The following is a 71158-nucleotide window of genomic DNA, read 5'->3' on the forward strand; positions in this document are numbered from 1 at the left end:
CAAAAGGTCAAGAATTTCAAGGGAATTAATGAAAAAAAAAAAATCAAATGAAGGTGGCCTAGCTGTATCAGATCTAAAATTATATTATAAAGCAGCGGTTACCAAAACCATTTGGTATTGGCTAAGAAATAGACCAGTTGATCAGGTTAGGTTCCAAAGGAAAAAACAGCCAATAACTTCAATAATCTAGTGTTTGGCAAACCCAAAGAACCCAGCTTTTGGGATAAGAACTCACTGTTGGACAAAAATTGCTGGGAAAATTGGAAATTAGTATGGCAGAAACGAGGCATTGACCCACACTTAACACTATACACCAAGCTCAGGTCAAAATGGGTTCATGACCTAGGCATAAAGAAAGAGATTATAAATAAATTAGAAGAGCATAGGATAGTTTACCTCTCAGACCTGTGGAAAAGGAAGGAATTCATTACCAAAGAAGAACTAGAGGTCATTATTGATCACAAAATGTTAGGATTCTTGCAGATTACAATATAGAGACAACAGAACTTCACAACAAAATAGAAAAATTTGATTATATCAAATTAAAAAGGTTTTGTACAAACAAAATGAATGCAGACAAGATTAGAAGGGAAGTAATAAGCTAGGAAAACATTTTTCCAGTCAAAGATTCCGATAAAGGCCTCATTTCCAAAATATATAGAGAATTGACTCTAATTTATAGAAATCAAGACATTCTCCAATTGATAAATGATAAATTGGTCTTTGACCATTTATGAACAGACAATTCTCAGATGAAGAAATTGAAACTATTTCTAGTCATATGAAAAGATGCTCCAAGTCATTATTAATCAGAGAAATGCAAATTAAGACAGTTCTGAGATATCACTACACACCTGTCAGATTGGCTAGAATGACAGGAAAAGATAATGCAGAATGTTGGAGGAGATGTGGGAAAATTGGGACACTGATACATTGTTGGTGGAATTGTAAATACATCCAGCCATTCTGGAGAGCAATTTGGAACTATGCTCAAAGACATCAAACTATGCATACCCTTTGATCCAGCAGCATTACTACTGGGCTTATATCCCAAAGAGATTTTAAAGAAGGGAAAGGGAACTGTATGTGCAGGAATGTTTGTGGCCGCCCTCTTTGTAGCAGTCAGAACCTGGAAACTGAGTGGATGCCCATCAATTGGAGAATGGCTGAATAAATTATGGTATTATTATGGAATATTATGGAATATTACTGTTCTGTAAGAAAAGACCAACAGAATGATTTCAGAAAGGCCTGGAGAGAGTTACATGAACTGATGCTGAGTGAAATGAGCAGGACCAGGAGATTGTTGTAACTTCAATAACAATACTATATGATGATCAATTCTGATGGGCGTGGCCTTCTTCAACAATGAGATGAACCAAATCAGTTCCAATAGAGTAGTAATGAACTGAACCAGCTACACCCAGTGAAAGAACTCTGGGAGTTGACTATGAACCACTACATAGAATTCCCAATCCCTATATTTTTGTCTGCCTATGTTTTTGACAGGCTAATTGTACACTGTTTCAAAGTCCGATTCTTTTTGTACAGCAAAATAACTCTTTGGACATGTATACATATATTGTATTTAACTTATACTTTCACATATTTAACATGTATTGGTTAACCTGCCATCTGGGGGAAGGAGTGGAGGGAAGGAGGGGAAAAGTTGAAACAAAAGGTTTTTGTTGTTGTTGTTGTTGTTTTTTAATTAATTAATTAATTATTTTTAAAAATTTATAATTATAAATATTTTTGACAGTATATATGCATGAGTAATTTTTTTATAACATTATCCCTTGTATTCATTTTTCCAAATTTTCCCCTCCCTCCCTCTACTCCTTCTCCTAGATGACAGGCAATCCCATACATTTTACATGTGTTACAGTATAACCTAGATACAATATATGTGTGTAAATCCAATTTTCTTGTTGCACGTTAAGTATTAGATTCCAAAGGTATAAGTAACCTGGGTAGATAGACAGTAGTGCAAACAGTTTACATTCACTTCCCAGTGTTCCTTCTCTGGGTGTAGTTGTTTCTGTCCATCATTGATCAACTGGAAGTGAGTTGGATCTTCTTTATGTTGAAGATATCCACTTCCATCAGAATACATCTTCATACAGCATTATTGTTGAAGTGTACAGCGATCTTCTGGTTCTGTTCATTTCACTCAGCATCAGTTCATGTTAAGTCTCTCCAAATCTCTCTGTATTCGTCCTGCTGGTCATTTCTTACAGAGCAATAATATTCTATAACCTTCATATACCATAATTTACCCAACCATTCTCCAATTGATGGACATCCATTCATCTTCCAGTTTCTAGCCATTACGAAAAGAGCTGCCACAAACATTTTGGCACATACAGGTCCCTTTCCCTTCTTTAGTATTTCCTTGGGATATAAGCCCAATAGCAGCAATGCTGGATCAAAGGGTATGCACAGTTTGATTGCTCTCCAGAATGGCTGGATTCTTTCACAGTTCCACCAACAATGTATTAGTGTCCCAGTTTTCCCACATCCCCTCCAACATTCATCATTATTTGTTCCTGTCATCTTAGCCAATCTGACAGGTGTGTAGTGGTATCTCAGAGTTGTCTTAATTTGCATTTCTCTGATCAGTAGTGATCTTTCATATGAGTGGATATAATTTCAATTTCATCATCTGAGAATTTTCTGTTCATATCCTTTATCAATTGGAGAATGGTTTGATTTCTTACAAATTAGGGTCAGTTCTCTATATATTTTGGAAATGAGACCTTTATCAGAACCTTTAACTATAAAAATATTTTCCTAATTTGTTACTTCCCTTCTAATCTTGTTTGCATTAGTATTGAAACAAAAGGTTTTGCAATTGTCAATGCTGGAAAATTACCTATGCATAAAATTTTTGTAAAAATTAAAAATAAAATTAAATAAAATTTTTTAAAAGTACATTTTAAAGCCCTCCATACCCCTACCTACAAAAAGGATATTGGTTTATGCCCAATTTCTTCCAGACTCATTTCCCAACAATTTTTTCACAAATAATGAATTCTTATCCCCAAAACTTAAATTTTTACATTTATCAGAGACAAGATTGCTAAAATCCTTTACTACTGTGTATTGTACTCTGTACTGAATATTACTCTGTTCTACGATAGACCCCCTCTATTTCTTAGTACCAGAAAGTTTTTGTATTTACACATACACACACACAGACACACACACACACACTCACTCATTCACTCACTCTTTCTAAGAAAAAGAGAAAGAAAGAGAGAAAGAAAAAGACAGGTCTTTTATATATTTTTTTATTTTATACTAAAACACAAACTGAGAAAAAATGGCCAAGTACACAGCAGATTATAAGATAAATAAATTTCCATTTCAAGGAAACCTATGTAATAAATACTACACAGTTTTCAAAGTTAATCTAATTTTTCTTCTTTGTTAGTTTTTGTTGTTGTTGTTGTTATTGTTCTCTGCTGTGTACTTTTTATTATATATTTTTCCCCCTTCCCCCTCCCTATCCTAAAGAAGGCCATAGTTAAGCATGGAGATATATATACACTCACATAAACATAGTTCTATAAACAAAAACATATATATGCATGTATAAATATATATACATATATAAATATGCACTTGTACACATATATGCTTATTTCCTCCTATCATCTGTTTCTCTGAAGCATCTTTCTTCCTAAGTATTAGTCTTTCTATGCTTTTCTAAATCAACCATCTCATCATTTCCTACAGCAGTATTCCTTTCTGAATTAAAAGAAAAAACCCAAACATCTCCCTTCATAATATATTTGAGGTTAATTTCGGTATTTATAGTAATCACAATGACTCAGTTGTCAAAGTTGTATTTAAAATAATTTTACTGTTACTATATAAAATATGCTTTTGGTTTTATTTATTTCACTCTTCAGTATTTTATGGAGGTCTTTCCATAGTTTTCTAAAATCATTGAGTTGGTTTCTTTTTCCATTTAGAAAAAAGTTATTCTTTATTTACAAAGTATTCCATAATTTATATGAGAAGGCATTTATAGAAAATCAGAAATCAGTAGTTACTTTTTATTGTGATAATGAATTGTTTCAGTTAAGTTATAGGGTACAAAATAAGCTCTGTTATGGTCTAGAACTTGAAACAAGGTTCTAAGTCACTGGAATTGATAGAGACAATGCTTATGCACTTAGTTCACACCTTTAAGAGAGTTCGAACATTAGAGTCCACTCCTTTAAGAGAGTTCACACATTAGCTCACACATTAGAGTTCACACCTTTAGAGAGCATATATAAGCTAGAAGCCTTAACTACCATTAACTTTGGGAGATTCACAAATCAGAAGCTCACAAGACCACTCTCTTGGAGGTAGAGTCAGATTCATTCCAATTTCCTTGTGATGGCTGGAGACATTGGGAGGACAAGAGACTGAAGATAGAGAACCAATGAGAGAGATAGGCCTCTAAGAAAGCTAATCTGGGAAGAAAAACAAAAATGTAAATAGTTTACACTCATTTCCCAGTGTTCCTCCTCTGGGTGTAGCTGATTCTGCCATCATTGATCAATTGGTACTGAATTAGATAGATCTTCTCTTTGTCGAAGATATCCCCTTCCATCAGAATACATCCTCTATAGTATTGTTGTTGAAATATAAATTATCTCCTGGTCCTGCTCATTTCACTCAGCAGCAGTTCATGTAAGTCTCTCCAAGCCTCTCTGTATTCATCCTGTTGGTCATTTCTTACAGAACAATGATATTCCATAACATTCATCTACCACAATTTACCCAGCCATTCTCCAATGGGAATCCATTCATTTTCCAGTTTCTGGCCACTACAAAAAGGGCTACCACAAACATTTTGGCACATGCAGGTCCCTTTCCCTTCTTTAGTATTTCTTTGGGATATAAGCCCAGTAGTAACACTGCTGGATCAAAGATATGCACAGTTTGATAACTTTTTTAAGAAATTGTTTTCTTCAGTCAATTTCTGTCCTTCCTTTTTTAAGCTATTAATATTCTCTTGCATACCTTTCATTTTCTTTTTCCAAATTTTCTTTTAACTCTTTACTTTTAATGTTCCCCTTTGAGCTTTCATGTAGGCATTGTGTTTTGATGTTCCCTTTCATCATATTAGCTTCCTATGGTCAAGATTCTTTTTTATTTCTTGCTCAATTTTCCCCTTATTTTATGGTTTTTAAAGTTGAGTTCTGCTTCTGGGGCATGGGAAATACACAAGTTCTTGTTCTGGGAACCAGGAGCTTGAAAACTGACTTTGTGTGCTGCTACCTCAGGTGTTGGTGGCTTACCAACATTGTACTAGCATGGTTTGGCCTAGTCATGTGTGATGCTGCCTGATTTTCAGAGCTGGCAATTTGTGTTCTGTGCTGGACCTGAAGACTTCACAGCTGGCCTACTATGCCACTGGCCTGCTGAGTCAGAACATTGTTGATCTGTGCCATGGCTAAAAGCCTCCCACTGTCTATGTTGGGTTGCATTCCCCTTTTACCCAAGTGAGATAGAAATATCCTGAAGTCCTTCTAAATTATCTTAATCTGGAAAATTGTTTCACTCTGTCTTTTTGTAGATTCTGTCACTCCAGAATTTGTTTAGAGACTCAGTTTAATGTTTCTGAAGGAAGTTGGGGAGAGTTTAGGCAACTTCCTGGTTTCTCTCTGCCATGTTCCACAACCCCAGTTCTTTTGCTTTTTGATATATAATATTCCAAAATCTATGGTATTTTAATGAGCCACTGCTAGGTCTTGTGTGATTCTAATTGTGGCTCTCTAATATTTAAATTGCTTTTTTCTTGTTGCTCATATTTTCTTTTTGACCCAGGATTTCAGGATTTGGTTATAATATTCCTGTAGATTTTCCTCAACAATCTCAGGTGGTGATTTTTTCTATTTCTACTTTCTTTTATTCTAATACTTCAAGGAAATTTCTTTAATTATTTCTTGTATTATTGTATCAGGATTTTTTTTTTTTCTAGCTTTCTGGTAATCCAATTAATCTGCTTTGTCTTCTGGATCTGTTCTTCAGATCAGTTGTTTTTCTCATGTTTCACTTTATGTTCTATTTTTTTTAATTATTATTTTTTGATCTCATAACTTTACTAGCTTCCCTTTGCCTAGTTCTAATTTTCAATTAGTCTGTTTCTTCATTAAGATTCTGGGTCTCTTTAATTTTTCCTTGTTTTTCTTGAACTGTTTTTTGTTTTTAAATTCTTTTTCTCAATCTCTTTCATCTTATTCTTTAAGTTCTCCTATGGCCTCTGTAACAATTTGACATTACTCTTAGGGCTTCAAAATCCTCCTCTAAAGATAAACTCTGGGCTTCTCTCTTTCCATAATAATTTTCTATGATTGGATTCTTCTTTGTCTACTCTTACTTTTCAAAAAAATAACACTTTAATCACCTCTAGTCTTGGGGTATGGTGGTATCTGTGGTAGTGTCTGTAGTGTCTGTGGTGTCTGTGGTGTCAGATCCTCATTCAGTTCTCCCCTCTGGCCTGCACCTTTAATCCTTATTTTTACTACTCTATGTTCTCCCTGATAGGTATTTTGTCTTACTTATGGGGGAGATATGAGTCCTACTCATACCTATTCATACCTACTCCACCGTCTTCTCAGTATCATTTCTTAAATGATAAAAAGTAATATTCCATCCTGAACATATGCCACAATTTGTTTAGTCATTCCCCAATTGATGGATATTCCCATAATTTTCAGTTATTTGCCACCACAAAGAGAGTTGCTATAAATATTTTAAAACATGTAACTTCTTTTCCATTTTCCCTAATCCCCTTGCAAAAAACAGACCTAATAGTGGTATGATTCATTGTTGTGGTTGTCTTAAGAACTCAAAGCATATAACCCTTTGATCTCAGAGGTGTGATGAAGAAGGTGGGAGACTCATAATGTGTGAAAGAGTTCCAGTTTATTATACAGCCTTGTTGATATACATTTTTGCAGGTGTGATCAGCACGTTGAGTTATATTTCCAATCATCATTCAGAGAAACAGCTTGTGGACTTTGCCTATGCATGTCATCTGCCAATGGGAGGAAAGCTGATCAAGCAATTTAGCAACTCACTCACAGATGGGAGGCCTTGTTAAGACAACCCTGCTCCCCAGGAACTACACTGTGACCTTCAGGCCAACCCATTACCATGATCATAAATCATTGCTCCTTGCTCAACGAGGGCATTTCTTCGATGTGGCAGAAAATTTATTATGCACCAAAGGTCAAGCAAGGTGGCCTCAATATTCCTTCTCAGTAGAATCCTATAACCTAGCAGTTCTTTGAGCATAATTCCAAATCTCTAAAATGGTTGGATCAGCTCATAGATCCACCAATAATGAGTTAAGATACCAATTTTTTTTAACATTCTCTTTGATATTTTATTACATTAAATGAACATTTTGTATAAATGTAGCCAGGATCAGAAGGAAAGCAAAAAACTGGGGAAATTTTTTTTATAAATAGTTCCTCAGAGAAAAGGTCTCATATATCAAACATATAAAGAACTTTGTCAAATCTATAAGAATGCAAGTTATTTCCCAATTGATAAATGGTCAAAAAAAAAATGAATAGACAATTCTCTGATGAAGAAATCAGAACAATTTATAGTCATGTGAAAAATTGCTCTAAATTATTATTGATTAAAGAAATGAAAATTAAAGCAACCTTATATATATATATATATATATATATATATATATATATATATATATAATAGTATAAAGTACCTGAAAGTATATCTGCCAAAAGGGATTCAGGAATTATGTGAACTTAATTATAAAACACCCTTTATACAAATAAAATCAGATTTAAATAATTGGAGGAATATTAATAGTTCAGGGTAGGCAAAGTCAATATAATAAAAATGGCAGTTAAGAAAGAATCCCCATCACTAAATGGTCAAAGGATATGAACAGACAATTCTCAGATGAAGAAATTGAAACTATTTCTAGTCATATGAAAAGATGCTCCAAGTCATTATTAATCAGAGAAATGCAAATTAAGACAACTCTGAGATACCACTATACACCTGTCAGATTGGCTAGAATGACAAGGAAAGATAATGCACAATGTTGGAGGGTATGTGGGAAAACAGGGACACTGATACATTGTTGGTGGAATTGTGAATACATCCAGCCATTCTGGAGAGCAATTTGGAACTGTGCTCAAAAAGTTATCAGACTGTGCATACTCTTTGACCCAGCAGCATTACTACAGGGCTTATATCCCAAAGAGATCTTAAAGGAGGGAAAGGGACCTGTATGTGCAAGAATGTTTGTGGCAGCCCTCTTTATAGTGGCCAGAAACTGAAAAGTGAGTGGATGCCCATCAGGTGGAGAATGGCTAAATAAATTGTGATATATGAATGTTATGGAATATTATTGTTCTGTAAGAAATGACCAGCAGGATGATTTCAGAATGGCCTGGAGAGAGTTACATGAACTGATGCTGAGTGAAATGAGCAGGACCAGGAGATTGTTGTAACTTCAATAACAATACTATATGATGATCAATTCTGATGGGCGTGGCCCTTTTCAACAATGAGATGAACCAAATCAGTTCCAATAGAGCAGTAATGAACTGAACCAGCTACACCCAGTGAAAGAACTCTGGGAGTTGACTATGAACCACTACATAGAATTCCCAATCCCTCTATTTTTTTCCACATGCATTTTTGGTTTCCTACACAGGCTAAATGTACACTATTTCAAAGTCCTATTCTTTTTGTACAGCAAAATAACTGTTTGGACATGTATACATATATTGTATTTAATTTATACTTTAACATATTTAGCATGTATTGGTCAACCTGCCATCTGGGAGAGGGGGTGGAGGGAAGGAGGGGAAAAATTGGAACAATAGATTTGGCAGTTGTCAGTGCTATAAAATTACCCATGCATATATCTGGTAAATAAAACTATAATTTAAAAAAAGGAATAATGAAATTACTCCAATAATGAGCTTTTTGGGGTAGGGCAGTAAGAACAAATAAAAGGAGTTGATGGATTGGGGATTTTGCTTGTTTATAGTTGTAAGAGAAAAGAGGGGATCAGAAATAGGACATCTGCTTGAAGTAGATAGGAGTATAACTGAAAACTAGAGAGAAGGGAACTCTGCTCAGTTCTTGTTTAGTTTCCTTTTCATGCAAAATAGAATCACCTTTGCACTAAGAAATGACAGAACAAAAATGATTTATAGGAAGTTGATGCCCAAGACACAGAAAGAGGTAGGAACTCAACTTCACCTAGACTAAGTGAACTAGTTACCTTACTGAATCCTTGTTACCTTAAAAAGAAACAGGAAGATGTTACTGCTGAAGTATTGTTAGAACTATCTGAGAGATCACAGAGAACAAAATGTCACAATATTGGTCATTTGCAAATCTGATGCTTATATCTATGCTTATATGCAAGTCATTGATAAATCTAACCACAAAACTGAGGATAGCTAGATGGATACTATATAAATGTTAGCTATAATTGTTATATTAGTAGTAGTAGTGCTGCTGGTGGTCTAGTGCTGACACATTGAATGACAGAGTTAAACTCCAAAAGGCTCTTGATAGGCTGGAAGTCGTAAGATGAATTTCACTAAGGATCAATTGAAAGGCTTATACAAGTATACAAAAATTAACTTCACAATTACAAGATGGAGGAATATGGCTAGACAGTAGTTGTTCTGAAAAAGAAGCCCTTCTTTACAAAGGTTTAAGGAACTATAAGCTCTGAATCAATCATTTAGGTTAGAAACAAACACTAATGTAATCGTTGAATTGAGAGACACAGCTTCCAAGAAGAGGTAATGGTTTCCCTGCAGTTTGCCTTTGTTGACCCTCATTTGGAGTCTTGTTTTCATTTTCAGGGGCTATAGTTTAAAGGCATTGCTAACTACAGTCTGCCCGATGTATCAAGGATGGTGAAGAGGGTCTTGTGACCATGTCATATGAAGACTGGAGAAATTGGAGTATTCACTCTGGAGAAGACTGGAGTGGGGGAAAGGGAATAAGAGCATGATAGCAGTATTCAAGCATCAAGTCAAGTGTTCCTTCAAATGGAGAGATTAGACTTGTTCTTTTTGGTCCTTAAGGGCAGAACCAAAAATTGCTGTCCAAAAATGGAATGCTATGCTTTGGGAGGTTCCCCTTCCTTAGAAGTTTCAAGAAAAGGCTAGATGATCCTTTGTGGAATATAATATGGGGGAAAGGGTTGTCCTTTTGTAGGAATAATCATTTCTGAGGTCCCTTCTCACTTTCAAATTCTGTAACTCTGGGTAAGTCTTAACCTCTGCCCTCCGGTCAAGATGAACACCGCAACTGCCTTATTTCCAGAGCCCAGTCAGTCATTCTTACTTGTATTTAGGCACTCTGGAGGCCTCTTCCCAATTAATTTTAAGAGTAAATCTCAGTAGACCACTACTCCATTTGCAATTCCTATTTTTTCACTTCTCCCAACCCAGAATATGGGTAAATACCGAGTCACAGCCTCTTGTGCTCCTCCCTGCTACATCTCCGAGACTGCAGGTGTGACAGGTAACTTTTGGGGAGGAGACAGGTCACAAGTGTGACTTTATCCAAACCCCCTTATTTTAAAACAAGGTTTAACTCCCAATGGAATTAATGAACTCCAAGTTTTCTAGATCCTCAGCCTACACACGCATACACACGCGCGCGCACGCACGCACGCACGCACGCATACATACACACAAGCACACCACTGACTCCTCCGTCCCCTCCTCTCCAAAATCAGCCCAGCTCCCTCCCTCTCTTACTGGTCCGGTGTCCATTCTTGTTCCCGGTCTCCCTCCCACCGGTCCCCTTCTCTCCCTGGTGCTTCCCGGGCATAGCCACTGAACCTGCTCGGTTTCTCAGCCCCTCCCTCCATACACGCAGTAACTGGGGAAAAGAAAGGCGGGGAGGGGAGAGAGACTAAAACGACGGAGCCAAAGAGCGCGCGAGCCAGAGAGAGATGGGGGAGGGGTGTAGCGACGGGGAGGAACTGGGAAATGAGGGAGAATGGAGGGGGGAGGTCAAGAACTCCCAGGAGATTTCGAAACAGCGGCTGCGAAAAAGTCCCCTCGCTAGCTCAGCAGAAAATGAGTAGAAGGAGCGATGTTAGGAGAGGTTCGGCGGGAGGAAGCGATCACGCCGGCACCGCCGTCGGAAACAGGCGGGAGGCTGAACGTTGCAGTTTTCAGAAGTCTCAGCAGGAGGCGCTCGAGCGGATTTGGAACGCCCTTGTTAGCACAAAGGGGCGAGGCCGTGACCAGGCCAGCTGCTTGCGGTAGCGGAAGCCCCACTTCTCCCGTGACCCACCCCTTCTGCCCTGCCCTAGGACCCCCGCGTGCTCCGCCGTCTCGGCCCTCCTTTAGGGAGCAGAGCCACAGCTTAGGGGAGTTGTAACCGCACGCTGCCTTCTGGGCAGCCTCGGGTCCTGGAAATCCTGCAGTGCTGCAGCTCCCCCTTCCACTCAGCACGACTAGGACTTCAGAAACAAATCTCTCATTTAATTCAGTGCTCTAATTAATTTGAATAAACATTGTGAAACACCGCCCATCCCCACAAGGGTCTGCGGACTCTAGGCCCGGTTCTGGGCTTCCTCTCCGAAGGAAAAGAAATCAAAGCGCCACGCTCACATCCCCCCTCGGCCCGCCGCCCGGGCCCTCAACTCAGGGGCCTGTCACGCCTCCCGCTGGCCGAAGTTGGGGTCCGCACGAGGGAAGGAGAGGGCCGCCTGCGAGTCTGGAGTCCCCTACAGGGGGCTACGGGCATCCTGCTTTGAGCCTCGGGCTGACGATGTGCAGACAGGGGGTCTGGAATGGCGCCGCCTCCGTCTCTCCTGCCGCCGGACCAGCTCCCGGATCCGCTCCCTCATTGTCCACAGGACCACGTACAGATCCCTCAGCATCTCTGCTTCTTTCGAATCCATATAGTGTGGAAGGCCCAGCGAGGGCTGGGAAGTGTTGCTCTGTGCGGGAAAAAGGGAGAGAAAGGATACTGACGTTTCTATAATGCTCATTGTGATCGCGTTTGATCCTGGAAACCGCCCTGGGAGTACACACTATTGTTATTCCCATTTTTCAGTTGAAGAAATTGAGACAGTGACAAATGAATTGTCCAGGACCATATAGCTAGAAAGTTATCTAAGGCTGGATTAGAACTCATTTCTTCCTGGGCAGCCCGTGGGGCAGTCTCCGTACTACCCAGGCGTCTGGATGCAGCAAGAGAAGATGACTAAAATGACAAAAATGTATATTCAGATTTGGGTTGGGAAAAAGGAAATGACCATACTCTTCTTGGGTTCTAGAAGCTGAGATAGACTGAGCTGCCCAGCATGATACGTGACAGAACGTCCCCCATCACCGCCAGAGCCAGCACCCACCCCGACATCCCACCTCCCAGAGGGTACTGACCTTTCCCACACCGAGCTTCCTGCCAAAGTGCAGGAACGACTCCACGAAGCTGGTGACGTTATACATAGCTGTTTGGGGCATCTGAAGCAGACTTCTTGACTGTTCCCTCACATCCTCGTTTACCACCCTCTTTGACTCTCCTATCTCTTTTAACACTTTTTCTCTGGAGCCGGGGATCACCAAAGTAGAAAGCTGAATAGTGGATCTTGTCCAGGGGAAGAACTAAGGATAAGGGCACAAGTTAGGGTGAAAACAAGGAAAAGTGAGCCGGGCAGCAACAACCAAAAAAGAAAGAACTAAGGAAAATAAAGATATGGAGAAAGATGGCAGGGGGAAGGGAAGTTCTCACACTCCTTTTCTTCAGACCCGTTTCCATGGGTCCCCTACTCTCACCAAACCACTGGTTCTTGTCTCCAAACTCTTTGCTCTTCTCATAGCATGAAAAATGGGGACAGATCTTACAGTCAAGGGACCAAAGGGTACTGAGAAACACAAAAATCATGAAACGGGGAGAGCATCCTGACTCAAGGATGCTCAAAACTCACCACGAGCCTAAGCTTCTCCCAAAGACGATATAGCCAGGACAAACACATGTCCCTCCCTCTTGGGCCTGGGGCCCTGGAGAAGGGTTGCTGACAGCCAACAGTTGGTATGGGACAAGGAGTGGCCTCAGTCGTCGTCGGTAGGACCAGAAGAGTTAGAAAGGTGAAGAGGACTAGGAAATTCAGAACAAAACCTTCCTCCCACGTCTTCTTCCCTTCCTCCCCCCCCCCCACAGGGAGAGGAGTCAGAGTTGATGGGGGGGGGGGGAAAGAGTTGCCTTAGAAGCCACATGGTGGAGGAGTTCTAAGCCCATTGTGAGAACTCTGCCTGGAATTAGTATGTGACCTTCGGCCTTGACTCTTCTAGGCTTGGATTCCCTCTGGGACTCAGACATCTCGTCCTTTAGGTTTCCCTCCTTGTCTCTACTCCCAGTCATTTACATTTAATCCTGGACCATTTTCTACTTCCCTAGTCCCTGGTCCCACCGTCCCCCATATTTACTCTACTTCCCTCTGTGTCCCCTTTCACTTTCTACTCTATCTGTCAAATCCCAGTTCTGGGGCTAGACTCAAATCTAGGTTCAAATCAATGAGATCTGCTAGTTCTCAGCCTCCTAAAATTAAACTACTTGTCTCCCTTCCCCCAATTCCTCTCCCATCACCTGCTCTTTAGCCCCTGACTCATCCTTGTTCCCACCCCAGGATCATGTTGTTTAGCTTTCTGGTCTTTGGCTTTCTTCAAAAACCCTTGGAAACCTAGGCACTCCACTTTCCTTTTAAACAGATGGTATCTCCCCTCCCCAGTCTCAAAGACAGGGACAATTCCTCAAGGGGGCGAGTCCTAGTTCAGTACCTAAGGCTGGCAACTAGTAGTAACAGTAATGGAGGGGTCTGAATATAGTTGGGATGGGGGAGGGGAGGGGAGAAACTAAGGCTCTCTGCCAAGCCTGGCACAGTCTCTGTGTGCCCCAGGAGCCTGGCCTGAGCCCAGCACAAAGACAAGGGGCCCATTCACCCCCCCTACTCCCATAGCTGCCCCAAGCCGGGAGGGAACATGCTGGGAAGCTGGGGGGTGGATATGGCACAATCTCCAAAGGCTTCATTGTTTTCCACTACCCCCATAGCACGTGGGTTTTTCTCCTCTCCTCTCCTCTCTCCTACCCTCATGAACCACTCTTCTACCCAGGGAAAGCCTTCTCCACAGTCTTTATCCCTTCCCAGAACTTGTTTCTGAATTTGTCTCTGATTGAATCTTTTGTTTGTCTCTGAATATCAATTTCTCTTCATATTTGACATTTACTGTCTTATACCTCATGCTTCTATTTTAATTCTGACCAGTACTGAGGTGGCTTCTAGAGATACAGGACTGACAAGTCCCTGGAATGTTTGGATACCTGAAAAATATAGCCTTGGCCCAAGCAAAGAGAATTCAGCCCCACATCCAAGTTTCTTCTGATTTTTTTATTATATTATTTTAATAACAACCTGAATCCCAGAATCTTGGGACACTGCCTATATCCCCTCTTTTGGTTGAACCCAATGAAGAGACTTTAGGGATAGGGAAGTGGTCTCTGCCTAAAAGTACCCAGCTCTTTCTGGGTCCTCCTAATTTGGGGAGTCCCAGATACTTAAAGAACTAGGGAGGGAGGGGACCACTTATCACCCAGAAGGATGGCAAGGGAAAGGTTGAACTGGGAGCCCACTCTCAAAAGTAGTGGCTCCATCTTGCACCTCAACCTTGAAACCCTTTCCCATCTAGGCCCAGGTATATTCTGACCCAGCCCCTCATCTTTGGGGAAAATTGGCCCAGCTCCTTGGGTTTGGTGGAAGGTGAGAAGGAGGAAGACAAATCTCAACCTCAAACATTCTATCACCAGTTCTCATAACATTAAAGCTGCATAGGAAGAGAAGGCAAAAAAGGCCTGGGAATCTAGGACAGAGGTCTCCATCCCAGTGATAGCCCTTAAAGGCACATTGTGAGGGAAGGGAGGCTCATGAAGAGGGCCCATTTGGGGCAAGGGATCCCGGGCGAGGGGTCCCAGAGACCGGAAGTTGGGCCAGCTGTTCAGGGCTGGCCAGAGACCGAAGCAATCCATTTTCTTGCTCCAGAGCTGCATTTCGTTCAGCAAGTTCTCGGATCTGTTCCTTCAGAACTTCCACTTCCTCCCGAACTGCAAACATTAGGTGAGACTTCACCAAGTCCTACAAAGATTAGAGGAGTATAGGATAAAGGTGGAATGAAACAAAGATACAGTAAGACACAAAAAGATAGTCAGACTAAGCTATGAGAATATATGTTTCCATACAGCACCAATTCTGAAGTCAGGAGGACCCCAGTTCAAATCTGGCCTCAGACACATAACACATAACGCTTTCTAGCTGTGTGATCCTTAGCAAGTCACTTAACCCCAACTGCCCCAGCAAAAAAACCAAAAAACAAAAAAAAGTGATTGGGGGAGAATATATGTTTGTTGGGGGTTGTAAAAGTTGTATAGTGAAATTGCCTACTGTGGTTCCTCACTGCCCCCACTCCCACATTCCAGCCTATCCTATGGTACAGGTGTACAGCTTTTTATCTGTTATGATTCTCACTGCCCTGGGCCTAGGGGGTAATGGGAGCAGTACCTGTCTGGCCTCTGAACTTGATATAGGGGCAATAAGGATCAGTTTTCTCTTTCCCTGGTCCAAGGGAGGGAGGCACATGGGAAAAAGGAAGGGAGGGCAAGGATTCAGGTATCATGAGTCCAGGAAATGGAAGTAGTGATAGATATCTAGGATCAAGGACAGCAACAGGGAGCTGGGAACAGGAGAGGAAGGATTAGGTAAACAAAAAGACAGTCTGGTATTGGGAACAGAGATTAGGGACTAGAGAGGATCTGAATTAAAAAAAAAAACAGGAGCAGAGAGCTGGAGAAAAGAAATGGAGCAGGAGACAGGGAGTTAAGAAATAGGTGAACTACGATAATCCTCAGAATAAAATCAATGCCCTTACCATGGCTTGTTCAATCTTGTTGTCAATGGCAACCATGCTTCCAGAGCCACTAGAGAAAGACCACAGAGATTGTAAGGTAGGGAGATAAGAGACTGGAAATGAAACACTCTCAATTCAGATGTTGAGGCCCCTTAGCAATTGGCTTTCTTCACAAACCTCCATTCAACTTTCAAAACAACTTAAGGCCTGTTCCCCAATTATCTGTTCTCTTACTTTTCCTTTTCCCATTTGGTAATGATCTAACCAATCTAATTAGCTTGCTCCTCCTGCCCATCCTGAAGCCCACAAAAATCACAGATTCTGGGCTTCTCCATACAGGTTCCATTGCTCTTCCAACATTCAAGCCCCCCAGTTCTCAGTTATTTAATACCTTAAGTCCTTTTGCCCTCCCAGAACCCAAGAGTTCAGAATAGTAACTGCCAATTCCCCCAGGAATTTGCTTCCATATCCCAACCTCCCCCCTCCCCACCCGGTCCCCAGGTACCTGTGACAGTAGAGAATCAGGGAGAGAAGTGTTTTATCCACCCCACTTCGAGGTGAGGATCGATGCCCAGGTCCCACTAAGCCACAATGAGGTGAAGGTCCAGGGACACCTCGAATAGGAGATGCCCCCCTCGGGGAGCAAGGGGAGGAAACACAGCCCCTTCTCTGGGGGAGGCAGCGGTTTACCCTCCCTACTCGAGTCTCATAGGATGATACTAGAGACTTAACAGAGACCCCTGAATGGGCCATCTTCTTCAGGGAAAGAGACAGTTCTAGGCCCCACAGAATGGGAGAGGAGGTCTGTATCAGCAGAGTACCTGGGGGGCCTTAGAGCCCCCCAGGCAAGTCCAGGTCTATCTGGTACCAGGCAAGCAGAGAGGAGACGAGTGGCTTTGGGGATGAACTGAAAGATATACACCTCCCCCCAGGGTAGGCCCAGCTGCTATTGGCTCCTTAGAAACACAAGGATCTGCCCTCCCTCCCCCAAAGCCCCACAGTAGGCGGGGGCTCATCTCCCAGAGCCAGACCCAGCTGGGGGTGGGAATTCCCAGATGCTGGACAATACCAATGTCCCCTGCTCACCCTGGCACTGGTCCCAGAAGCTGAGAGATAGGTGGGTGGAGCTGGGGAAAGCTGGACCCTTTGCCTGGGTTCTGGCAGAAATCCTTGGAAGAAGGTTGAAGACTATGGGAACAAGATGCCTAGATTCTCTACTCATCAGTGACATCCTATGACCCTAATCAAGAGACTGTCCCCGTCCCTTCTCAATTCTTTACTTTTCCTCATATCTCTGAAGAATTCAAGACCCCCAAACTTAGGGCAGGGTAGTAGAAAATTAGGAAAAGCTTGAGAGATAGTGAGGGATAGAGAAGTTCTCTCTCATAGCTTCCCCATAGGGTTTCTTTCTACCTTCCTCTTGGCATTCAATGGGTGTAAGAGCAGCAATAATGTGAGCAAGTAAGGCCTGCCTTAACTATGGTGGAGGGGACATGGAGGATTTCCATGGCAACAGAAGCAGAACTGATAAGGGAAAAGAGTCTGGAGATAAGGGGATTCGAGTGTCAAAAGAGAAGCTGAACATGAGGTGTATAAATGTCCAGTCTTGAGAGAAGAACAGGGGACCTTTTTAGATGAAGAATATGGTGCAGGTCAGTACTCCAAGGAGCTGTGGTCCTGGGCAGCTATTTGACAAATGACCACCAGGGGTCAGGCCAGCCTCCAGCAGATCCATTAAGTAGTGAAGAAACCTAGGGATCCCTAAGGCCCCAGTTAACTGAGAGGTTTCTCTGACAGAAGTCAGGGACACAGAGCCCTTTTGGAGCCCAATCCTCAAGTCTCCCAGACTCTCTCCTTCAGATCCCGATTCCTCTTCTAGGACACACTTATTTTGCATGGCAGCCCCCCCCCCCCAATTCTTCCATAGCCACAAATCCTTCTTTTTAGGACTGAGACACTCTACCCTCAGCTCTGTCCCCTCCTCCATCCATAAATCATTTCCAAGACATGATTCCCTAGACTTAATTCCAGGACAGAGATGTCCTGTTCCTCAGCCTATGGCTCCACCTCCCTTTCATCTCTGCCCAACCTTCCTCCCCACAATCTTATACTCTGCAGTTCTCCTAGGATACAGGGTCTCACTTTCCCTTTTTCTCCCCACCCCAGCTCTACTTTCCTCCCTAGCACTCCCAGAAGCCTGTAGCAACAGCTTTTTGTTCCCTCTCAGGCCTCCCCTGTCAAGTGGCTAACAGGTTCCTATCTATGGGAGTTAGGACTAGCTTCAAGGTGACCTCTAACAAGCCCTGGGGCTGGGAAAGAGCTGGAAAGGTCTGGGTTTTTTCCACTTCCTAACAAAGGCTCTGGGTGCAGAAGGTGCTGGGGATGGGATGTAATCAAGGTAACAAAGGGGCCTCAAAAAACAAGACTTAAAAAGAGGAAAAGGACAAGAGGTAGGTAAACTACAGGAGCAGTTTTCAAATCTTTCCAATCCCAAGAACACAAAGTTGGAGCAAAATAATCCCTTAATAAATATTTAACAGTATTGGCAACATTATTATTTTAGGGGGACAATTAATGAGCAGGCTGGTCAGTGTTTCTGATGATACATCAATGAGGTTTCTAAGTAAATTATTAATTCATGCTATAAAAAAGTATTTGTGCATTACTTTATATTTTTCAAAGCACTTTGTCAAATTATAAATATTAAGAAAACAAGTTGTCAGCCTGTATCATCTAAAGGACACTACTTGTATTGAAATAGTTAGGACTTCTCATCCAAAGGGAGCTGGAAGGGAGGAGGAGGAGGGAAAGACAAAAGAAAATGGAGCAGATAAAGATATGCAAATTCAAAAGGAAACACTGGACAGAAGATCAAGTCAGTCTTAGTTTTATGCCCCTGCTACTGGACTCACTAATAATGCACGTTCCACAAAACAAATGCTAATATGTTACAGAATTCCCATTTTACAAAAGAGGAGACAGGCTGAAAGATACCATATTACACTAATATGAAACAAGAGTCAGAATTTGAATGTAAATCCTCTGACTTCAGAGTGAGCCCTCTACTCCATGCTCTCCTTCACTATAAAAGAGCTAAAGAGGTTGTTCTGCCATGAGGAAGAAGGCCTTAATATCCAGAGGTTTAGAAAGACAAGTATAAAAGATCTAGGGATTGGAGGGGTCAAGAGGGAGAAGGAGGAGCAAGGAGAGCTGATAGTAGGGAAAAACAGAAGCTGTAAGAGAGAAAAGATAGAAGGGTTCCTCCCCACTCAAGTGTTCTAAGCAGTCCCCAGGGTCTGGGCCTTTTGCCAGCCAACTGGTATCCAGTCCTCTCTGCTCTCCCGGATTTATGCTACCTTCAGTGTGGTGCAAGGCAAAGAAAAGGCTCCTTGCCGTAAGAAAAAAGGATGTCTCTGACTACTCCGAAGAAAAAATGAACACTAGGAACTACTATGTCCTTATCCCCTCTCAGACTTAGGTATTTGTCTCGTGGGCTCTGATGCCTTTTCCCAATTGGAGATCCAGCCCCTTCATAACCCACCTTAACCATGACAAGCCAAACTTCCCACACACTAAGGATCCAAGTTTTCTTTAAACCTAGCTCTCCTTCCCCTATTCCTCCATTCCCTTAGCCAAGCACTCGGGTTCTCTGGTCACTTTTCCTTTTAGGAAGGACTCAGACAATGTATCCCCCAGCTCTTCTCAGGAATAAAGAGGTGGGGTGAGGCCCACACACCCCATTCCTGAGAGAGGGGGACTCAATGGAAACCAGCTGGCCCAGGAAGGTGGGGCAAAAGAATCTAGGCAGGGCCAGGGCCCCAGAGCAGAACTACGTAAAGCTGAGACTGGGAAATCCAACCAGTCAGACTAGGGTAGAGGAAGTGGGAAGGGAAGAGCTGAGAAAATGGAACTTCATGAGAGATTATTGGCTGTAGAAGCTGAAGAGGAGACAGATGAAACACAGAGACAGAAATATAAAGAGGACTAAGGCCAGAGAGGAACACAGAGCAGAGCAGAAAACTGGGAGAGTTTTACTCTTGCCAGGGAGCCTGCCAAAGGGAGGGGGTAGAAAACAATAAGACTCCTCAAAATAGGAGTAAGTAACTTGCCATGTAGTGTCAGGCCTCATATCTCATACATTCCTGAACCCACAGTTACTTTGTTCAGCCTTGCCTGACAGGACCTTTCTTTCTCCCTCTTTCTTCACATTTTCCTGTCCCATAACTTATGCTCTCTTCCACAGACCAAACTTATTTTATTTATCTACTATTTCCCTACCTATTATCCTCTCCACAATTTCCTGCCCTAGGGCTGGGTCTCCAAGGCTGGAAAGAAGAGACTTAAGGAGGAAGGTGACTTTTACCTACTAACTGGCTCTGGGAGTCCTATTCCTCATCATCTTCCAAACAAGTAAATCCTACTCCCGAAATAGTTCAAATACAGGAATTCTCACTGTCTTACCTAATGAAACAAAAAGTATCAAAACTCTTATTTTTTTCTACCTTGCCCCAATACATCTACATACAAAAATCAAGCTGCCCCAAAGTGTCTCTTTATTTTGCTACCTCCCTTTTGGGGTTGCTGACACTCAAATGTTGAAATCTGGCCCCTGAAACAGGAAGTTTTGTCCTCCTTCCTGCCTCTAACCAGGCCATTCTCCCCTGAAGGAAGTCCCGTCCATCTATCTACATGTCAACAATCCTCCCCTACAGCATGGCAATGAAGAAGGGATCAATTCACTAAGGCCAGGGAATGAGATCACAATCAAACTTTCCCTATGTACCAGGACTAACTAGGTACTTCTTAGGCCCAGGGAACCAAACAGGAAGCTCTATTTCTCTGCTTGGTGGTAAAAAGAATCTGACCTCTTCCCTGATTTGCCAGGTCAAAATAAAAAACAAGCTGCTTCTACTAAACAAAAATGAGCCATCTCTCCATTTCACTGAGAGTAAGAGTGGGCTTGTTCTTTGGTTCATGGTTTTCAGACACAAGCCACCCTCCCATCCCCAATCCTTTCAAAACAGGAAATTATGTTCCCTCTTCCCTCCCCCACACCCTTTCCCCTCCCCCAGAAAAAAAAAGATAAAGTTTAATTCATGTGTCCCAGTTCTTTAAAAAAAAAAAAAAAAAAGCCCCTCCCTCAAGCCAGTTCAAAAGGAAGTCCCTCCTACCTGTCATCATCACCATCAAGGGGGCTGCCAATTGCAAGCATAGATCGAGCCAGACTTAGGCGCTGAACAGAGGCTCCAAAGGGGTCTGAGGATTTCCGGTTGAGATTGGTATCCTGGAGGAGGGAGAGGGCTGGAGAGCCAGGTCGGGAACCTTGGAGAGGGAGCTATAAAGAGAACCACGAACACACACACACACACACACACACACACACGTTAAATCATACCTGTCACCTTAACTCTCTTCTGCTCTTGTCCAGCTTTCTTCCTGTAACCCAAGAGACTGTGGCTACAAGTAATGCCTAAGTGATGTGTTCTGTGGTCATAAGGCCCCATTGAACTCAGTTCAGATAGCCCCAGTTTGATGGGGTAAGAAGGCAATAGCTGAAGGAGGCATTTATATCAGTACCACTTTCATCCACCTCATCAAAGATGGAATCTGCAGCATGAGCTTCAGCATCAATTACTTGCCAGAAAAACTGAGGCAGAAATATAGTTATGGGGAGGGGAAGAGGCAGAGTTGCCTCCATCATTTCTCCATATGTCCCCCAAGTTTCCATTGCTGGTCCACAAGGCAGTACCCTCACAGCTCCCATCCCCACTAAACCACTGCTTCTGCCTCAAGCCCTAGGTGTTCTGCTCCCTTTTTCACTACTGTTGGGAGTTGGGAGGAGGTGGAGAAAGGGTGTGGAGCTGTAAAGGGTGGATGCACTGGAGGTTGGTGGGGGAGGGAGGATAGAGAGAGAAAAGAAACAAGCCTCCTTCTATAAGGCCCCAGGAGGCCCCTGCTTCTAGGAAAACTCAAGAACAGAGAACCCAAGCACTGCTGGAAGGACAGGGCTGGGGCCTTGGGGCCTTGGGGCCTCCAGGTCCTTTCTGTCTGCTTTCTATTCCCCCCCTCTACTCGCCTCCCTCAAATCCCCCTGCCCAGCTGTGAAAGTATGGGGAAAGAGGTTGGTAAGAAAGATGCTTAGATAAATGTACTGAAAGAAAAGGACTAGATGATCGGGGTGGAGGTTTTAAGTAAATAAGGGTTGGAGAATTATGGAAGGAGAAGGAAGTGGAGAAGAGAGACAAGGGCTGAATAAAGTAGAAAACTTGAGCCCAGCTAGCTTTAAATGACAGTGACAGAGGCTAGGAGCATTGGAAAGAGAGAATCTGGGAGAAAGGCATCAAAGGATAGAAACAGTCTCCACCCCCCAGAAGTAGGTAGTTGAGTGAACCAACTGAAGGAAAGAAAGGGGTGGTAGTGGTGGTGAAAGACCTGTATACATGTGGCTGTGGGGGGTTGGGAGGAGGGGGAAGGTAAGCCAGTCCTGGCCAGTCCTGGCAAGGCTTAGGCATTCAGGCTCAGGTTATTTTTATACAGTGGTTTGTGCTCAGGGGCCTGGAAGGGGGAAAAGATCTCATCTTCATTTTCCCACAAACCTCCCTTTTCTCCAAGTTCTATGTTGACCTGCATACCCAACCTTCTCCCTAACCAGTAATTCAGGTATCCTGGCCCCTGACCTCCAACAAGGTCCTATAGGGACTCAGGAATCCTGTCCTCCAGAATTAATCTGTTCCTTTGGAAACAGAAAAAAACATACACAATTTCACTTTTTTCACCTTACCTCTCTAGCCCTCTCCCACCTTGTTCCATCCCCTTCAAACCTATAACAATCTTTGGAAAGCTAAGGCAGTGGTGAAAAGATATACAGGAGCTCTGCCTGGCCCATTGCAGGTCCCTGAAAATATTCTCCCTCCCTATTCTAGAGATTTCAATGGGAGGAAAGCCTTGGTTTGAGAGTCAGGGGAAAGGTGGAATAAAGGTTTCAGGGTCTTTTAGATCCTAGAACAGAAGTGTCCTATTAGAGAAGTCATAGGGTAGTAGAATGAAGGAATGTCTCCCCCTAAGTACCTCCCCAGAGAGCTCTTTTTAGGCAGCTCCATGTTCAGATCCCCCTGCACACTTCCCTACAGAGCCTAGTGTTCTTAACTTCTGAAATTTTTGTCCAGAGAAAACTATACAACTTAGAAAGGGAAGAACAAATGGAGAAATTGAGAAAGAGGGAAAAAAAGGCACACAACATTGAATTGAAAAATGAGGAAAAAAACTGTTAAGTGAGGGAAGGAAAAGGAACAAAAGGGGAAAATGTCAAGAGAAAAGAGATGGAACTGAGGTTCACAGAAAACTGGAGTTACACAGATAGAAGAGTCAACTATAAAGATGGGAGGATTTAAGTACAGGCAAACAAACAAACAAACAAAAGAAACTGAGGCCAGAAAGAGAAAGAGAGAACATTGACAGAATAAAGAAGAGAAAATGGAACCCAGAATGGAAGTGGAACAAGACATGAGACTAACAAAGTCCAAGGAGGAAAATTAGATTTCAGAGAAACTCTCTTTTTGAGCACCCCCTCCCACCCTTGCCTCTTACCTGTCTTCTTTCCTCCTCCTCTTTCCTCAGCCAAGGGGCTCCATCCTTCTTTCGAATGATTGGAGGAGTCATTGCTGGGGGTCCCATCTCTGCCTCTACCCAAAGGGTAGGCAGCTGGGTTGAGGCATGTGGTGCCAGTACCCCTGTACTGCCCCCATCACTGGGTTCCAGGGGATGCTGTTGGGGTGAGGAAGTTGGAAGGGGTGGAGTTTCAGCCCTCCCCTTGCCCCCTGCCAGGTGGGTTAGTCCCCCAGTGAAGGATCGGGCCTGAAGGCCAGGGGAAGTTGGGGGTGGGCGAAGCCAATTAGTTGGGCCCTGAGGCTGGGAGTTTAGGGAAACCAGGCCCAAACTGGACAACTCTAGTCTAGAGTCCAAAGAACGACCTCCAGTCCCTCCAGTGGCTCCCCGAATTCCTTCCAGGAGCCGGTTAAGTCCAGGGGCTTCCAGGTCTCTCTCATAAATGTCCACACATGTCCAACGCCCTCGACGATATGGTTCTCCTAGTCCCTGGGGAAGCTTCACTACCCGGAAACGTGATGCTGGGGCCCCAGGAGGTGGGGAGCCATTTCGAGGGGTCCCTTTGCCTCCCAGCTCTGAGCTAGGCTCCCCATTGGGAAGACGAGGAGTGGGTAAGGTAGAAACCATAGCCGTAGGGGAGTCACCTCCCCCAGATCCCTCAGGACCTTCATAGTCTGTGGTGACACTGGTAATCTGGAAACTGCTTTTCTTCTTACCCCCACTCATGGTCCCTAGCAAATGGGACAGGGGCTGCACAAAGTGGAGAGGCCTCTCTCCAGGCAGCGCTCAGGCTCCCCTAGCACTAGGGGGCCATATAGCTGTGGGATCAGGGCCCCTGGGAACATCAGGGTCCAACATATCTGGGAGAGTTCAAGAAACTGGAGTTGTCTCTGAAATTGAGGAATAAGAGGGAAAGAAGGCGTAGGGGTTGGAGGATGAGTAGGCTTTCTTTCTGTGGCTGTTGCCAGTGCTGCTGCCGCTGCCAGTGCTGCTGCTTCTGTTGCTGGACTCCAGAGATGAATTTTCAAACTAGGAGAAAAAAATTAGAGAGTCATTGAGGGAGGGAGTGGGTGTTGGAGTAGCAAGACACTTCGGGTGCTTCCTCTGTGGGGAGAGCAGTGGAGATCAGGGTGGGGGAGAAGAGGAAAACCACCAGATAGTGACAGAAGAACCACAAGAAGAAAAAAGAATGGGAAATAAAATGAGTAGAAACAAAGAGCTGGAGGAAGTAAAGACAGAAAAACAGATTACATTGGTTATTACAGGAACACACACACTGTGTGAAAGAGACAAGCCGAGTACCAAGTGTGAGATGCAGCAAGGAATTTGGGTCTACAGGAAAAGGTGGTGAGCTCACCATTTCACAGCCCTGGCCTGCCATGGACCTCCACAGCCTAGCCTGCCTTGGGGTGGGGGTGAGAGGAGAGCAGAACTTCCCTCGAGTTCTAACAGTGCCAAGTTCAGAATATGTGGGAGAATAAAACTCAGACTTTCCCTCAGCTGCTCCAAGTGGGCACACACATAACCCTATAAATTCCCACCCCCCAACAAGAACACCGAGAAACCTGACCTGGGGATCCTGGCAGCATAAGATGCCCCCACAGACTGTCCACAGGAGAGCAGGAGAATGGGGCCTCCCAGCCTAAGCTTGAAGAAGAGAGAGGTGGTGGGTGGCGGTCAGAGACAGCACAGTCCGTAGGGGCCTCTCCTTGACCCACAAGTCATCTCCACAGCAACTTTGTTTTCCAAAAAAAATAAACAGTGCTCTCAGTCCCAAAGGAATATGGCCTTTATGGTGGTGAAGGGCCTTTAGGTCTGAAAGCACAGCTGGTCACAGAGAAGCTGAAGGCTATTCTCTCTGGAATCTTTTCCCTTTCGACAACGAAGCACTCTCACTACTCTCTTTCTCTTTCTCTCTCCCCTGCGGCAGGCAAGTGTATGTGTCTTTTCTCTCCAATTCTCTGGGATTCTCTTCTTTTTCTCAATTTCCCTAGCTCATCTCTGACTGTCTCTGTCTGTCTCTCACTCTTTCTGTGTGTATGTGTATGTGTTTCTCTCTCTCTCTGAGCTGTTGACAACCCCCACACCAGGAAGTCCTGCCTCCTCAGCCCTGCTGACTGCTGTTCTACTCCTCCTCCTTCCCTTCTTCCTCTCTCTCTCACTCTCCCGCCCTACCACCCGCCTTCCTCTAGAGGCTCTCTGCCAACTGGCCTTACTCCAGAACAGCAGTCGCTGCTGATAGAAGGGCCTCCAAATTCTGGGGTCCTCCTAACCACACACCTACCAAGTTAGGCAGGACCTCCCTAGGACTTTCCTAGGGTTTGCAGGATAGTTTCCCTTCCCACAGGGACGCAGATGAATGTCCGTATACATGAAATGATACAAAGAGAAACATTTTATACACATACACACTGTGTGTGTGTGTGTGGACTCTGAGCACACATCTGTAGAAATAAGAATGGGCAAACAAAGATATTCACACAGATGCCTTCACAGATACTCATATATATGTATGCATTGTGTGTGTACACATATTATATAAACATATACATATGTGTGTGTGTACACAGGAATACAAAGAGACACAGAGATATGCACACAACTCCTCATTTAGAGAGCCCCGATTCCTATTTCCTCATTACATGACCCTACCACCCTACCCCTCCCAAACAAATTTAAAGATGGGCCATTTAGCATAAAGAGAGTTCATAGATTCCGGGGTTCTCAGAATCAGAGGTCAAGGACTCCCACACATATCTTGAGAGCTTCCATTCTAACAAATACATTGCTATTTAAAGACACTTCATAATCATTCTTAGCTTTTATATATGACTTCAAGGTTTGCAAAAGCATTATCATAACTACTCTTTGAGACAGGTATTACAGGTAGTATTCCATTTTATAGAGTAAAAAAAAAAACTGGGGCCTAAGATTGTCACTTGGCCATAGTCATACAACTAGTAAAACAGCCTGTTCCACTCTTGGACAGCAAAAATGTCCCAAAGCATACTTTGTAATTTCCATACTGTAGTCCCTGCCCTCCCCTTCCCCCCACCCCAATTTACAGAGGTTGGTACTTTTAGAATTCTTTTACTTTTCTGTTCAAGGGTGAAGTGACTAAACCTTCTTTTTGGAGGGAAGGTGTTCCCCCCATTAGATTTTGAGCTTCTTAAGGGTAGGCCTCTTTTTGTATTCTCAGGACTTAGCACAGTGCTTGGCAAAGAATAGTAATTCATAAAAGTTGATCTCTTTGGAATGACTTTTAGTTCTCCCTAGACAAGTTTCTTATTAAGGACTGGTTTCAAATCCTACCTAAGATATGTATTAGAGAAAAAACATTGGGCAAATCACTTCAGTTCTCTGGTTCTCAATTTCTTCAACAGTAAAATAAGGGAGTTGGTCTCAATGACCTTAGGATTCCTTTCAGCTCAATAGTTATGGTCCTGTGAACTTTCCTCTTCAAATTCTTGACTTACTATATATAATATTGTATACATACATATATCCGCCTATTATGTAAGTGTTATCTCTTTCTCTCCATATTATATATATATTCATAATATTGTCTGATATTTAATAGGTCATCTAGGTGGCACAGTGGATAGAATTCTGGGCCTGAATTCAGGGAGACTCATCTTCTTGAGTTCAATATTCTGGCTTCAGACTCTAGCTGTGCGAACAAGTCACTTAATCCTATTTTCCTCAGTTCCTCATCTGTAGAATGAGCTGGAAAAGGAAATGGCAAATCATTCTAGTATCTTAGCCAAGAAAACGCCAAATAATGTAGTATTAAAAATATATGGTTTTGTCCGCTACAAGGAGTCTAGACTGACTTGTCTTCCCTTCACCGGTACGGCCCTGGAAGCAGGGCCACCCCAGAAGCTGCTCTATACCTCTTATCCCAACTGTAACATGCCTGCCATTGTGTCAGTTACTCCTCGCTTCGGCATAACACTCTTGTCACCACACCCACAGTATTCCCTGCCATGCAGCCACAGTATTTAAGTCCCCGGTGCAGTACCTTTCATAAAGACAAATTCAAATGGTCTCATTTTTTCGGGAAAACTTTTGGAAAATTACGATTGTAACTGGTCCTAAAAACAATGGTAAGGAAAGAAAAATAGGCGTTTCTCTATCCTGTCCCCACCAAGGTGCTTTACCCTCTATTTTTCCAGCCAGAAATTGCTTTCAATTTACAGAGGTGCGATTCAACAAATATTTATTACAGTGCCTACTTCTCGGCACGGAGGAACAAAAGCATGTTCTATTATAGAAATGTTCCCCCCTCCCGGGGGCTTTTATTGACTATGGGTCTTCAGATCCGCACCCCCACTGCACCTTCCCTTGTGATGGAGTAAAACAGGGACCACCTTTATCTGACAATATGCTCAGTGCTCTGCCCCTCCCCTCTCTGCTACAAGTTTTATCTCCTCTCGAGGAACTTCATTGTGCTAAAGCCCGAGCCACAAGAGCCCCGACGGTGGGTCTGGACTGGTCGCGTAGAAAGAAGGCAGGACCGGGCCTCTCCCGCTCGCAGGATCAGAACTGGCGAAGTCATTAAGGAGGGCGTTCGGCTCCGCGGGGCGCGGGGTCACTTAGAACTTACGGGCTGTCAGGTACGGGACACGAGCCAAGGAGACGGGAGGGCGGATTCAGCCCCCGGCCCGCCCGTCTTTAAGAGACGGGGAAGGCGACGGCCCCTCCTGCCGGAGAGGTGTTGGCGTCCGGAGTCGCCTCTATCTAGCTGCGGATCTCTTTTGTCTCTAAAAGTAAGCCCGCTTACCCCTGCTGGTCTCTCCATCAAACTACACCGCTCCACCCCCGGCCCCCTTGCGGGGCGGGCACCCCGAAACTTTCAGGACCCCCACTTCAAAATGGCAAAGTGTCAGAGCTGGGAAGAGCTCAAAAGCACCTTGCCGGGACACCTTCCTTCACCGGGGACCCTCGAGCGGGCTTCCGCCCCTGCCAATGTCACCCGCTCTGGCTTCGGGAGCCTGCCAGGGCTGGGCTGCGCTGGGCGGCAGGCGAGCTCCGAAGCCAGCCGGACCGGTGGCTGCAGATCCGCCCTCGGCCACGAGGGAGCCCCATCGGGCAAGCTCGCCAAGGCTCCCGACCCGCAGCGGGGGCCGACCGGGCTAGGGAGCGGAGGTTTAGGGTCCCGGCTCGCGGGGGGCCAGGGTCAGTCTAAGACCCTGCGAGAGGAGGCGCGAGGCGCCAGCTCCTGGCGGCGGGGCTGTCACCGCTCGCAATCCCGGGGCTCCTCTTTCCCCCTTCTTGGCATCTTTCAGCATTTCCCCACGTATTCTCCGCCACAGCTTGCTTCAGTCTCCCCGGAGCCCGGGCCGCCTCAGCTCTCTCCCAGCTTCCCCAGTCCTCTTGGAGGGGTGGGTTTGAGGGCCAGGGGCGGGTCTGAAGGCGGACCTGGAGGCGGAGCTGTCTCTGCGGCAGGCCCGAGCTCCGCTCCCCCCGATCTGTCTCTCTCTCCCTTCCTCCCTCCTCCTCCTCCTGCTCCGGGCTCCGCCCGGCATGGGGGGGCTAGCGCCTGGCAGGCCAGGTATGCGGGAAATGGGGAAACTGGGGGGGCTTGGCTGGAAAGGGGGGGTGTTGGAGGAAGTGGCGCTGAGAGGCGCGAGGGATCCGGGCAAGGGGAGAGGTGGGAGAGGACGTGGGAGCCCCGGGGCTAAGGGGACGAGGCAGGCCAAGTCCAGAAAATCCTGGGAGATGGAGGGATGCGAGGGGAAGAGGCCCCGGGGTGAGCCCGGAGAACGGAGACGGTGAGGGACGTGATTGTTCGGGGGAAGTGTCAGGCGAGGCTTGAAGGTGGGCACTGAGTGGGAGATATCTGGAACCAGTGACTGAACCTGAAGACAACTCCCGCCCGCCTCCCACTCCGAGAGCTGCTCTCCCCTTCCCCCACTTCACCCCCCTCCGCCAGTGATGCTCCGGGGGTGAGCCAACATTTAGAACTGATAGAGAAGGGCTTGTCCGAATCCAGAGAGCTAAGGCTGCCAGAAGACTGAAGCCAGGGCTTGTAAGTCAGGGGATCTGGTACCAAGGAGGTGATAGACAAGAACCAGCAGCAGGGCCAGGCCCCAGCCCAAACCCTGGAAGGAAGAGAGGTGTGTGCATGTATGTGTGTGTGTGCGCGCCGGGGGGAGGTGGGGACGGTCCGTTATTTAATCAGGTGTGGACGGCAATCTCGGATTAAGCAGAATGATTGTTCCATGACTCAGTCTCCCTTTCCTCCTCCCAGATGCTAGGAACTTGCCTGAACCTCCACCCCCTACCCCCATAAAAAGAAGATTGTAAACTTACACCTATAATGCACTAAGCATTAACTTCTCCGCTTGGGTCTGTCTGATTCTGGGTATCTGATTAATATGGATGTCTCAGTGTTTGTATGTCTGTGGTCTGTGGGTGTGTCTGTGGTGTTTATGTCTGTGGGTGCATCTGTCTCTGGATCTGTTTACCTGTGTGTACGTCCATGCAGCTAGATTCATCAGTATATCTGCCTCTATAGTGTATTTTATTTAAAAAACATTTAATATAAAAATAATAGGCCTGCCTCATGCATAGTATATGTCATATATGTAAGTCTATATAGAATATGCTTGTATTTTGTCACTATGTGTTTTTGCATACTTGGAGATCTGAGGTTATTTATCCATATGTCTCTGCTAGCCTGTTTTTGTTTTTTCTGTCTTTTCTTTTGTGGGCCCAAGTTCTTTTTATCCCCAGCATCCTTTTTAAAATTTTTTTTTTTTCCATCTTAACATAACTTAAGTCATTAACCTTTGTTTCAACTTCCTCATCTATAAAATGGGATAGTATATTACTTACCTCACAGGATATTGTGGATAAAGTGGGATAATATATGTAATGTATTTTGTCATTTTTAGAGTGCTATATAATGTTTGTTAGTAATATATAAGCTGATTTGCATATGTTAAAGCACTATGTAACAGCTATTATTGGATTAACTCATCTTTTTTAATGGTTCAGATAGAACTGGACCAAGGACAACTTGCTATACTGTTATTACTCATATCTCAAGTTCTGTGGATTTTTGTCCAAATTGATAAAATGACCATGTTGCAATTGATTAAGAATATCAGGATGTAAATTCATCTTTCTAGACTCACTGAAAGCATCTTCCAAGAGCAACAGAACAACAGAAATGACATATTAGTCCTATTTCCACATGGTTTGAATTTCTGTTGGGTCTTTAACACTAATACTCCCACAACTATTACTACTACTAATACTACTGTTATTTTTTCCCAACCAAGTTGATCCAGGACCCAGGGAGGGGCTCCCCCCAGGCCTGGTGGTGCTGAGCAGAGTCTCACATCTCCTTGTCTTACGACATGAACCTGCTCTACCGAAAAACCAAGCTGGAGTGGAGACAGCACAAAGAGGAGGAGGCCAAAAGGAGGTAAGGTCATAAGATGGTTAATTTTCTCTCCTTTCATTTCCTTTTCTTAGTGTCAACTTAGTTGCAGTCAACTCCTTTCTATCTTACTTTCTCATTTATGAACCTATATGAAAAGAATCATATAATAAGCACAATCCCACATTCTAAACTTTTTTCTGGTCCTCGTTATTCCACTTTTGTATATCTAAAGTACTCCATCCTGTGATTTCCCTTACTAGTTGGATAACTTTCTGTTCTACCATTCCCAAATACCATCCCCTCATCAATCCGCTTCCACCATCCCAATACCTTTAGCATTAATTCCTTTCTATTTTCCCTAACTTCTCCTTCCTCACTTGCCAATACCCTTTCTATTCTTTAAAATCTGACCTCAGATAAAGAAGTCCGACCAAAAAGGAGCACGGGCAAACAGCTCTCTTATCTCACAGGGTCCAAGGAGGGAAGTCATATGAATGAGGGAATCTTTTGGTTCCTTTCCCATCTTCTTGATCTGGGAAAAGTTAAGTAATGAGGAAAGAAGTAGAAGAAATGGAAGATGAGAGGACATAGTTGAATCAAAATCATTAAAATCTAACTTAAGATCAGATTTAAAACATTTTAAAATTCAATTTTATTTTCTGTTCTGAATTCTCTCTTTCCCACCTCTTCCTCCCCTACTCTATTGAGAAACCAAGAAAAAAAAAAGCCACTGCACACATATATAATCAAAACAAATTCTCACATTAGCCATGTCCAAAAAAAAGAAAAATATATACCTCAGTCTGCACTCTGAGTCTAATACTTCTCTATTTGGAGATGAGTAGAATGTTTCATCATGTGTAGGTTCATAGATCTAGAACTGGAAAGACCCTAAAGTCTTTCTAGTCCAACTCCCTTATTTGATAAGAAAACTGAAGAACAGAGGGGTTGGGATATTTGTCCAGATTCACAACAGTATTGAATAATAGGGTTTTTTCTTTTTTTTTTTTCTTTCTTTTTTTATTGAGGCAATTGGGGTTAAGTGACTTGCCCAGGGTCACACAGCTAGGAAATGTTAAGTGTCGGAGCAGATTATTTCTTTAAGAGGCAAAATTTCTTGAAAGACTAGATCCCTTCAGATTGCACTAATATCTGTTCTCATACAATTCGGTGCCTTCTGCTGTAGCTTTCTTGCTCTCACACTCCTCCCCTTCCTCCCCCACTGAGTTATCATTTCTGATCTCCCTCCCTTTGACTCCCTTCACTTTCCCCCTCAGTGGCTAAACTATCTTTGAGAAGCCTGAGTCAGATCCATGGCCTCATTATCCCTCCTACCCCTCCTTACTGTGGGACTTAATGCTGTTAATTAGATTAATCAGAGCTATCACTGCAGAGATCTCCTCTTAATGAAAGGTTAGTAGACAGGGCCCTAATCAGAGATCCCATCTTACAACAATCCTCTAGTTTCCACCTCCCCAACATTCTTTTCTCCTCTCTCCACCACAGATGCAGAGAGACTGTGAATGGAAAGGGCAAATAAATTGTGAGAGCAGAGAGGGAGTAAGGCAAAAGAAAAGAATCATAAGGGGTGGGGCTGACTAAGGATGGAGTAGATGGGAAGCATAGTGGAAAAGTAAGCCATCAGAATTGTGTGCATGTTTTAAGCATGAAGCAAGGCCAGAGGCAGATATGAAACCTTAGACACTGAACCTAGATCTGTGTGTGTCACTCATGCTTTCCTCTGTGAGAAATGTGCTTGACATCAGATTTTTGCAGTTCATCATGCAGATGCTGTTTGAAATATGGGGTCCAAATAGATCAAGGGATAATTAAGACTCCTTGTTTTTATACCCTCTTATCTTATTTTGCCTTTCCTTTAATGCTGAAGCCTTGAAGCCTCTCTAACCTTTAATGCTTTGTGCTTTTAGTGTCCTTTTCCATGATCTCTATAGTAATCCTTATTCCTCACCTGCTGCCTGCGGCATATCTATACCCACCCCATACCACAGCACACCAGGAAGAGAAGAGGTAGTTTTAGGGGAAGCCTGCCTGACCTCTGCCCCCACCTCTCTCATTTTTCTCTGCTTCTCTTCTGCCTTTCCTTTCTTTTGCCCACCCCTTCCCTTAGTACAAGTAAGGAAGTGGGACCTGCAGGTCCTTCAGGGCCAGGGCCTGGGGTTCGTGCACGAGACGTCTCTTCACTTCGACGCTCTCTCAGGATGGGCTTCATGACCATGCCTGCTTCCCAGGAGCATGTCCCTCACCCCTGCCGTAGTGCCATGGCTCCCCGCTCCCTCTCCTGCCATTCGGTGGGGAGCATGGAGAGTAGTGGGAGCACTACTGGTGGGAGCAGTGGAGTTGGGGGAGATGTTGGAGCCCGGAGGCCACCTGTGAAGCCCCGGAGACATCCCAGCACCAAACTCAGTATGGCTGCAAGTGGGGCTGAGGTACCTCCCAGCAAGAAAGCAGGTAAGACCCTCTTCCCTTCCTCACCCCATGATAATTCCTTCTCCTTAATTCAGCAGGGTTTTCCATCAAGGAAAAAAAGTCCATTTGGGGTTTGGGAGATTCCATTTTGGCACCAGGGGAAGTGGAAGGTTTCATTTTTAGGATGAACAAGAGAGTCCGTCTAATCTCTTATAGAGCCAGAAGAAACCTCAAAGGCCATCTGGTACAATGTCCTGACTTTACAGATGAGGGAATTTGCAGTCCAGAGTGGTTAAATTACTTGCTCAATACCACGAAAGCAGTAGGTATTAGAGGTAGGATTTGAATGCAAATCCTCTGACTCCAAGAATATAACTTTTCATTGAACTGAAATGAGTTATTTCTATAGACAGGAAAATCTATCTTTGAAATCAGTTTTAAGAGTTAGGGAATGAATTGTCAAAGTAGATCTAGAAACTGTAGGTTTTCTGGTGTTCATAAAAAGGATAGAAGTTTGGCCAAAAACTGATTGATTAGAATTATGATTTAGGGGAGATGGGAGGGAGAAGGGGACAGTGTGCCCCAAATGGAGATTAATTCTTCTAGGTCAGTCTTATTTTAGCCTCTGTTTTTTCTTTCTGGGACTAACTCAGGTTCTCAGAAGCCAGGTCCTGAAGGCCGAGAGTCTAGCCGGAAAATCCCTCCTCAGAAGCCAAAGCGCAGTCCCAACACCCAGCTCTCTGTCTCTTTTGATGAGTCCTGCTCAATGGCTCCTACTTCTCGAGTTGGGGCCCTGCCCCTGCAGCGACACAGCCGGGGGGGAAGGGGGGTAGGTGAACATGATTTGAGCTCACAGGATGAAGAACCTGTCTACATCGAAATGGTGGGTGATGTCTTCCAGGGTGGTGGAGGGAGTAGTGGAAGAAGTAGTGGAGGCCCAGCAGGTGCCTCTGTTGGAGGAGGGGGAACAGGCCCCACAACTGGCCCAGACTCTGACTCTGAGGAGAGTGAGGCCATATATGAAGAAATGAAATACCCACTCCCTGAAGATGTAGCAGAAGGCCGGGCCAATGGAGCCCCCCCAACAGCTGCTGTCTCTCCATTGCATCACACTCATTCTCATCACTCCCACCGTCGTCCAGCTTCTGCCCTCCAGAGCAGGCAGAATGGAGCTTCTACTAAGATTTCCCCTTGTGAAATCCCACCACCTTTTCCCAACCTTCTCCAGCACCGTCCCCCACTTCTTGCCTTCCCACAAGCCAAGCCTGCTACCCGGACTCCGGGGGATGGGGTCTCTAGGTTGCCAGTTCTCTGTCACACCAAGGAGCCGGCTCTCCCTGTCCCAGCTCTCCAAGTGCCTGGACGGGATCAAGAGACAACCCCAACCCCACCTCCTGCTGCCAATTTGCTGCTACTAGGGCCCTCTGGTCGGGCACGGAGCCATTCAACACCACTGCCCCCTCAGGGCTCTGGTCAGCCTCGAGGGGAGAAGGAAAGGGAGATTCCTAATTCCCATAGTATGATCTGTACCAAGGCAGCAGGAGCACCAGCATCTTCCCCTACCCCAGCCATGCTGCTCCCAGGACCCCCCAAGGACAAAGCTGTGTCTTATACCATGGTATATTCAGCCGTCAAGGTGACAACACACTCTGTCCTACCAACTGGCCCATCTCTGGGGGGTGGGGAGCCGAAGACAGAGAAGGAAATCTCAGTCCTTCACGGGATGCTTTGTGCTAGTTCCAGGCCAGTACCTACTGGGAAAGCTGCCCCCCACAGTGGACCTGGAATACTTCACCACCGGAGCTGCCTGGCTTCTCCCCACAGCCTTCCTGATCCTACAACTACCCCCCTTTGTCCCCTCTGGACTTATCCAGCTACAGCTGGTCTCAAGAGACCCCCAGCCTATGAGAGCCTGAAGGCAGGGGGCTTGCTATCTAAGGGCTGTGGGGTTGGGGCTCCTTCTCCCATGGTCAAGATCCAACTACAGGACCAGGGTACCAGTGGGAGTGCATTTGCTAGCATCTCCTGTGCTCATGTCATTGCCAGTTCAGGGACACCAGAGGAGGAAGAGCAGGAGGAGGAGGAGGTGGGAACAACGACATTTGGGGCGGGCTGGGCCCTGCAGAGAAAAGTCCTGTACAGAGGGAGGAAAGCAAAGGACTTGGAGAGTGAGTTGGGAGGTGGGGAGGAGGGAGGGAAGATATGGAAGAGGTGGGAGTAGGGAGGGAAGGGAGGTTTTCAGGTTGGGGCTGGAGGAGGATATAGAGGGATTGAATTTGAGGAGGGTCAGTTGGAAGCTACTCTCCACTCCCTCTGAATTCAAGAGGGAAATGCCTAGCTAAATATCAGAGCATTGGGCTAAGGGGATGGGACAAAAAGGCTAGAGAAAGTAACTGGAACAGAGAGGAGGGGATGGGGGTTGAGAGAGCATTAAGGGGAGAATTTAGAGCTAGTGAGCTAAAAATGTTGTCATTTGGGGGCAACTTCCCCCCTCCCCTCCAACCCCAGACACTCCACTTGCCTTCTGGGAGATGTTAAGGGGGAAGGGACCCTGTGTGTGTTCATGGATTCTGAGCCAAACACAGCTGCCTCCCAGCTGTTACCATGACAACCTACCCAGACAGGAGGGGGAAGAGAGGTAGGCCCCTGCCGTTACCTAGCAACTTAATCTTCCACCAGGCCTACTTCTGGGAACTTGGATTCAAGCTTGCCCTGGTACCCCTTAAACCAATATTTACCTATCCCTTCCTGTAGTCTTAGTCCCCCTAGTCCTTGGTCCTCTACCTCAGAGAGGGGCCAAAGATGATAGAGAGATGCTGAAAAATAGAATACTTAGTTTGGGGTTGGGGGTGGGAAGAAAAGCATCTTATTTCCTTCCCAGAGGGTCCTGGAAGATATTTCTGATGAATGAAGAGATAGGCTTAAATACTGCAAATTGAAGTAACAATTTTTGTGGTTCTGAATAAAAGGATATGTGGGAAGAGAAGGAAGGGGAAAAGAAAAATAATTTCTGCTACTTCTGACATAACCCTTCCTTCCACACTCCCAATGCATCCTGGGTTTTATGTTTCTGGGCCCCTGATATGTGTCCATGGGATCTGATATTTCCTAATTTCCCCCAACAGAGACTGTAGAAGGTGTACGGGCCTGGAATGGTAGTGGAGAAGCTCCAAGCAAAGCAGAAAAAGAGGAGAAGGGACTCCTCTCATCAGGCATTCCTGTGCGAAGCCAGGGGGCAGAGGGCCTGCTGGCCAGGGCTCATCACAGTGGAGATCAGGCTGGAGGAGGAGGAAGCCGAACAGGACTTACCATGCCCTGCCAAACCTTCCCTGCCTGCCACCGCAATGGAGGTGAGATTCCCTTCCTTTTTTTCTCAGTCACACCTATATACCCTTCACCCTCTAAAACAGCTGCTCACTGACTGGGGGAAAGAGCAGGGGAGGGCGGTGTTACCATCCAGCTCAGTGGAATGGGAGTAATGATTTTTTTCTGAAAATATAGCTGTCTACATTTGCCCACATTACAAGCCTTTCATTTTTATTCTATGGCTCATCCCCAATTTCTGTCCCCCATATCCTTGATGATCCTGAAAGTAGTATGGAAGATAAGAATAAGAAGATAGAAAGTGCTAAGGGATAAAAGGGCAGCTTATTTCCTCCCTTATTTCTTGTTCTCTTCCTGGAGACTTCACAGGAGGTTACCGCCTAGGGCGCTCAGCCTCTACCTCTGGGGTTCGCCATGCTGCTGTCCATACCCCAAGACCCTGCAGCCAGCCCAGGGAAATCCTCAGCCAGGTAAGGAGAAAGTTTGGTGCTCTTTTTAATAAGGATGGGTAGAAGAAACTGGGTGTAAAAGTTAGAGTTATAGAAACAGTAGTTTTATATGACACAGTGCAATGAACATGGAGTCAGGAAGACCTAAATTCAAATTCAATCTCAGACACGTATGTGATCCTGGGCAAGTCACTTAACCCTGTTGTCTAAGTTTTTCATCTTGAAAGTGAGCCGAAAAAGTGAATGGCAAACTACTCCGGTGTCTTTGTCAAAAAAAATCCAAATGGGGTCATGAATAGAACATCAGTGCTAAGAGTACAGGGCATGATGGGCAGAATAGAGCTGCCTTGTCAGAATAGAAAATAGGAACCAGGGTGACAGGTGTTTAAGGAAGATAGAAAGTTATAGTTGAGAGGATTTGAAGCCAGAGAAAAGAATATAAGGCTTTAGTGGGGAAAAAAAAAGGAGCACAATTCAGGATTTTAGAAGTGTCAGGAATCTTAAAGATCATCTAGTTCAATTCCAAACTTTATAAGTGAGGAAATGAAAACCCAAAGAGTTAAAAATTACTGGCTCAAAGATAGAAAATAGAAGTAGGAAATCATAATTTATATATATATATAAAACACGGGAAACCTCACCCGGCCCGGACACGGAAAGGATTGACAGATTGATAGCTCTTTCTCGATTCTGTATATATATATATACTTTTTTTTTTTTTCTTTGCTGAGGCAATTGTGGTTAAGTGATTTGCCTAGGGATATACAGCTAGGAAGTGTCTGAGATCACATTTGAACTCATGTCCTCCTGACTTCAGGGCTTATGCTCTATCTACTGCACCACCTTTAATAATCTTAACTAGAATCTTTGAAGCTAATCTGGATTCTACAATTTCATAGGGATCAGAGAGTCTTAAACAATGCACATCTATTTTGTTTCTAGTTCTTTATCACTACCAAAAATCATTGATTGGCCACTTTGGGGTCTATAACCTGACAATGGGAACCTGGGTCAAAATGACATTTTAGTCATTCTCTTGGCATAATTCCAAATTGCAGTAATAGCTTACTTTTGTAAGCTTATAATTTGTAATCTTATAATAGCTTACAAGAGCTATTATAAGGAACTATAACATTGCTATATGACTTTGGACAAGTCCTCTCTCTTTTCTGGGCCTCAGCTTCCTCATTTGTAAAATAGGGATATTGGTCTATATAATCTCTGATGCCTAGTGTGTATGTTTGTGTATGTGGGGGATGGAGGAGGAGCATGTGTTTGGGTAGAAATTAAAGAAAAGATTTGAGAAAGGAGGTATCTTTTTTTTTTCAGTACTAGGAATTCTGTGATTCTTGACAAGCCATTTTTGTTTCTTCCTCCCTCCCCCAACCCATACTTGGTGATGGGGGTGGTGGGGAGGGACACAGACCCATCCTGCACTGCTGCTGCCTCTTCCCCCACAGCCAGTCCCAGAGAGGGATGGCAAGTTGCTGGAGGTGATCGAGAGAAAACGCTGCGTCTGCAAGGAGATTAAGGCAAGGCACCGGCCGGACCGGGGGCTCTGCAAGCAGGAAAGCATGCCCATCCTCCCCAGTTGGAGACGGGGGCCAGAACCCCGAAAAACTGGCACCCCTCCATGCCGCCGGCAGCAAACAGTATTGTGGGATACTGCTATCTGAAAGGGGCAGGATTGGGGGGCAGATCCAGATAAGGACTAAGGGATAAACTAATGCCCAGTCTCCCCTTAGGATACCACCTTTTAAAGGAGGCCAAGTAATCATCTCCCACTAGGATTCTGCCTTGGGAAAGAGAAGCTTGGTCTCTCTGAAGGAGAGTCTGTAAGAACTGAAAGACAGTAAGAACAATGCACCCTTCCCCTCAACCACCAAGACCCTGGAGGCTAGGTGGATTGGTAAGGGATTGAGGAGTCGGCAGCTCCCTCAAACAACACCTACCTTCTGCCCCTTTGCTGGACTTTGGGGAAGAAAGGTAATACAGGAGCTGAAAGTGGAGGCCTTTGGCTGTTCCCCTCTTAACAGAGTTATGGATTTCTCATCCAACAAGGATAGATGATAAAACTGGGAGGGAGGGAAAGGGCTGGTAAGAAAAGAGGGAGGTGGGGCATATGAGTTCCAAAGGGGAAAAGAAAGGAACTACTTTATAGAGAAAGTGGGGAAAGGGAGGGGAGGTATTTATTTTATTTATTTATTTTTAATCTAGAGGAGGAAATCTATACCCCTCTTGTCCCTCTGCTGAAAAGGGGTTGGGGAACTGAGGTACTTAAGGGAATCAAAGAAGCTTTCTTTCTCCTAAATCCCTAAATATCTCACCACTCAAATCTCTCCCATAATCAGTATTTCTAACTTGAGGGTAGAACCAGGAATGGAAGAAGAGACTAGGAAAATGTGAAATTTGGTAGTGAAAGTGGCCTGCTCTTCAAAGTTAGAGGCTGGGGCCAGGGAGGGAAGAATGGTGGGAGTGGAGAGAAATTGCCAGGGGGGGGGGTGGTATTTATTTAAATTATAAAGAGAAAACAAGAACTACCAGGAGCTTTTTTAAAATTATTATTCATTTTGTTCCAGAATAATATATTAAAAGAATAATGATCCTAGAACTGGCCTCATATGTTTAATGGCACCCTTGTTCTATATCTTATACTATTGCCATTGCTCTCCATCTTTGTCTTTGACTGGTAGAGCATTGAACCCCAGAAAGAAAAGGTTTTATGTATGGAAAGTCAAAAGGAAAAGTGGAGCTTGGGATAGAGGAGAACTGGAATCCCACTGAGATCTGAGCCAAGACAATCAATTAAGTATATATCGAATGCTTCCTACTCAAAAGCAATTTAATTCATTGAACATTAATTTATTAATTGTCTAGTATGTATTAAAGCTACATGTCAGGAAAAGCTTTCTAATAAATAGAGCTATCTAAAAATGTAATAGACTTCTTTGAGAGGTAATGAGTTCCCTCTCTTTGGAAGTCTTCAAGCAGAGGCTGGATAACTATTTCTTGAGCACATTATTACTGGTGGTCCTTTCAAGGATGAATGGGACTTGACTGTTGAGGTTCCTCACTATTCTCACATGCTACGATATCTAATGGTGAATACAAAAATAAAATAAACAATCAATACATATTAAGAGTGGAAATAACACTACACAGGGAGTCAGGAAAATAACTGAATAAGAATTCTGGCCCTAATACTTGTATGATCCAGGGGAAATTATTTAACCTCAATTAGCTAATCTGTAAAATAGGGAAAATAATACTACTTACCTCCCAAAATTTTTGAAGAAAAATTTTTGTCAGTCTTCAATCAACTTCAAAAGAATTGTGATTTTATTGATGGGAACACTACCTCCATTCCAAACTTAGTTTTCATGGGTTGACTTCAGCTTTAGATAGAGCAAGCTTCAAGTGCAAGCAGTACTCTCATGAAAATTTTATTTGGAAAGTAGATTTAAAGGAAGAGAAAACAAGACCAAATTTGTCAGCCTAGGAGAGAGAGTTAAAACAGAGCATTTGGAAACTCTCTGCCTGAGAGGGTCAAAGACTGAGTCTTGAAAAGTACCTCAATTAGGAAACAACAAGAAGAAAAATCACAAAAAGAAATAGGAATAATGTGGATTAAGATCTAAAGAGAACAAGAAAGGGCATTTTTTTCAGGAAGGGACTTAAGATACTTCAATGGATCTGTTATCTCAATCAGATACCCCCTCCAAATTTTGTAGATCATCACTAGCAGGAATAATGTCCTAGACTTCTGACCAAGAAAACAGACTAACTACCAAAACTTATTCTAAACAACAAAAACTTTCACTAATAACAACAAGGTAAAAAAGTAAATAAATTACATGAGACAGAATAATGAGCAAGAAATCTTTCATCATAACATGTACTGGGGACTCCTTTCCTATGCCATTTTCTCTTTTTCCCTTCTCTTTTCCCCTTCTTGACCCTTTGGTGAACTAGTTTAATTCTATACTGTCCTTTTCTCTTGGGTTCTCAGAACCCTTCTAATAATGCCATTTGTACTCTGCCAAGCTTCAACCTTGGATGATTCCCGCTACCTGTCCTCTTTATTTCTATACATGTGCTAGTAAATGATGATAGAGAAAAATCAGATAATTGTTCTGACTGTGTCCACTACAGACTTATGTTACATAACTTCAAATAGACACTCATTTTTCCTGGGCATCCTTCTATACCTTCTTATCAACTTAATTTCCTTCTTTCCACAAAAGCTTTTCCAAAACTTTTCTTTCCTCCTCAAACCTCTCATCCCTTTTTCTTCCACACCGTGTAAGTTGAGAATCTTACCTCACGTTTTACATAAAAAATTGAGGCTATTTTCTATGAACTTCCTCTTGGCCACTCTTCCCCATATCACTCAGATGCTTTCTGCCACCAATTTTTTCTTCATCCTTCACACAAAGGGGTGGGCTTATCAAGACCCACTCCACCTACACTACTAATCCTATTCCATCTCATCTTCTCCATTACATTGTCCCTTCAATATTCCCTTATTGTGCCATTTATCTTGTCTTATGGCTCCTTTTCTATTATATACAAACATACTTATCTTCACCCTCAAAAATACTCCCATGATTGTTCCATCTCTACTAACATTTATCCAATGCTCTTCATGACCAAATTCCTTGAATAATGAGCCAGTTTGGCATAATATGTACCTTCTCTTTCTCCTTTCACTTCTTAACCCCTTACAATCTGGCTTTTGACCTCATCATTTCTTTTTTTAAAAAAATTTTTATTAATTTTATAATTATAACATTTTTTGACAGTACGTATGCATAGGTAATTTTTTACAACATTATCCCTTGTACTCCTTCCCTCCACCCCCTCCCCTAGATGGCAGGCATTCCCATACATAATAAATATGTTATAGTATATCCTACATGATATATATGTGCAGAACCTACTTTTTTTGATATATGAATGTTGTTGTTGCAAAGGAAGAATTGGATTCGGAAGGTAAAAATAACCTGGGAAGAAAAACAAAAAAAATGCAAACAGTTTACACTTATTTCCCTGTGTTCCTTTTTTTGGGTGTAGCTGATTCCATCCATCATTGATCAATTGGAATTGGATTAGCTCTTCTCTATGTTGAAGATATCCACTTCCATCAGAATACATCCTCATACAGTATCATTGTTGAAGTGTATAATGATCCCCTAGTTCTGCTTGTTTTACTCAGCATTAGTTCATGTAAGTCTCTCCAGACCTCTCTGTATTCATCCTGCTGGCCATTTCTTACAGAACAATAATATTCCATAACATTCATATACTATAATTTATCCAACCATTCTCCAATTGATGGGCATCCATTCATTTTTCAGTTTCTAGCCACTACAAAAAGGGCTGCCACAAACATTTTGGTATATACAATTGACCTCATCATTTCACTGAAACTGGTCAGTTGCCAATGAAATCTTAATTGCCAAGTCTAGTAACTTCTTCTCTGGTTCTCAATATTCCACTTTTGTATAGCTAAAGTACAGCTAAAGTACTCCTTCATCCTTTACTTCTATGAATGCTCTTCCTCCATATCTCTACTTACTGGCTTCTTTTTTTTTATTTTATAATTATAAAATTTTTTTTGACAGTACATATGCATGAGTAATTTTTTTAAAATAACATTATCCCTTGTATTCATTTTTCCAAAATTTCCCCTCCCTCCCTCTACTCCTTCTCCTAGATGACAGGCAATCCCATACATATTAAATATGTTACAGTATAACCTAGATACAATATATGTGTGTAAATCTAATTTTCTTGTTGCACGTTAAGAATTGGATTCCAAAGGTATAAGTAACCTGGGTAGATAGACAGTAGTGCAAACAGTTTACATTCACTTCCCAGTGTTCCTTCTCTGGGTGTAGTTGTTTCTGTCCATCATTGATCAACTGGAAGTGAGTTGGATCTTCTTTATGTTGAAGATATCCACTTCCATCAGAATATATCTTCATACAGCATTGAAGTGTACAGCGATCTTCTGGTTCTGCTCATTTCACTCAGCATCAGTTGATGTAAGTCTCTCCAAACCTCTCTGTATTCATCCTGCTGGTCATTTCTTACAGAACAATAATATTCCATAACATTCATATATCACAATTTACCCAACCATTCTCCAATTGATGGGCATCCATTAATTTTCCAGTTTGTAGCCACTATGAAAAGAGCTGCTACAAACATTTTGGCACATACGGGTCCCTTTCCCTTCTTTAGTATTTCTTTGGGATATAAGTAAGCCCAGTAGTAGTACTGCTGGATCAAAGGGTATGCACAGTTTGATAACTTTTTGGGCATAGTTCCAAATTGCTCTCCAGAATGGCCGGATTCTTTCACAACTCCACCAACAATGCATTAGTGTCCCCTTACCAGCTTCTTTCAAGTCCCAACTAAAATCCTATCTCCTATAGGAAGCCTTTCCCAATTCATTTATTAGTACTCTCTGTAAATTTCCTATTTATCCTTTATATAGCCTGTATGTTACATTTGTGAGCTCCTTGAAGGCAAAGAATATCTTTTGCCTCTTTTTTATCTCTAGCACTTAGCTCATAGTAGAGGCCAAATAAATGCTTACTGACTGGGATATAAAGTAAGACAATAATAGTGACTTCCATCAAGAAGTTTAAAAATCTAAAGGTGTTGATAACACCCAAATAACATGTACAAATGTATATGTAGGATCAGTTAGAGCTAGTCTGAAAGGGAAGGTACCAACATTAAGAACTTAAAAAGGCTTGTTGGCAGAAGTTGGGACTTTGGCTGAGACTTGAAAGAAGCCAGCAGGCAGGAAGCAGAAATAAGGAAAGAGAGCATTCCAGGCATGAGAACAGCTAATGATTATTCGGGGGAAAAGGAGTCAAGGTGGCAGAATAAGAAAGCATTAGAAGTTAGCTCCATCATTACTCTTGATAAAGATCTAGAAAATGCACCAGGTAATATTGATAGGAAAAGCCAAGAAAAAGTCACTTTTTTCTCCCTCTAGTCCAGGGCAGATTAGCTCTCTAAATTATGAGTCTGGGTCTAATCAGGAACATGTATAGTATAGAAAGTGGCCCAAGACAGGGCACCAGGGTAACAAGCATCTGGACAAAAAGAGATCCCAGATGATCCTTAACAAGTGCTGAATGAGGAAATGGGTGCTATCTAGCTCATCAGTTGCCCAATATCCAGTTCTGCATTATAAAATGAATAGCCATAAGCAGTGGCCTGAGCTATGGGAAGCAAACAGTATTTGTATGACTCTGATCCCAGAATAGAACACAGATCAAAGGGAAGCTAGAAGTTTAGTCATTCTGAACCTACAGAACTTTTAAGAAGGCTCACAGTGGCTAAGTCCAGCAGTATCTGAAATGAAAACCCCAAATATAGTCATGAAGAGTTCAATGTTACAACTGGAATGATTGAACAACAAAAAATACTACAAAGACAGGTCTCAGACAAAGCAAAAATAGAACTAATTTTTTTAAAATAAATGAGACTGTTTCATAGACAATGACTTTTTATCACTACTAAATATTTATGCACTGTGTAGCACAGCATCTAAATTTTTTTAATTTATTTGATATTTTCCCCCAGTTACATTTTAAATAAGTTTTTTACATTTGTTTTTTTTTTTTAACTTGTGAGCTCCAGGTTTTTTCTTATCCCCATCGCCAATTAAGAAACCACTTGTGAAGTTATGCATAACATTTCCATAAAAGTTACGTTATGAAAGAAAACTTATATTCCCTACCCTAATTTCAAAAAAAGATCTTCAAGAAAAATAAAGTTTAAAAAAGAGAGAGAAGGATTCTGGGAAGATGGCAGAGTAGGTTGGTAAATTTCAAGCTCTCTTATTTCTTTCACAAGTAGAACAAATTTGCATCTCGGGGCGAGTATAGACTGGTGAAAAACCAAGAAGACTTGGAGCAGAACAGGGGTCCTCATGGTATAACCAAAAAAAAATCTGAAGAAAAACCTGGCCGAGGTTAACCTGTCTGAAGTGCAAACACCTTAGGGATAGCTCCACAGAAATATAAAGTGGGAATCCCTTGGGCTATCTGATTGTGGCTGGAGCCGCAGCAAGAACCACAGGGTGAACCTCATCTGATTGGGAACTGTGCTGCTAAGAGGAAGCCCTGGGTGAGAAGGAACCAGCACCTGGTAAGTGCAGAAGCATCTGGGTAGGGGCACTGCAGGCTGTGGACACTTACAGGAGGGTGGAGCTTTTGGTTTGGGATTCTTGTTCATAGTGGAGAACTGAAGGAAAGCTTGAGGCACAATCCTCCTACCCCACAATTAGAGGTGTTTACACTAATACCTCTTATTTTAAAAAAAATGAACTCGTAAAGAAGAAAGAACCCCACCATTGAAACGTATTATGGGACAGGGAACTCTTGTCCTTAACCCAATCCAGACTGGGATTCATCTTCAGAGAACACTTTAAGGAAAAAAAAAAAAAAAAAAAAGCTTTTACCCCAAAGAGTAACATGAAATGGCTCCTTACTCAGAATTTATAGAACTTAAAAAAAAATTCAAAAATCAAATGAGAGACATTGAGGGAAAACTAAAAAGGGAAAGCAGGTGAAACTATGAGAAACCAAGAAACACAACAGATTATAAAGAAAGAGAAAATAGAAGAGACTGTGAAACATCTCATAAGAAACACAAGAGATTTGGAGAACAGATCAAGAAGAGAAAATATAAGAATGACTGGAGTGTCAGAAAGTTGACCAAAAAAAGAACCTTGACACAATAATGCAGGAAATAATCCTAGAAAATTGTCCTGGGGGCAGCTAGGTGGCGCAGTGGATAGAGCACCAGCCCTGAATTCAGGAAGACCCAAGTTCAAATCTGGTCTCAGACACTTAACACTTACTAGCTGTGTGACCCTGGGCAAGTCACTTAACCCCAGCCTCAGGAAAAAAAAAAAGAAAGAAAGAAAATTGTCCTGGAGTTATAGAAAACAAGGGGAAAATAGAAATAGAAAAAAATCACAGCCTCAAAGAGATCCTTTGTGGAAAACAGATAATATTATTGCCAAATTTCAAAGCCCCTAGATTAAAAAGAAAATGTTGCAAGAAACAAGAAAAACAATTCAAATATGCTGCATCTACAATTAGAATTGTAAAAAACAGCAGCAGCTACTGTAAAAGACTGCAGGTCTTGGAATCATATCTACAGATAAGCAAAAGAAGTAGGCCTGCAGCCAAAAATATCACATCCTGCAAAATTATAGTTATGAATGAGAAAAAAAAAAACATTCAACAGACTTGCAGATTTCTGGACTTTCTATCAACCAAATCCGAATTTAACAGAAATTTAAACATATAAGAGCCAATATCAAAGCATGATTTTAAGGAACTCAACATAGATAAACTTTAAAAAAAAAATATGGGAAATGTATACTTTATGTTTAATATTTACATCAACAATAGATTAAGCTCAAAAGAAAGTTTTGCAGAGTAAAGATAAAAATAGTAATGTTATATAAATGAAGTACAGAAGAATAGAAAGGCATTAGAAGGGCTCCTCCTGAAAATCTGTTGATATCAGGAATCGGTTAAATAGGCAACACTACATATATACAATGAAGGGTATAGCACACTCCAATATCTATATTGAAATAAGCTGGGAGGGAGGGATGGGCAGATGGGGGAAACAAAAGGTGAAGGAAAAAGACTAGGGTGGGAGGAGGTTAAATAATAGCCAAGTTATGGAGCAAAATTTAATGAGTCAGCAGGGATAGGAAAGACAGGTATATGTGGAGAGAGAGAAAGAGTGTGTGTGTGTGTGTGTGTGTGTGTGTGTGTGTGTGTGTGTGTGTGTATGTGTGTGTGTGTGTGTGTTAATTGTAGCTTGCTTAGAGATGGGAGTGAAAGGGAGATATGTGTGTGTGTGTGTGTGTATATATATATATATATATATATATATATATATCCTTAATTACAGTCTGCTTGGGGCTGGGGCAAGGGATGAAAGGGGGGAAAAGAATAAAATAAAAAAGGTGTGCAACAGTAAACAAAATAACACTTTGCAAAGAAGTAAGGAAGTAAAGAAAAGATGGACACTCATGAATATAATTTCTTCTACAATATATATACTTTCTTAAATTGAATCCTTTCTGATGTTCTGCTGGGCACATGATTTTTTTTCTTTTTTTCATTTTGTTTTGTATGGCTTTTATGTTTTAGAACATTGCTATTAATTTGATTATAGTACATCTCACTTTGTTTGAGTTCATGGAGGACTTCCCAGGATTTTTTTTTTTTTTTCTGAGAGCATCCTGCTCATCGTTTCCCATAGAACATAATACCCTATCACAAGCATATACCACAATTTATTCAGCCATTCCCCAATTGATGAGCATCCCCTCAATTTCCAATATTTTGTCCTGAGAAGAGAGTTGCTATATATATATATATGTATGTATATATTATATATTATTTTTTTTTTTAATCTCTTTTGATATTCATGCCTAGTAGTGGTATTATTAGGTCAAAGGATATGCATGAATTTATAGTCCTTTGGGCATAGGTCATATCTTTTGATGATTTATCAAGTGGGGCATGGCTTATATTTTTTATAAATTTGACTCATTTCCTTCTATGTTTGAGAAATAAGGCCTTATCAAAAAAAAAAAAAAAAACTTTCTTCAAAATCCTTTTTATAATTATGATTGCTGGGGCAGCTAGATGGTGCAGTGGATGGAGTACTAGCCCTGAAGTCAGGAGGAATTGATTTCAAATCTGGCCTCACACAATTAACTCTTCCTAGCTGACTTAGGCAAACCACTTAACTCTAGTTGCCTCAGCAAAAAAAAAAAAAAAAAAGATTACTATTGCCAACATATCTCCCCCCCCCATTTATTCTATTCTCTCTTTCCTTTCACCCTGTCCATCCTCCTCAAAAGTGTTTTGATACTGACCAGTGCCACTCAATATGCCTTCTCTTTTATCACTCTCTCCCCTTCTCATATCCTACTTCCCTCCCACCCACTTTCCTCCAGAGTAAGATAAATTTCTATACTCATATTGAGTGTATATGTTATTTCTTCTTTGAGTCAATGCTGATGAAAAATTTATTCACTCACTCTCTCATTCCCCTCTTTCCCTCCACTGTAAAAGCTTTTTCTTGCACCATTTCACTTCTCCCTTTCCTTTTCTCCCAGTACATTCCTCTTAATTTCATCATTTTTAAAGGATATTATTCCTTCATATTCAACTCACACATATGCCCTCTGCCTATGTATTCTCTTTCAAAATGCCATAATAACGAGAAAATTCTAATGAGTTACAAATATCATGCTGCCATATACAAATATAAACAGATAAACCTTATTAAGTCCCTTATGATACTACTTTCCTGACTGTCTTCTTTTGGTTCTCCAGAGTCCTGTATTTGAAAATCATATTTTCCATTCACCTCTATTCTTTTAATCACTAATGCTTAAAAATCCTTTTTTGCATTAAGTGACCATCTTTTTATATTGATGTTATTTGATTATACTCAGTTTTGCTGGTCAAGTGATTCTTGGTTTAATTTTAGCTCAATTGCTGCCCTTTAACATAGAAGCTGCTAAATCTTGTATTATCCTTACTGTAGCTCCACTATACTAGAATTATTTCTTTCTGGATACTTGCAATATTTTTCCTTGATCTGGGAGTTCTGGGATTTGGCTATATTTTTGGGAGTTTGGTACATTCTTTCAATTTCTCTTTTACTCTCTGGTTCTAGAACATCAGGACAGTTTTCCTTGATAATTTTTTTGAAAGATGATGTCTGGGCTTTTTTTTTTTTTTTTTTTATCATGACTTTTAGGTAGACTAATAATTTTAAAATTATCTCTCCTGAATCTATTTTCCAGGGCAATTGTTTTTCCAATGAAATATTTGACATTTTCCCCCCTATTTTTTCATTTTTTGGTTTTGCTTTACTGTATCTTGATTTCTCAAAAATTTTGGCTTCCATTTGCTCAATTCTAATTTTTAAGGAATTATTTTCCTTAGTGAGCTTTTGTGGTATTGATAAGGTCTAAATTTAGGGAATCAAAATGAGATTAGGGTTTCTGGTGGTCAGAGAGTTAAATGATAAGGTCTAGTGGCAGGTTCAGGGTTCTGGGAACCAAATGGAGAGGTTTGGCTCCCTTGCACCTCCTTGGGATTTGGCACAAGGGTAGGGAGTTTTGGGGAACTCCCTTCTGGTGGCGTAGAGATTTTCTGTAAAGGAATTTACAGACCCGAAAACCTAGATTGATAAAAGAAGTTTAATTATAGGGATCAGGAAGTAAGTTTAGAAATCCTGACACAGAGGCATAAAGTCTTGTTAGGGAAATAGGTGAGGATAAAGAGAGGGTGGCACTAGAAAAGAATATTATCCAGTGGACAGAGGCTCCTTGGCATGGCATTACATGTTTGGAACCTTTGCAAAGAGAGGATTTTAGATTGGCTCTTTTATAATAGGAGCTTTGGCTACCAGCTGAAGGGAACTTTCAAGCTGGGTTTCAGCTTGAGCTGAATTTGAATGAATGAGTTTCTTTCTTAGATAACAGAATGGAATTGTTTGTCCCTCAGGGGGAGTCCCTTACTGAGGAGAAGTTGAAGGAGATATTCTCCTTCAAGGATTTTTAGAGTTTCAGGGTCCCTTCTTCAGTATCTCCTTTCCTGTTTAGTCAATTTTTCTTTTTAAGGCATTTTTCTCCTCATTAGCTTTTTGTATTTCCTTTTTCACTACTCTCAATTCTTTCCCTAATTTTTCCTCAATCCCTCTTACTTGATTATCAAAATCCTCTTCCAAAGTTTGATACTAATTCTTATTTTTCTTGGAGGCTTTGGATATAGGAGCTTTGACTTTGTTATCTTCTGAATGTGTTTTGATCTTCCTGGTCAGAAATTTTTTTTTGTTGTCTGCTCTTTTTCCTAACTCATTTTTAGCTTTTAATTCATGCTAAAGTAGTGCTCTACTTTGGAGCATGCATTGTCTCAAGCTGTTTTCAAAAATCCTTCTAAGGACCTGAACACAAGTCCTCTTTTTGGAATTGTTAGAAATGTCCCTCCATGTCCTATGGTACCTATAAGATCTAATATGATAAAGCTAGTCCTGTTTGGTTGAGGCTGAGGCTAGGGCTGGGGTTGGGGCAACACTGACATGGCCTGCACTGGGATGACCCACTGGACTCCCAACCTGTTGTTATGGATCTTTTCTGCTGACCTTCCAAGTCCTTTTTGGTGACTATAGACTAAGAGGTCTGGAAGTTACTAAAAGTATTGCTGCTGACTCAGACAAAGGTCGGGTTTTACTGAAGTTGGGGTCATGGCTGGGACTGGAGTTGGGCTGGGCTGGGACTGGTGGGTTTCACTGGGATTGTGTGCTACGCTCCCACCCTGGTTCCACAGAACTTCCAAGTTGTTTTTAGCTCGAAAATGTTCTACTCCATCTTTTTTGAGTTAATATGTTTAGGTCATTATTTAAAGGAATTTGAATCAGTCTGGGGGACAGGTTTGTTGAATTCCTGCTTTCATTCTACCATCTTACCCCTGCCTTTCAGCATCTAAATTCTTGAAGAAAAAGTTAAATGTTAAAAAAAGTTAAATAAGGGGAAATTGACAATAAAACTATAATAATGGACTAAATAAGGGGAAATTGATAATAAAACTATAATAATGGACTCAATTTGCTCCTCTTAGAAATAAATAAATCTAATAAAAAAACAAACAAGAAGTTAAAGGTGTGAATAGAATTTTAGAAAATTTAGATATATGATAGCCCTCAGGAAAATATCAAATAAGAATAAAAAGGAAAATACCTATTTTCTGCTGTGTATGGCATCTTCATACACATACAAAAACAAATTTTAGGGCATTAAAAACCTCACGAACAAGTGCAGATAAACAATTATTAAATACATCTATCAGTGATAATAATGCAATAAAAATTTCCTTCAATAAATTGCTGAGGCAATTGAGGCTAAATGACTTGCCCAGGGTCACACAGCTAAGAAGTGTGAAGTGTCTGAGGTCAGATTTGAACTCAGGTCCTCTTGATTTTAGATCTGGTACTCTATCTACTGTACCATTAAGATGCCCTGAAAAAAAAAGTTTTTTTTTAAAACTTAATCATCATTTAAAGAGAGAAAGAACAACTTTCTGTTGTTGAATTGGGCATTCAACTAAAAAAAAAAAAACCTGGAAAAATAAGAAAATTTTAAAACTTCCAATTAAACACCCAAATATAAATACTGAAAATCAAAGGCGAGATTACTAAATTTTTAAATTTATTTTTTTTGCTGAGGCAATTGCCCAGGGTCACACAGCTAGGAAATGTTAAGTGTCTAAGACTAGACTTGAACTCAGCTCCTCCTGACTTCAGGGCTGGTGCTCTATCCACTGAACTACCTAGCTGCCCCAAGATTAGTAAAATTAAGTTTACAAAAACTGAATAAAATGAGAAGATGGTTTTTAAAAAATCAATGACAGATTAATAAAATTTTAAGTTAAAAAAAGAAAATCTCACTGAATTAAAAATAAAACTGGGGGCTGGTTAAAAGAAAAAAACAGTTAAGATAAATAAGCCATTAGCTAATTTGATTAGAATAAAGAATGAAGAAAGCCAAATTACCAGTATCAGAAATAAAAACAGTGAATTCACATTCATAACCAATTAAGAAAAGAAAATCAAAGTAATCATTAGGAACTATTTGTCCCAACTGTATGACAATAAAACTTACAATTTAAATAAAATGGATAAATATTTAATAAGTTGTCCAAATTAATAGAATAGAATTTAGTTGTTTCAGTTATGTCTAACTATTCATGATCCCATTTGTTGTTTTCTTGGCAAATATGCTAAAGTAATTTGCCATTTACTTCTCCAACTCATTTTGCAGATGAGGAAACTGAGGCGAAATGGGTAAAGTGACCTGACCAATTGGTCTCAGAACTGGATTTGAACTCAGGTCTTCCTAGCTCCAGGTTCAGTGCTCTATCAACTGTGCTACCTAGAACACACTCTTGGAAAAAGAAATTGAACAAGACATGAATACATTTTCAAAAAGGAAAATAGGGGGCAGCTAGGTGGCACAAGTAGATAGAGCACCAGCCCTGAATTCAGAAGGATCAGAGTTCAAATCTAATCTCAGACACTTAACACTTCCTAGCTGTGTGACCCTGGGCAAGTCACTTAACCCTAGCCTCAAAAAAAAAAAAAAAAAAAAAAAGGAAAATATTCAGAACTAGAAGATTTGCAAGTGAATTCTACCAAATATTTAAGAAATAATCAAAATAATTAATTCTAATTCTACATAAACTGTCAGGGGGAAAAAAAGATAAACAAGTTCTGCCAAATTTCTTCTGTAATATAAATATGTCTTTGATACTTGAACTAGATAGAATTCAAACAGAAAGAAAATTACATGCCTAAATTTTAAATAAAGTATTAACAAGGAGATTACAGCAACATGTCACCACAATCATATACTATGGCTAGGTTGAATTTACATCAGGAAGTCAAAATTAGTTTAATATTATGAAAATTATAAACACAATTGACTATGTTAATAATAAAAGCAGTTTAAAAAATCATTATTTCATTAGATGCAGAAAAAAAAACTTTGTTAAATACAATTCTCATTCTTATTCTTAAAAAACTACCTAAATTAATTTATTTTTGATGATAGCTTTTTATTCTCAAAATACATGGAAAGATCATTTTTGACATTCACTTTTGCAAAATTTTATGTTCCAAATTTTTCTCCCTCCCTTCCCACCATTCCCCTTCCCAAGACAGCAAGCAATCCAATATAGATTAAACACAGCAATTCTAAACATTTTCCACATTTTTCATGCTGCATAAGAAAAATCAGATCAAAAAGGGTGGAAAAATGAGGGGAAAAAAAGCAAGCAAACAGAAATAAAAAAAGATGAAAATACTATGTTGTGATCCACATTCAGAATCCATAGTCTTCTCTCTGGATGCAGATGACTCTCTCCATCACAATTCTATTGGAATTAGCCTGAATGACCTCATTGTTGAAAAGAGGCAAGTCCATCAGAATTGATCATCACATAATCTTTTTGTTGTTGTGTACAAAGTTCTCTACTCACTTCACTTACCATCAGTTCATGTAAGTCTCTCCAGGTCTTTCTGAAATCATCTTGCTGATTGCTTTCTGTAGAACATAACATTACTTTATGTTAGCATTCTTACAAGGTGAATGGATATAATTATCTAATTCAGCATGGTATTTAACAATTCTCTGTTCAGTAATGTATTTACTAGAATTCCATGAGATTCACACCTTTAAGAGAGCATACTTTTAAGGAGCTCTCACAAGCCCAGGAAGTACCCACAAGCCCACACTATATGGGAGAAGGACTCTGATTCATTCCCACTTGGACATTGGTGCAGGCTGGAGACATTCTGACAAGAGCTCATCGGGGAATCAAGGAGAGAGGAAGCCCTCCAGAGAACTAGCCGAGCCCCAAGTGAAGGAGATAAGATTTGGAAAGGGACAGTAAAGGACTTTAACTCCTGGCTGCATTTTGGGATAATTGGAACTGAATTGAAACTAAGGCTGCTTTCCAGAAGCTCCCCAAGAAACCTGCTCCAAGAGAACAATTACAATTTAGAGGAAAGAGAACATTACATTTTGGCGCCCGAACAACTTTATACTCATATACCATAACTTATTCAGCCATTTCCCGACTTATGGGCATTCACTCAGTTTTCAGTTCCTTGCCACTACAAAAGGGCTGCTATAAAAATTTTTGCTCATGTGGGTCCTTTTCCCTTTTTTATGATCTCTTTGGGATACAGACCTAGTAGAGACACTGCTGTGTCCCAATTTTCTCATGTCCCCTTCAACAGTTATTTTTTTCCTGTCATCTTAGCCAATGTGACAACTATATAGTGGTACCTCAGAGTTGTCTTAATTTGCATTTCTTTAATCAATAGTGATTTAGAGCATTTTTTCATATGATTACAAATGGCTTTCATTTCTTTATCTGAAAGTTGTCTGTTTATATCGTTTTACCATTTATCAATTGGAGAATGGCTTGTTTTCTTGTAAATTTGAGTCATTTCTCTAAATAATTTAAGAATGAGATTTTTAATCAGAACCCCTGTATGTAAAAAAAAAAATTTCCCTTAGTTTTCTGTTTCCCTTCTCTAATCTTGGCTGCATTAGTTTTGTTTGTACAAAACCTTTTTAATTTAATATAATCAAAATTACCCATTTTCCGTTTTATAATGTTCTCTCATTTTTCATTGGCTATAAATTCTTTTCTTTTCCACAGATCTTAGGATCCCTTGCTCTCCTAATTTGTTTACAGTATTACTCTTTTTTTTTTTTTTTTTTTTTCCTGAGGCTGGGGTTAAGTGACTTGCCCAGGGTCACACAAGTAGGAAGTGTGAAGTGTCTGAGGCCAGATTTGAACTCTGGTTCTCCTGAATTCAGGGCTGGTGCTCTATCCACTGTGTCACCTAGCCCCCAGTATTAGTCTTTATATCTAAATCATGAACCCATTTTGACCTTATCTTGTTATAGAGTGTTAGGTGTTGGTGTCATTCTATTTTCCAATTTTCCCAGCAAATTTTGTCAAATAGTGAGTTCTTATCACAGAAACTGGAATTTATCAAACACTAGATTATTATAATCATTGACTATTATGTCTTGGGTGCCTTTTTCACTGATCCACCACTCTATTTCTTAGCTAGTACCAAATAGTTTTGAAGATTGCTGCTTTATAATATAATTTTAGCTTTGGTACAGTTAGGCCATCTTCATTTGTATTGTTTTCATTCATTCCCTTGAAATTCTTGACCTTTTGTTCTTCCAGATTAATTTTGTCAAATTAATTTACTTATTAAATGCCATAATGGTAAAACCACAAATATAGAAAAAAATTTAAAATTATTTGGAATAAATGATAACAAAATTCATTTGAAAGTTAAGCATAGCAAGGGAATCCATTAAAAAAAAAAATTAAAGGAAGGAGGCCTAGCATATCTCATCCAAAGCTGTAATCATTAAAACAATTTGGTACTGTGTAAGAAATACAGAGTTTGATTAGTGGAACAGATTAAGATTTGAGATATAAAAACAAGCAGTGTAACCTTGTGTTAGATAAAATCAAAGATTCCAGCTATTAGGGAAATTGTGTTAGTTCATTCTCCCTTACATGCATTTATCATATATCTGATATCTTCATTGGAATACAGAGACTCCCTTATTGAATTCATAAACTAAAGAAATTGTCCACTTCCTTTCTATGAACAAAAGGGTATTATTAATCATCTCTGACCCTAGATGACCTCACTTGGGATTTTCTTGACAAGAATACTAGAGTGATTTGCCATTTCCTTCTCCAGTTTATCTTACAGATTAGGAAACTGAGACAAAGTATTAAATGACTTGCTCAAGGTCACACAACTAATAAGTGTCTGAGGCTACTGAATTTCTTTCTCATTTTTTTCTTTTTGACCTAATTTTTCTTGTGCAGTATGCTAATTGTGGGTATACATTAAGTATTATTTATTTATTAATTATAGCTTTTTATTTACAAGCTATATGCATGGGTAATTTTACAGCATTGACAATTGCCAAACCTTTTGTTCTGATTTTTCCCCTCCTTCCCCCCATCCCTTCCCCCAGATGCCAGGTTGACCAATACATGTTAAGTATGTTAAAGTATAAATTAAATACAATATTAGTATACATATACATTAAATATTAAGTAATACAGTAAGAATTGCACATGTTTGACATATATTGGACTACTTGACATCTAAGAAATGGTGTAGGAGAAGGGGGAAAGAAAAAAAATTGGAACACAAGGTTTTTAAAGGATGAATATTGAAAACTATGCATATATTTTGATTAATTTTTTTTCCTGAGGCTATTGGGGTTAAGTGACTTGCCTAGGGTCACACAGCTAGGAAGTGTTAAATGTCTGAAACTAGATTTGAACTCAGGTTCTCCTGACTTCAGTGCAGGTGCTTTATCCACTGTATCACCTAGCTGCCCCTTTATACTATTGGTATTGTTCTTTAAATATTTGGTAGAATTAATTTTTTTTTCTTTCTTTCTTTTTTTTTTTTTTTGCTGAGGCAATTGGGGTTAAGTGCCTTGCCCAGGCTCACACAACCAGGAAGTATTAAGTGTCTGAGACCAGATTTGAACTCAAGTCCTTCTGACTTCAGGCTGGTGCTTTATCCACTGCACCACCTATGTATCCCTATGTATATGTTTTGAAAATAAAAAGCTTTTAAAAAATAAAACTGTCTTTAAATCTATGAAATTGGTCATACTCTAACCTTAATGATATTACTATTAGATCTATACCCCCAAAGAGATCTAAGAGAGGTAAAAAGGACGCATTTGTACAAAAATATAACAGCTTTTTTTTTTTTTTTTTCGTATGGTAGAAAAGAATTAGAAACTGAGGGGATGCCAATGAATTTGAGACTGGCTGAACAGGTTATGGTTCATGTGGGGGTAGCTAGATAGCACAGTGAATAGAGTGTTAAAACTAGAATCAGTAAAACCTGAGTTCAAGTCTAGCCTCAGATTCTTACTAGCTGTGTGACCCTGGGTAAGTCACATAATCCTGTTAGCTACACTTTCCATCATCTGTAAAGTGAGTTTGAGAAGGAAATGACAAATCATACCAATATCCTGACCAAGAAAACCCCAGATAGGATCATGCGTAACTGAGTTCAAGTTAAAACATATTTTTTCTCTTTCTTTATTCCTTCTTCCCATTGTTTCTCTCTCTCCTTTCTTTCTGGACATGGTTAATGATGGAATTTGTTTTGCAAGGCTATTTATATTTGTAATGAGTTTTGTTTTCCTTGCCTTCTCAATGGGTGGGGAAAAGGGATAAGGGAAGGAAGGAATGTGGCACTGAAAATAAAATTAAATTAACATTTTAAAGAAGAAAATGCATGTTGACAGAGTTGTGAAATGATTCAGTCATTCTGGAGAGCAATTTGCTCAAAGTGCTATAAAATTGTGCTTACCTTTTGATTCAGCAGTACCACTACTGGGTCTGTATCCTAAAGAGATCATAAAAGGACAAGGAGGGGCAGCTAGGTGGCGCAAGTAGATAGAGCACCAGCCCTGAATTCAGGAGGATCTGAGTCCAAATGTGGTCTCAGACACTTAACACTTCCTAGGTGTATGACTCTGGATAAGTCACTTAACTCCAATTGCCTCATCAAAAAAATAAATAAATAAAATAAAAGGACAAGGATCCACATGTGCAAAAATGTTTGTAGCACTTCTTTTTGCAGTGACAATAATTGGAAAATGGCTGAATAAGTTATGGTATATGAATATAATGGAATATTATTGTTTTGTGGGAAATGATGAGTGGACTCATTTTAGAAAGCTTGAAAAGACTTATATGAACTAATGCTGAGTGAAATGAGCGGAATCAGAAAAACACATACATAGTAAAAGGATTATGTTATGGTCATCTATGATAGACTTAGCTCTTCTCTCCAATATAGTAATCCAAGACAATTCCAGTAGATTTGGGATGGAAAATGCTTTCAACATCCAGAGAGAGAACTATGGAAACTGAGTGTGTATCAAAGCAAAGTATTTCAACTTGTTGTTTGCTTTTTCTTCCTCATGGTTTTTCCCTTTTGGTCTGATTTTTCTTCTACAATATGAAAAATACTGAAATATGTTTAAAAGTATTGTACATATATAATATGTACAATATCAGATTGCTTGCTGTCTTGGGGGGGGGAGGTAAGGGAGAAAAGGAGAAAAATTTGGAACATAAAATCTTATCAAAATGAATGTTGAAAATTATATTTACATCTATTGGGAAAATAAAATACTTTTGAGAAAAAATAGAAAGAAAATGTGTGGAGTCAGGATATGTTCTCTCTTATATGAGTAACAGTAGGAAGGCTAATATCACTGGATTATAAGATGTGAGAAAGGAAGTTAAGAAGACTGGAAAAGTAGAAAGGAGGCAGGTTATGAAAGATTTTAGAAATGAAAAAAAAAAGAGCTTATTTGATCCTAGAGTTAACAGAAAATCACTCTAGTTTACTGAATGAGGGTAAAGAGGTGATATGGTCAGAATTGGACTGTTGGAAGATCCCTCTGATAGTTGAGTACAGGATGAGTACAGGAAACCAACAAGAAGGCTTTGACAATAATTTGGGTAATAAGAATCTGCACATGACAGGTTATAGTTTATAGGTTATAGAGAAAAGAAGACAGATATACAAAAGATGTTACAGAATGACAAAACTTGTAGAAACTATTGATATATTTATTTATTTACCATGCCTTCTTCTCAGAATCTTTTTCTGAGTTTCATCTTATCCTGACTATAGCTCTGTGATAGTTCCACAAATTATTTCTTTCTGGCTGCTTGCAATATTTTATCCTTCACCTAGGAGCTCTGGAATTTGGCTATAATATATTATATACATAACAATAATATATAATATATTGGCTATATATAGTCCAGGATGGGAGGGGAACTTTTAAAAAAATTAATATTCCTGCAAGTTTTCATTATGAGATCTCAGGAGATGATCTTTAGATTCTTTCATTTTTTAATTTTACTTTCTGGTTCTAGGATAATTTCTTAAAATATGATGTTTAGGCTCTTTTTAAAAAAATCATGACTTTCATTACTCCAATAATTCTTAAATTCTAAGATTCTAATTCTAAATTATCAATCTATTTTCCATGTCAGTTGTTTTTTCTAGTGAGATATTTCACATTTTTTCATCTTTTTGATTTTGTCTTATTGTTTCTTGTTGTTTCTGATGTTATTGTTTCTTATAGACATTTCCATTTCCCCAATTCTAGTTTTGTTTCTTTTCCTTTCTTTTTTTATTTTCATTTTCATTTTTTATTGAAACTTTTTATTTTCAAAATATATTCAAAGAAAAATTTTCAACATTAACCCTTGCAAAATCTTGTGTTCCAATTTCTCCTCCCCTCCTCTAGATGGTAAGAAATCCAACATATTGTTAAACATGTTTTTAAAAAAGTGTAAATCCAATACAGGCATACATATTTATACAATTATCTTGTTACACAAGAAAAATCAAATCAAAAAGGGAAAAAATGAGAAAGAAAATAAAATTCAAGCAAACAACAATAAAAGCAGTGAAAATGCTATGTTGTGATCCACATTCAGTTCCCACAGTCCTCTCTCTGGGTGTAGATGGCTCTCATCATCATAAGATCATTGGAATTGGCCTGAATTATTTCATTGTTGAGAAGAGCCATGTCTATCAAAATTGATCATCACATAACCTTGCTATTACCATGTACAATGATCTCCTGGTTCTACTCACTTCACTTAGCATCAGTTCATATAAGTCTCTCCAGGCCTCTCTGAAATCATTCTGCTGATCATTTCTTATAGAACAATAATATTCCATAACATTCATATACCATAACTTATTCAGCCATTCTCCAACTGATGGGCATCCACTGTTTCCAGTTTCTTGCCATAACAAAAGGGCTGCCACAAACATTGTGGGTCTCTTTTCCTTCTTTAAGATCTCTTTGGGATGTAAGCCCAGTAGAGACAATGCTGAATAAAAAGGTATGCACAGTTTGATAACTCATTGGAACCCACAGTTCCAAATTACTCTCCAGAATAGTTAGATCAGTTCACAATTCCACCAACAATATTTTAGTGTCCCAGTTTTCCCACATCCTCTCCAACATTTGTCATTATTTTTTCCTGTCATCTTAGCCATTCTGAGAAGTGTATAGTGATATCTCAGAGTTGTCTTAATTTGCATTTTTCTGTTCAATAGTGATTTACAGCACCTTTTCATATGACTAAAAATAGTTTCAATTTCTTCATCTGAAAATTGTCTGTTCATATCCTTTGGGTATTTATTACCAATTCTAGTTTCTAAGGAATTCATTTCATTGAGCTTTTTTTGTACACATTTTTCCATTTGGCCAATTCTGCTTTTTAAAGGACTTCAGTGGATTTTTGTGCCTCTTTTATAATTTGTCTTATATTGTTTTTTAAGGTGTTGCTTTCTTGAGTATTCTTTATGTGCCTCCTTTACCAAGCTATTGATTCATTTTTATGATTTTCTTGCATCACTTTCATTTATTTTCTCAACTTTTCCTCTATCTTTCTTATTTGACCTTTTAAACAATTTTGGGGTTCTTTCAAGAATTCTTGTTTTTTTTAAACCTGAAATCAGCTTGCTTTTGATGAAACCCAATGACTTAATTTTAATCATTAAGCTCCTTTATCTTTCTGATTTTTTCTGTGTCTTTGTCTCTCTCCCTTTCCCCTTCTTTCTATGTGTGTATAGTTATATATATCTAATTACACACATACATATACACATATATACATATTTACTTATTTACCATGACTTCTCAGAATTTTTTACTGAGGTCTCATTCTTATCTGGAAAGTACCCTGAGTTGTAGAAGAATATGCCAGTGGACTATAAATTCTGGCAAATTCTACCATACTGAAAATCAAGTCAGTGGTAATCTTTAAAAGAGCAGTATCAATAGATTATTGAGAATAAAAAGCCAGATTATAGTGGGGATAGGACAAAATGTTAGAAGAGAAACTGTTCATGAATTTTGCAGTGAAAAGAAGGAGAGAAGGAGCCTAGTAACTTCAGAAGAGCAGGATCAAATAAAGGATCTTCAGTTCAGCCAGTACATTTGTAAGAAGGAGAGTAATAGTACAGAATAGATGCTGGAAAAGGAAGGAAAAAGTATAAAGTCAAGTATCCCATGCAGGAACTGGGAAGCAAGCTATGATCTGGAATATAGATAAGAGAATTTAACTTCAAAAAGGAAATGGGATACTAGGTATGCATCCTAAAGAAATCCCAAAGAAAAGGGACCCACATGCTTTATAGAAGCTTTTTTTTTTTTTTTTTTTTTTTTTTTTTTTTTTTTTTGTAGTGGCAGTGAATTAGAAACTAAAGGAATGCTCATCAATTAGAGAATGGCTGAATAAGTTTCTATATATAAATGTAATGGAATACTGTTGTGCAATAAGAAATGTTAGGCATATTTCAGAAAAACCTGGAAAGACTTATATGAACCTATGCTGAGTAAAATGAGCAAAAACAAGAGAACACTGCATATAGGAACACTGTGTGAAACAAGACAATTTCAAAACCCTCATGATGGAAAATGCTATTCACATTTAGAGAAACTATGGAGTCTGAATCAAAGAATACCATTTTCACTTTTTTGTTTGTTTGTTTATTTTGAAGTGTTGGGGGTTTTTTGGTATGATTTTCCCTTCTGTTCTGTTTCTTCTTTCACAATATGTGAAAAATATTTAACCTAATTGCATGTGTATAACCTATATCAGATTGCTTGCTATTTTGAAGAGAGAAAAGAAGAAACAAAAAACTTTGGAACTAAAATTCTTATAAAACATAATTGGAAAAAAACAAATACTATTTACCAAAAAAAGTGGGGGTGGTATTCTTCATTAGAAGATGAAAAAATCATAAAATTTAAAGCTGGAAGATATCTTACTGATCATCTAGTCTAACTCCATTTTACAATTGTGAAAAAACAGACCCAAGGAAACTAAATAACTTGTCCAAAATCATATAGATGATAAAAAGAGAAAATGAATTTGAACCCATGTTAAAATGATATAAATTGTGTCCCTTTTAACCCGATGTAGTTTGTGTCCCCTTTAACATTTGGTGGGGAGGGGGTGTCTGAAGCTTCATCCCCCTTTTGGCAGGGGAATTCCTGAGTCTCAAATTCTCCCAACCTCTTTGGAGGGGACATACCCTTCTGTCCATAAGGGAAACTCCCAAAATAAGTAATCTCTTTTCAATTGGAAATCTAGGCCTGGGGCATAGTCAACATTGAGTGGCTCAAACTCCCAGTTAAGTGATCTCATAGTCAGAAGACCTCTGTTAAGTGGATCAAACTGCTCCCCAGCCCCAAATCAAGCCATACCCAATATAACCAAGGATTGGTCAAATCTATCTTTGCAGAAGTCCAAACAGGACCATGTCCACTGCTGAAGATATTTTCTTCACAGTGTTATATTTCTAACAGCACTTTAACCACTAAAAGTCTATCTTCCTAGCAAGCTGGCTTCTTACTGCAAATAAAACCTATTCTCTTCCACAAACCTCAGGTCTCTATTCACTGGGGTTTGTGAATTCTTTCGCAAAGCCTGCCACTGGCTAAAGAGATCCCATTGCTTTTAGGGGGTCTCTTTCTCTCAATTCTTGCACTTCATCATTTGCACCTCATCAATATCATTTTAAACACAAAGTTTTATCATTGTTAAAAAGGTGTATTTAATGCTGGAGAAACGGAGGCAAAATAGAGATTAGAGAGTTTTTAATATTTTATTTATTGGAGATCTTAATTGATTGACTGGATCGGATTCTTGTCTCAAAGTACTGTGAGACTGTAAGGATTTTTATAGGACTTCAGTGAGAAGAGAAACAACAGCAGAAGGCAGAAAGCGGGAATTTTCAGGGATGGACCTTAAATTTGATTCTGACAAAGTTGGGGTGAGAGCTATAAATTCTTACAAATTGGGAGTTAAAGAGATAGTCAAACTAGATATAGGAAGTCTGGAGACATCGAGATAGAAGATACAAATTAGATATCTGAGATAGGACATTTGGAGTTTTATCTTTTGGAATGCCAGAATGGCCAGATCTCTACAGCCCTAATTATTGCAGTCCCAATGAATAGAAAAGGGGGGTCATAGCATACTAACTCAGAGAAATAGAGATATTATAATTCAGGGAAACTAAAGTAGAACAACTCAAGGAGACTAAGGAGAACAACTCAAGAACAACTGGCATAACAGTATCAAGGTGGAGAAAATAACAAATTTTGGAGATGTGGAGTTTATCAATGAAAATAGCCATCAAGAATATCTGCTGAATGCTTAGTTCAGCACCCCCAACTTTGTAGGTATGTAATGCTTACATGACAGTGAAAAAGGAGGGACAGAAGATGTGTTTGGGTGTTTATTTACACCATTAAAGAACACAGCTTGAAAACTAATGGACCCAGGCCACTTTCAAGTTGTAAAAAATGAAGGAGAGCTGGAAAGAACAATTCACTGGGATAGTATGTGTAGCCTAGTCAGGTAAGGAAATTCAGCCAAAATTCTGTGACATTGGTTTATCCCATTTGGGTAAAATCACATTGTGAGAAGGGACTACTCCAAATTACTAAGTCTTAGAAAGAAGTAGGCATAGCAGGAAGCAATGGGGTAAGGAATAAGATGCCATAGACATGGGACTTTTGAGGGTGTGGGAAAAGGGCAATCAGTAGCCTAAAGCAAAGCCCAAATCTCCTCATACTAGTTACAATTCTATAAAAGTATGTACTAGTAATAGCTAATAAGCTATTTTAGTAACTTTAAGGTGATTCCATTTCCAAGAAATCTATATTCAACTTTTGGGGAACAAATCAGTTATAAGAAGCTCTTTGGGGCATCTAGGTGGCACAGTGGATAGAGCATCAGCTCTGAAGTCAGGAAGACCTGAGTTCAAATCTGGCCTCAGACACTTACACTTCCTAGCTGTGTGACCCTGGGCAAGTCACTTAACCCCAATTGCCTCAGCAAAAAAAGGCAAAAAAAAAACAACAGAAGAAGAAGAAGAAACTCTTCTCTTGGATTATCTCCTCAATACCTGACATTTAGAGGCTTGCAGTTTGATCCCTAAGGATTATCATTCCCTTCTTCTAGAGGCATGATCAGTGGAGTTGACCTTCTAAAATTATAGTTCTTTTGTATATAACATTATGGTTTATTTAAAGAACCCAAAAAGTCAACAAAAAATTAAGTAAAATAATAATTTTTGTAAAGCATCAGGATATAAAACAAAACTCATAAAAATTATCAGCCTTTATATATGAAGTATCTCAGAACTTATATGAATATAAGTATGGATTAGAGCCAAGATGACAAAATAGCTAAAAGAAATGTAACCAAGTTCTCTCCCAACATAATTCCTCTACTTCTACAAAAGTCTGGAAAGCATATAGGTCTGAGTCTTAATTGAGAAGTCCAAGAAAAATGTCACAGTAAATCATATTTACAGTCTAGATCAGCACAGGGAGATAAATAGTGGAAATTTGGACACTAGAGACAAGGTCTGAGAAGGAATATCACACAGAACATTCCAATGTGCAAGAACTTAAAAAAAAAAAAAAAAAAAGACCAGATTGTGCACCAGGACAAGAAGTTCAGGTTTCATAAAGATTTCCAAGCTTGTGCAAAGTATGAGAACAGGAATTAATTAGAGCCTCTCGTTCACTATTCATTTCTGGGTTATAGAGCCAATGTTGACTGTGGAAAGGATCTGCACTCAAGGATGACGACATTTCAAAGTGTCTTGAATTGGATACTGAGTGAAGAACAAGTTCAGAAACAAAGAAAGAGTCTTGAGCCCAGGAGTGGAGATCTCTATTTCAACCTCCAGCCCAGTTTGAAGCCTGTACTAGAATAAGCAGGGCAGGAATCCCAGATCAAATAAGAGCCTATAGCTCTTTAAACTCTAAACTTGCAGAGCTTTTCAGCTTATTAATGACAGCTAAGTATAATAGCAGTCTACTAGAACTGCCAACCATGGACATGCTAAAAAAAGAATATTGCACAAACATAAACCCAAGTCAGGAAATTATCATGGTCAGACTAGGAAGTAGTTGATCAGCAGTTGCTCTACTAGGGGTTCTCAAACTACAGGCCCAAGGGCCAGATGAGGCCTGCTGAGGACATTTATGCACCCGCTGGTTATGGCAAATAGGCTGAGGGGCGAGACAAGAGTGTGAGTTTTTGTTTTTACTCTACTCCGGCCCTCCAGCAGTCTGAGGGACAGTAAACTGGCCCCCTATTTAAAAAGTTTAAGGAGCACTTCGTCTAGACCAAACCACTTTGGGACCACTTGTAGTTGTAGGATAGCCTGAGCTGTCCTAGAATAATAGAATAATTGATACACGAAGAAAGTAGATGAGGGATATTAGAGAACAAAAGCTCAGCCCAAACATTCCCCCTACGAGTGCACAGAATGCAGCACTAAGATAAAGTGAGAAATCAGGAATTTGGCTGGAAGATGAACAATTTTTTTTTTTTAAATCCCATACCCAAAAAATAATAGAAGAGAATGACTTTGAAATATCTCAAAGACAAAAAACAGTGTGAATACAAGGTTCAATAGAATTCTGACAGAGATAAAGCAAAAATTTTTTAAAAATTAAAAATACAAATAAAAACACTAGAGGAAAAACTGGAAAGGGAAACAAATATTATACAAGAAAGATTTGGACAAAAAAATTAAGCTTGGAACAAGAGATACAAAACATTATCCAAGGAGAAAAAACTTGAAAATAGAATATAATGATTCCGCAAGACAAAAATAAATATTTAAACAAAAGACTGGCTTACAACAAACAAAACTGAATATAATCCTGGGGGGAGGGGGAATTTCTATTGAGATCACCATGCAGATCTGTAGGCACCATACATGCCCAATTTCTATTGAGATCACCAGAATTTGGTTATGTCTAGGTCTTCATGAAAAGGGAAAGGGTAGTCACCTCTCACATGAGCATCCATAAATAAAAAGTTTAATATGTGAGTTTCCATTTAAACTAGAGAATGTAAAATGCAAAAGACTAGCATCTGAACCCACAGAGTCAAGAAAATTCTCTATGCTTATCTTCCTCAGGTCCTCTACTACAGGCATTAGGTGGCTCACTTCCAACAGGAAGAAGGCACTTGAGCAATAGAGAATTGATATCTCTTCCCCTCTGTGAACATACACAATGCACATTATTCAGAGTACTAGCAAAAGATGAAGTCTGAGTTTGTTATTCATCTTCAGCTCTTCCTCCTATTTAATCTCATCAGGAAACTTTGTCCAGGTATTCCTCCATGTGGCCAATTCAAATTCTATCTACTTTCATCTCTGGAGACTCAGTATGATTACCTGGAGAGATTTTTGTAAATGTGTTAATTTTTGCTCCAATGAAATTGATGAGGTTAAGGAGCAATTTCTAGTTCAAAATAAACATGTGACAAATTCACAATGACCATTCTCTTTACCAAAAGGGACATTTATTTAGGAGAAGTAGTTATGGACAAAATGAAGAGGTAAACTAGGCTTAAGGAATAGTATATATGAAATAGATTTGGGAGAGCAATAGTGTTATAAGGAAAGAAGTTTGGAAGATCCATTAAAGGAATATGACACTATCAACCAAAGTTGTCTCGTTCATTAAGATTGGAGGGTTTTAAAAGGTCAAGAATTTCAAGGGAATTAATGAAAAAAAAAAAATCAAATGAAGGTGGCTTAGCTGTACCAGATCTAAAATTATAAAGCAGCAGTCACCAAAACCATTTGGTATTGGCTAAGAAATAGACTAGTTGATCAATGGAATAGATTAGGTTCAAAGGACAAAATAATCAATAACTTTAATAATCTAGTGTTTGACAAACCCAAAGACCCCAACTTTTGGGATAAGAACTCAATGTTTGACAAAAATTGCAGGGAAAATTGGAAATTAATATGGCAGAAAATAGGCATTGACCCACACTTAATACCGTACACCAAGATCAAGTCAAAATGACCTAGGCATAAAGAATGAGATTATAAATAAATTAGAGGAACATAGGATAGTTTACCTCTCAGACCTGTGGAAGAGGAATGAATTTATGTCCAAGGAAGAACTAGAGATCATTATTGATCACAAAATAGAAAACTTTGATTATATCAAATTGAAAATTTGGCAATTGTCAATGCTGTAAAATCACCCATGCATATATCTGGTAAATAAAAACTATAATTAAAAAAAAAAAAAAAAAGATTGGAGGGTTTTACCAAGGTTCTTCATGAGCATAACCTCTGCTAATATAGCTATATATTGTGGAAGCATACAAAATCAAGTTTTTTGTGTTTAAAAAAATTTAAAAACTAATGTTTTAACAATGTCCTTGGTTTGTATTTTTTTATTATTATTATTTTTATAAAAATTTTATGCATAGGTAATATTCCAGCATTGACAATTGCAAAACCTTTTGTTTCAACTTTTCCCCTCCTTCCCCCTACCCCTTCCCGCAGATGGCAGGTTGACCAATACATGTTAAATATGTTAAAGTAAGTTAAATACAATACATGTATACATGTCCAAACAGTTATTTTGCTATACAAAAAGAATCGGACTTTGAAACAGTGTACAATTAGCCTGTGAAGGAAATCAAAAATGTAGGTGGACAAAAATATAGGGATTGGGAATTCTATGTAGTAGTTCATAGTCAACTCCCGGAGCTCTTTCGCTGGGTGTAGCTGGTTCAGTTCATTACTGCTCTCTTGGAACTGATTTGGTTCATCTCATTGTTGAAGAGGGCCACGTCCATCAGAATTGATCATCATATAGTATTGCTGTTGAAGTATATAATGATCTCCTGGTCCTGCTCATTTCACTCAGCCCCAGTTCATGTAAGTCTCTCCAGGCCTTTCTGAAATCATCCTGTTGATCATTTCTTACAGAACAATAATATCCCATAATATTCATATCTTGGTTTATATTCTTAATCTCCTTGAATTCCCTTGAGTAAAAAACAATTGTAATGGGGAAGACACTCAAAAAAACCCAGAAAACTGACAACTATAACAGTCAGAAATTGAATATCCATTTGTTAACTAAAATGAAAGAGAATAATACTCCTCTAAAGAGGATAAGATTTAAGACCTACCTGAAAAAGGAAATATCTTTAATTTTCCTGGAAGACAGATCTCCCAAAAGGCTGGGTACTAATGTTATATGTGTTATATTAAGCTCCTACTATGCATTAAATAAAAAACATTAGCTAAAAAACAAAGTAGTCCCTTGCCCTCAGAAATTTACATTCTATAGGGAGAAATAACCAGTACACAGATAAATAAATACAAAATATATTAGAAAAGGCAATACAAGGACACTCTCAAGGTCTCTCAAGAACTTTGGAATGGGAGCAGAAGATTCTGGGAAAATGATGGAGTAGGTCAGTAATATCAAACTCTCTAGATTTTCCCCACAAACAGAACAATTTTTTTTAAACAAAGCGTTTTATTTTTAAAACACATGCATAGATAATTTTTATCATTCACCCTTGCAAACCCTGTGTTCCAAATTTTTTTTCCTCCCTCCTGTCCCTCTACCTCCTCCCCTAGTTGGCAAGTAATCCAATATATGTCAAACATGTGCAATTCCAGCACAAATTTTTGCCTCTGTGTCACACATAGACTGGTGAAAAATCAAGAAGAGTTGGAGCAGAACAGGGATCCTCCTACAAAAATGTAATGTAACCTAAGAGCTGAAGAAAAACCCAAGTGGCTGATTACCCAGTGTGAAATATAAACATCTCAGACTAACTTGACAGAAGCACAAAGTAGGGACCTCTGGGGCTAGCTCACAGTTTTTAACTCCCAAAATGTATATTGTATTTCGGGTCTGAATCCTAGAAGACTGAGTGAAACTCGGCTAATTAGAAACACTAGGTCTAGCTGTGCAGCAAAGACATGGCCCTGGGCAAGAAGGAATGAGCATACCCATGAGTGCAGAAGCAGTTGATCAGGGACTTGCTGGAGGTAGAACTCTTGGTTTGGGGGTCCAGGTCAGAGGCAAGAGTTCAAGTGAAGCTAAAGGCACCATCTCCCCATCCCCACAATTAGAGGTGCTTACACATTTAAAAAAAACAATGAACCAACAAAAAAGAAAGAAACCAACCATAGAAACTTACTGTGGGAACAGGGAAGACTGAGGTTCATCTTCAAAGGAGGACACTAAAGTTAAAAAAAAAAAAAAAAAAAAAAGGCGAAACTAGATGGTGCAGTGGATAGAGTACCAGTCCTCAAGTCAGGAAGACCTGAGTTCAAATTTGACCTCAAACACTTAACACTTCCTAGCTGTGTGAACTCTGGGCAAGTCACTTAACCCCAATTCCCTCAACAAAATAAAATTTTTAAAAAGGGGGACAGCTAGATGGCACAGTGGCTAGAGCACCAGCCCTGAAGTTAGGAGGACCTGAGTTCAAATCTGGCCTCAGACACTTAATACTTCCTAGCTGTATAACCCTGGGCCCAGAGTCACAATTGCCTCAGCAAAAACAAAAACTTCTTTCACTACAAAGAATAATATGAAATGATTCCCTGCTATTTATAGAATTTATAGAAGAACTGTAAGGGTATAAGAGGGAGTACAGAGGCCACCTCAACCTTTGGTGCATAATAAGTTTTCTGTCACATTGCAGAAACTCCCTTGTTGAACGAAGAGCAGTGATTTATGACCATGGGAAAGTTTGGTCTGAGGGTCACAGCATAGTTGCTTGTAACAGGGATGCCTTGACAGGGTGTCTCGCCTGTGAGCAGGTTACTAGAACTGCTGGATCGGCTCTACTCTCATTGGCAGATATCATGTGTATGCAAAGCCCACGAGCTGCTTCTCTAAATGGTGATTGGGGATTGCCTACTGTTCACATGATGCTTGCAAAAATGTATATCAACAAGGCTGTATGGCATAATAAACTGGAGCTCTTTTCTTTTCTTTTTTTTTTTAATTTAATTTAATTTAATTTTTTAATTTTTATTTTATTTTATAATTTTAACATTTTTTTGACAGTACATATGCATGGGTAATTTTTTACAACATTATCCCTTGCACTTACTTCTATTCAGATTTTTTTCCTTCCTCCCCCAACCCCCTTCCCCAGATGGCAGGCAGTCTTATATATGTTAAATATATTACAGTATATTCTAGATACAATATATGTGTGTAGAACCGAATTTTTTGTTGCACAGGAAGAATTGGATTCAGAAGGTAAAAATAACAGTTTACATTCATTTCCCAGTGTTCCTTTTCTGGATGTAGCTGGTTCTGTCCATCATTAATCAATTGGAATTGGATTAGCTCTTCTCTATGTTGAAGAAATCCACTTCCATCAGCATACATCCTCGTACAGTATCATTGTTGAAGTGTATAATGATCTCCTGGTTCTGCTCGTTTCACTCAGCATCAGTTGATGTAAGTCTCTCCAAGCCTCTCTGTATTTCTCCTGTTGGTCATTTCTTATAGAACAATAATATTCCATAACATTCATATACTATAGTTTACCCAACCATTCTCCAATTGATGGACGTCCATTCATCTTCCAGCTTCTAGCCACTATGAAAAGGGCTGCCACAAACATTTTGGCACATACAGGTCCCTTTCCCTTCTTTAGTAGTTCCTTGGGGTATAAGCCCAGTAGTAGTATGGCTGGGTCAAAGGGTATGCACATTTTGATAACTTTTTGGGCATAATTCCAGATTGCTCTCCAGAATGGTTGGATTCTTTCACAACTCCACCAACAATGCCTCAGTGTCCCAGTTTTCCCACAGCCCCTCCAACATTCATCGTTATTTGTTCCTGTCATCTTAGCCAATCTGACAGGTGTGTAATGATACCTCAGAGTTGTCTTAATTTGCATTTCTCTGATCAATAGTGATTTGGAACACTCTTTCATATGAGTGGAAATAGTTTTAATTTCATCATCTGAAAATTGTCTGTTCATATCCTTTGACCATTTATCAATTGGAGAATGGCTTGATTTCTTATAAATTAAAGTCAATTCTCTGTATATTTTGGAGATGAGGCCTTTATCAGAACCTTTAACTGTAAAAATTTTTTCCCAATTTGTCACTTCCCTTCTAATCTTGTTTGCATTAGTTTTGTTTGTGCAGAAACTTTTTAATTTGGTGTAATCAAAATGTTCTATTTTGTGATCAATAATGGTCTCTAGTTCTCCCTTGGACACAAACTCCTTCCTCCTCCACAAGTCTGAGAGGTAAACCATCCCATGTTCCTCCAATTTATTTATGATTTCGTTCTTTATGCCTAAATCTTGGACCCATTTTGATCTAATCTTAGTATGTGGTGTTAAATGTGGGTCCATGCCTAGTTTCTGCCATACTAATTTCCAGTTTTCCCAGCAGTTTTTGTCAAATAATGAATTCTTATC

General features: G+C 40.4%; 3 protein-coding genes across 11 annotated transcripts; 1 reads left to right on the plus strand and 2 right to left on the minus strand.

Moving 5' to 3' along the window:
• Positions 1-11495: 11495 nt before the first annotated feature.
• SPACDR (sperm acrosome developmental regulator) lies at positions 11496-14267 on the minus strand. The gene is made up of 3 exons (XM_074311632.1): positions 12968-14267; positions 12423-12644; positions 11496-11977 (listed from the first exon to the last, which is right to left on the minus strand). Exons 1-3 carry the CDS (start codon positions 13013-13015, stop codon positions 11762-11764), a joined length of 486 nt encoding a protein of 161 aa, XP_074167733.1. The 5' UTR covers positions 13016-14267; the 3' UTR covers positions 11496-11761.
• A 143-nt stretch (positions 14268-14410) lies between these two features.
• On the minus strand, positions 14411-35979 carry TSC22D4 (TSC22 domain family member 4). 2 transcript variants are annotated; one of them, XM_074311631.1, is made up of 5 exons: positions 35882-35979; positions 23523-24569; positions 21107-21270; positions 15957-16005; positions 14411-15166 (listed from the first exon to the last, which is right to left on the minus strand). In XM_074311631.1, exons 2-5 carry the CDS (start codon positions 24264-24266, stop codon positions 14957-14959), a joined length of 1167 nt encoding a protein of 388 aa, XP_074167732.1. In that variant the 5' UTR covers positions 24267-24569; positions 35882-35979; the 3' UTR covers positions 14411-14956. The 2 variants fall into 2 exon arrangements, with proteins under 2 accessions (XP_074167732.1, XP_074167731.1); XM_074311630.1 differs by lacking the exon at positions 35882-35979 and adding an exon at positions 25111-25695.
• On the plus strand, positions 28291-39744 carry NYAP1 (neuronal tyrosine phosphorylated phosphoinositide-3-kinase adaptor 1). Of its 8 annotated transcripts, none has more exons than XM_074311623.1 (7): positions 28291-28309; positions 30830-30975; positions 33062-33402; positions 34014-35528; positions 36486-36710; positions 37045-37154; positions 38558-39744. In XM_074311623.1, exons 2-7 carry the CDS (start codon positions 30908-30910, stop codon positions 38807-38809), a joined length of 2511 nt encoding a protein of 836 aa, XP_074167724.1. In that variant the 5' UTR covers positions 28291-28309; positions 30830-30907; the 3' UTR covers positions 38810-39744. The 8 variants fall into 8 exon arrangements, with proteins under 8 accessions (XP_074167724.1, XP_074167722.1, XP_074167728.1 ...); XM_074311621.1 differs by lacking the exon at positions 28291-28309 and adding an exon at positions 28949-29094; XM_074311627.1 differs by lacking the exon at positions 28291-28309 and adding an exon at positions 28949-29094 and having other exon boundaries at positions 38594-39744.
• The last annotated feature ends 31414 nt before the right edge of the window (positions 39745-71158 follow it).

This window comes from Sminthopsis crassicaudata, chromosome 4, assembly GCF_048593235.1.
Source record: "Sminthopsis crassicaudata isolate SCR6 chromosome 4, ASM4859323v1, whole genome shotgun sequence".
Classification (NCBI taxonomy): domain Eukaryota; kingdom Metazoa; phylum Chordata; class Mammalia; order Dasyuromorphia; family Dasyuridae; genus Sminthopsis; species Sminthopsis crassicaudata.

What these genes read in the sequence shown, in the direction of transcription:
- SPACDR (XM_074311632.1), bottom strand. Translation starts at nt 13,015, where the DNA reads ATGTGTTTGTCCTGGCTATATCGTCTTTGGGAGAAGCTTAGGCTCGTG. An exon ending in GGGAGAAGCTTAGGCTCGTG is followed by an intron (nt 12,645 to 12,967) that starts GTGAGTTTTGAG and finishes CCTTATCCTTAG; the next exon opens with TTCTTCCCCTGGACAAGATC. An exon ending in GGAAGCTCGGTGTGGGAAAG is followed by an intron (nt 11,978 to 12,422) that starts GTCAGTACCCTC and finishes TTTCCCGCACAG; the next exon opens with AGCAACACTTCCCAGCCCTC.
- TSC22D4 (XM_074311631.1), bottom strand. Translation starts at nt 24,266, where the DNA reads ATGAGTGGGGGTAAGAAGAAAAGCAGTTTCCAGATTACCAGTGTCACC. An exon ending in AGGAGGAGGAAAGAAGACAG is followed by an intron (nt 21,271 to 23,522) that starts GTAAGAGGCAAG and finishes TTCTCTTTATAG; the next exon opens with CTCCCTCTCCAAGGTTCCCG. An exon ending in CTTGATGGTGATGATGACAG is followed by an intron (nt 16,006 to 21,106) that starts GTAGGAGGGACT and finishes GTCTTTCTCTAG; the next exon opens with TGGCTCTGGAAGCATGGTTG.
- NYAP1 (XM_074311623.1), top strand. Translation starts at nt 30,908, where the DNA reads ATGAACCTGCTCTACCGAAAAACCAAGCTGGAGTGGAGACAGCACAAA. An exon ending in ACCTCCCAGCAAGAAAGCAG is followed by an intron (nt 33,403 to 34,013) that starts GTAAGACCCTCT and finishes GGACTAACTCAG; the next exon opens with GTTCTCAGAAGCCAGGTCCT. An exon ending in TGCCTGCCACCGCAATGGAG is followed by an intron (nt 36,711 to 37,044) that starts GTGAGATTCCCT and finishes CTCTTCCTGGAG; the next exon opens with ACTTCACAGGAGGTTACCGC.